The sequence below is a fragment of the Dipodomys spectabilis genome, unplaced genomic scaffold (genome assembly GCF_019054845.1).
Source record: "Dipodomys spectabilis isolate Male_0828 unplaced genomic scaffold, ASM1905484v1 ptg000534l, whole genome shotgun sequence".
NCBI lineage: Eukaryota > Metazoa > Chordata > Mammalia > Rodentia > Heteromyidae > Dipodomys > Dipodomys spectabilis.
The window spans coordinates 820,284-892,372 of record NW_024871211.1 but is presented as its reverse complement, the minus strand read 5'-3'; positions in this window follow the sequence as shown (position 1 = coordinate 892,372).

The window sequence follows — 72,089 nt, the reverse complement described above, 5'->3', positions numbered from 1 at the left end:
AGAAATATCTTTAGTTTCTGTACTACTCATTTCAACAGATAAGTTAAAATTATTTCTTATTAAAAAATCACAAACGCTACAGAAATCATTATAGATGTATACAAACAACTTGAATATATATTGACATCAAAGTCAGGCAATTCACTTGGAAGAATACCATGGAATTCATGAATTTTTAAAGTAAGATATTGCTGTTGCTTTGTATTGTGAAAATATTTTGTATGGACACATAGGATGGACTGGCAATTTTGAAATTTAAGACATTTACCCAAACCATTAGGACTTAGGAGAACAATTTGTACAGCTTTCCACAACTTCAAAGAGGTAGTGATACATACTTATTCTTTTGGCAATATCAAATGCAGTTTCTTCCAAGTTGTGCTTCAGACCTGGTTTGATATAATGTTTCAACAGAAGGAGATCTAGCATAACTTTGCTATTTCTATTCCCAGCAGCAAGATGCAAGGGGGTCAAGAGGCCTTTAGTTTGGCCATTGGTAGCTGCATCATGATGAAATAAAGAAGCCACTCTGTTATTATTCCATGTATAAGTACTGTGCAGGGGTGTCCAACCATTCACAATTATTACATGAATATCTACCTTGAGCCCCCAACTCATAGACAATGTCTAAGTGTCCACTGAATGCTTCTCAATGAAGAGGGGTGTACTCATCGTCATCACTAGTATTCACATGAGTGGCCTTTTTGGAAAGTAGTCTCTGCACTGTAGTAAGGCGATTATTTTCAGCAGACCAAAAAAGAAATTGGCTTGGATCCTATTCCATTTTTCTCTTGCAATTGATACCATTTCTCACTTTTTCATCTTGTTCCTCATCTTCATCAGAATTGCCTAGCCAGAGACTTTGAGTGCCAGTGAGTATGAGGTGTTCATGTATTTCCCCAATAGTTCACATTGGATGAACTGGTCAGAAATATCCAGTGAATTTTTGGCATCTGTTTTTTTCACTATTATTTATTTTCTCTTTTTTCATTTTTACTATTCTAAATTATTCTAACTGGAGAGTAGGGAATTGATAGAGAGCAGAGGAAAGGTTTTCCTCCGTATTCAAAGGTACAGACTGAAAATGAGGACCAGTGGTGTCTTCATGTGCAGCTTATTTTAGGAATGAGAAAATAGGAAATAATGTCTTCCATTTAAATTACTTGGGAAATGGCTGAGCAGAAAGTGAAATGATGCAACCAAAAATATAAAAGCAAAATAAATTAGGATAATTATGGAGCAATCATATTACCGATGATAACCATGAAAGGGGAGAGAGGAAGAGAGAGACAGATGTGCAATGATCTAGCTAGCCAAGAAATTCATCCCTCTGATCAATTTATAGTGCAAACAATTTCATTTTTTAAAAGAGATGGAAATAGAATTTAAGATCAGATGTCTCCAATGTTTTTAATTATATTCTTATAATCTTAAATACTTGGACAATGGAATTTCCATTCAACAAATCAGTTTTTTTAAGTATAATGGATTTTTATATAACTTTTCCACACCCTTTCAAACCTCACCCCACTTTAATTTTTTCTAGTTTCATACTATCTGCATTGAATAATATACTTTCACTCTCTTCCTCCATAAATCTCTTTATTCCTTCCTTTTGACTTCCCCTCACACCTTCCAAGTGATAGTTACCTGACATATATTTTGTTGGATTAAAAGTTCAATTTTATAAGAAAATACACTCTGCAAATAGCATGCTTTGGTTAATATTTTTGTGTAAACCTGTATAAAGTTCTAGCTTCCAAATATGAGACATAACATGGGTTCTTGGTTTGTCTGGTTCTGACTTAGCTCATTAATATATTTTTAGATCTATCCATTTCATTTCAAATAATGTAACAGTCTTCAAAATGGATAGGTGCAATCCAATTGTGTATATGTGCCACACTTTCTCCAACCATCACTCCTCCAAAGGGCATCTGAGCTGTTTTCGTAACTTTGCTATGATGAATAGTGGAGCAGTGAACATGGTTGTGAAAGTGATTTTACTGTAACCTTTTGGAAGAATTCATCACTACCATTATGGGAACAATCCTCTAGCCAGTTTTCCAGAATAAGCACATCCCTCCCTTCATCTTCATCCCAATGTATTGCAAGTCTTCAAAAACACACTTCCCCCTACAGGTCTCAATAACCTAAAACCACACTGTGCCCATATTCTTTCAATACATTATATCATAAATGTACATATAATTTAGTGAGAACCTTCTATGTATTTTCCTAATGTGAGAATAAAAGTAAGAAGTATGCAATTTAATTAGCTATTATCACATTTAAAATCATTTTCAGCCCTATTTCATAGCCTCACATAATATTATTATAATCTTTATTTGATTACTTCATCTAACCCATAATTTGTAACAGGCGAGTTAAAAACAAAGGCTAAAAGTGTGGTTTGATTTTGACACTCATGTGTGAGGTTGCACAATATGGGCAATTAGATGGATTGGAAATAATAGCTCTTATCCATTTTGTTAACATAGAGATGGTTTTCCCAAAGTGATTTTCGCAATTCGTATTCCATTCACCAATAAGACATGTGATAATTTCCTTTGTTTTGCTCCTTATTAACTTTAGTTTCCATTTTATTTTATAATGGATGATTTCATAAATCTACTGTAGATACAAAAATATGTTGAAGTATTTCTATTTGTATGCATTGATATATACAAACACACATATATTACACAGGTTATAATGATAATGAATAATTTCAAGAACTGTACAATTTACTAAATTATGAAAAATATCGGCGGCTATTGCCTGGCATCCTGGTTGCTCGGGAGGCGGAGATCTGATGATCATGGTTTGAAGCCATCCTGGGAAGGAATGTCCAGGAGCCTCTTATCACCAAACAACCAAAAGAAAATCAGAATTGGAACTGTGGCTCAAAGTAGTAGAGTGGTAGCTTTGAGAGAAAAATCTCAGGGACATCATCCAGGTTCTTAGTTCAAGAAGCACAATCTACCCAAATAAAATCTATTTAATTTACACCTGTGTAAGTAAAGTAATTCCATCACACAAATGCACAACCATGCTCATTTGCGAGGTAACTCTATTTTGTCTGAAGTACCACAAAACATTTTCACTTAAATTGAAAGCATTGTACCATGGGTATATTCTATCTCTCTCATGCATTTTTCCACTCAAATACTCAAATCTTACAATTATACCATTTATTTAAAATCAGAGCTTTTTACTTTAATACCCATAATATTAGATTTTGAATTGAGTGTCTTGTGCCCCCTAAATGGGTGTTCTTACCACTTTGTCACGTCTCCAGCCCTAAATTATCCTGATTATTTTTCAGATACTTGTGTATGATCTTGGGCTCAGTCCACGTTATGTTATTCTTCCTGGAATTTAGAATAACAGGTACATATCATTGTGTAAAGATCTTTCTGTCCAGTCTGCGCTTTAACCTCTATCCTCACAAGAGTAGACTCAAATGTAGTCAAGATTTTCATAAGTTTGTCATAGCTGATTTTTTTTTAAGTCAGGTCATTTTTTGCAGGTTTTAGAGTACTGAATTAATTTGTTTTCTTGGGTTTTTTTGTTTCATTTGAATGTATATGTTGAGTTGTTCCTCACTTTTCTGGTTTCTTTCAATCAAGTTCTTACCTAATGTGGTGAGAAACCAATCCTTATTTTTCACGATAGTCAATGTGAACATGATTTATTCCAAAGCAATTTGAGTAATATTTAAACACCTTCATATCTATGAATGGTATATAAATGATAAGTGCTGCGAAGGGTCTTTTCATTTTCACAACAGTCTTTGTCATACACGGACAGATCATGAAATATATGAAGATAATAAAACTACAGATGCTAGCAAGAAGAAGGAAAACCTATTATTAATTGTTTGAAAGAGGCTTCCCTTCTAGTGAAAGAATTACGTTGCTTGATGTAGGGTTTCTCAAATTATATTGCTAGGATGAAGCTAAACAATCATCTAATTCTACAGAATTGAAGGAGAAGAATCAAACTCCTGAATAGTTTACATTTGGGTCAAATAAATCATGTTTCCAAAAAGAGAGTTGACTTTAGAGAAACATGATGAGTTGTAGGTAAATAGGTGGTTAGCTGATTTTGTTAATTTGTAAACTAATACAGGGAAATAGAGTACTGCAAGGTAAGAAAAAGAACTTCGCATTGCAATACTTATGTTTGTGTGTGTGTGTTTGTGTACACATGTACATGTATACATGCACGCGCATGTGCAAGTGCTCATTCTTTCATCATCTCTATGCTTCTGTGACCTAGGATATTGATTTACCACTTAAGCCATTGTTCCACTTCTGATTTTTGGAGATAATCGCATTTATTTTCATGATTGGACTGGCTTTGAATAGTGGTCTTCATATCTCAGCCTCCAGAGTAGCTAACTAAGCTTATTCAGCCTCCAAGTAGCTAGTTAAAATTGGGCCTGTCCTCTATGCTTCACTGCTCTTTTATTCTTGTCCTGAGGTGTTCACATGCATAAGTCATATATATGTCTAGTTGCTTTAAGAAATACTCTTACTGCTTGGTACCAGGGGCTCCCATCTGAACTCTTAACTACTGAGGAGGCTTGAGAACAGGAAGTTTAGTGGACTTTCTTCTCAATCTATAGCTGGGTGCATTGGATCATTTCCACCATCCTGCACTATCTACAGGTTAAGATTGGAAGACTACAGAATCCAAGCCAGTCAAGGTAGGAAGCTAGACAACTTGGTGTGCAACTCGTATGCCATTGATAATGGGAAGGCTAAAAAGACAGATCAGGTGCATATTCTTGTGGAAAGTGAAACTCTATCCTAAAATTAACCACTGATATGACACCAGTCTGACAAAAAAAATACCCCAATTTGAACACAATTTCCCACAACCAAAATAAGTATATACATTAACATCCAAAACAGTACAATCTGCTCTTTGTTCTAATATCAGCTTCTTCTGATTATCATATGATGTAACAGAATAGTTTCTTCATTAAACTTATTATATATTTAAAAAGATCTAGAAAATTCTTTCTCACTTATTAAGTGCAAACGAATGGCAAATTGCCTCATTTCTTACAAATTTGACTACCACTATAAATTCATCTTATGATTATTATTAATAATAATATATTCTGATTTATTACTTTACTTTGTAACAGTTTTTAAACTTTTGGCTTCTCTGCTGAAGTTGAAGTATTTAGATAGTATCATCAAATTATATTACTTGGATACTTAGGGCAGTTTTATAAAAAGTTTTTAACCAATGGCTTCTAGTAATTATGTTTTTTTTGGGGGGGGGGGTTCCTGTCCTGGAACCTGAGCTCTGGGCATGGGCGCTGTTCCTCAAGGCTAGTTCAAGGCTAGGACGTGACCACTTGAGCCACAGCACTACTTCCAGCTTTTTTTCTGTTTATGTTTGCTGAGGAATCGAACCCAGGGCCTCAAGCATGCAAGGCAAGGGCTCCACCACTGAGCCACCTTCCATGCTCCCTGTGAATTCTTAATTGGTATGTTATTTAGTTTATTTTTAATTTCAATTTAATTTTATTGTAAAGGTAATGTACAGAAGGGATACAGTTACATAAGTAAGGTATTGAGTACATTTATTATGGAAGAAACATTGTTATCTCTTCCACTGATTTTTTTTGCACACACAAAAAAAAACTACTGATGTTTTTCCTGCGGCTATTGACCAATGGGTACTGTTCTTTCTTTTTTCATGCATTTTTTATTATAAAATTGATATACAGAGGGTTTACAGTTACTTAAGTCAACTAAAGAATACACGTCATTTTATTTTGTAAATTTCAAATTTTTAACTTAATTATTTTCTATTGTTTCTTTAGGGTAATTCTTTTTTCTGAGTTTTAGGATTAGTTAATTTAGTTTTGCATAATTTTAACACAAGTAAATTATTCAGACATTTAGTTTGCTTTCAAAATAGTTAACATGTGAATATTTAAAAATTATTTTCTTAAATTTTATATGGTTGGTGAATTTAAATAAATTTATTTTCTTTAGTTCTAAACATATTTGCCCATTTAACAAATAGTGTATTTTCAAGAAGCACATACTTTATTTAAAAAGGCTTTATTACCTGGTCATTATTTGGAAATATTTGTAATTGAATTTAAAAAAATGTTTGAGCTGGGCATAGTGATTTGTGCTTTCCATTTTTCTAACTACAACGGTTAGTATAAATAGGGTTTGTAATTCAGGAGAGACTGAGAAACTATGAGACCTTATCATAAAATTTCCAGAGTGAAATGATTAGAGATATAGTCATCCCTAGCAAGATATAGAGCACCTGGTTATCATATTCTAAATCTTGAGTTAAAACACCAGCAACATCAATCTTTTGTCAAAATAAAAGGACACATATTTCAAAATGATTATTATTTAAAACTTGTTTGCAAATTTCTCATGTCTTTTATTTCTGAATTTTCAATTTACTTAATCTATAAGAATCCAAGTATCTTGTGACTATTTTATTTCTACTAAACTTTTAAATAGTATGAGCAATATTGTGATTTCATATATTAAAATACTTTTACTATTTGTGATAATTTCCTCTGTTTAATATGATAATAACAAATGTGTGTGTGTGTGTTTATTTGGGTTTTTTGTGTGTGTACTTTCTAATATTTGGGAGATCACACAATTGCTTCACATATGTTAGGCCAATGTTTTTACCACTGAGCTATACTATCTAGTTATAATACAAATTGAATTCTAAATTATGACTTTTAAATTTACATTCCTAGTATGTTTTTTCAAAATTACATATGATAAAATGTGATCCATCTTCTATCCACGTTAGCACTTGTTATTGTCATTCTTTCTCTTATTTTTTTAGAAATTAATTATATTCCTATTACAACTTCTTTACATTGTAACAGATCTATACAATGCTTTATTTTCTATTTTTTCCCATGTTATCTGACTTTCAGTCCAAACTATCAGGTGGATTAAAAAGAAACTAGATTCAGGACACTTTATTTTTCTCCTTCTCTTTTATGAAGTCTTTCTGTTTTTTGAAACAATACCAGTGACATACAGCTCCTATGTGGTCCACCATTCTTCCCCCTCTCACTGTCTTCTGCAGTACAATTTAAGTCGTTATCATTCAGCTCTATTATGCTGTACTGTTATCTAAATCTTAACTCATTCCTAAACTAATTTTAGTTGCATTGAGCAGTCTCAAAAGACATTTTCTATATATAATATCATGGGTTTGTATTTTCACAAGTTGTAAAATATGAGTGACTATCATATATTTAGATAGCTCTGTAGAATATTGGTCCACCTGCTCAATAATCTCGTATGTAAATTCAAGGAATACAGGTCAGTCAGAGCAATCTTGTAAAATGGTGTAGCTTGAGCCTTCATACTAGCTTTGAATAGTATTACCATGTTTAGTAGTGAAGACAACATAGTTCTACTTTAAGAACAGACACAAAGAAGAAGGTAACAGATTTGTCAAAAATAATTTCTTAGTTTTATGGTCCACAGATTTTTGAAAAGGATGCTATGACTTTATGAAATAAAAACAGAATCTTAAATGGTTTTATTGGCACTATTGCCTCTCTAGATTTCAAGAATGATCTTAGACTACTACCTCAATACTTTGTTTGTTTGTTTGTATGTTGGTCATGGGGTTTGAACTCTGGGCATGGGCACTGTGCATGTGCTCTTCAGCTCACGGTGAGCACTCTACCGCTGGAGCAACAACAAAACTTCCTGTTTTCTAGTGGTTTATTGGAGATAAGAGTCTCATGGACTTTCGTGCCCGGGCTGGCTTTAAACCACGATCCTCAGATCTCAGCCTCCTCAGTAACTAGTATTACAGGCATGAGCCACTGGCACCTGGCCTACCTCAAATCTTATAAAGAATGATTATCAAACTAAATGTGAGATTTAAAAAACAATAAAACATAAATGTAAAATTTCATAATATTGATCAGTAAAGGTTTCTAAACATTTGATATGGAAAACATTAATGCCTAAAGAAAAGCAAGAACTGGATTATATCAAGTGATAACCTTTCATAATTCAAGGGACACTATAACAGAAATGAAAGCATATCCAACAGATAGAGTGCACATATTTGTTCATGCTACAATGATAATGCTACAATGATTCTTAAACTTAAGTATTTTTATGTCTTCTAATTGTATATAAATTTTTTCCTGAATAGAATATTTCTTTAAATAACATATGTAAATTAATAGTCAATAGGAGGAGCATATGAAATAAGATTCTCTTTAGTGTCTAAGAAATAATAAAAAGAAAACTCACTAGTATGACCATAATATAAAAAAGGACGCAAAATATAGTAATGTATTTGTGGATAAATTGATATACTTCTCATAGTGATCGATTTGTATAATACTGCAATCATTTTAGCAAACAAGTTTTCAAGTCTTCAAAAGATGAAAGAGAATTGTATAGGATCCAGGTATTACACTTCTATGAATGTATTAAACAGAAGTAAAAAACTTTTTTGGACAGAGAATGTAGTTAATTGACAGTGAACTTGAATAGTATGTGTGAGACCCTGGAAATGATCCCCAAAAACAAATTTTGAAAAGACACACTATAGAGGATGTATGCTGGGCAAATTTCTGTAACTGAATTTTATATTTATTTTCATGTCTGTTCTACAATTTACAGCATTTCTATTTGAAGAAATGCAAGTTTGTGAAAATTAGGCTTTGGAGACCTATGAAAGTACAATTCACGTCCAAAGGACTAATATGTATACAATAAAAGGAAATAATATATTGTAAGTGAATTGCATATCAGGAAAAAAACTATTGTTAAAACTTTGTCACACAAAATGCAGAATAGCTAAAAAGATGTTTTTGGTGTTGGCTAAAAACTCTTTGTAAACTACTGCATTTAAAACAAAGATGTGATTTCTGTTTATTTTGAGGGTATTTTTTCCGTTTGAGGTTATACAGAGATAACTCAATCCAAAAGTATATGTGATAACTGGGATACCTAGGAATTATGCATCATTTCTAAGAAATTTATCTTATTTTTTATTTTTTTATTGTGAAAATACTGTACAGAGGGGTTACAATTACATGGGCAAGATAATGAGTACATTTCTTATCAAGCATTGTAGCCTCCTCCTTTGTTTCCCCTTCCCATCCCTTCCCATCCTCCCCCGCCGCTCTACCCCATCCTCCCCGTTACCCCCACCCCACCAAAGTTGTAAAGTTCATATTTTGACATAACGACTTGTACATCTCATTGTTGCAATAGGTCCACCTGTATCCCTATTTTTTCCTATGGTTTCCCTCATTTGCAATATGTAGTATATATCTGAGTCAAGCAGAAAAGGTCAGATAAGGTGATGGTAGGGAAATGAACTCTAAGTTATGTATTCAAATGTTTTTTTCTTTCATGCGATTGTTTATAACACATTTATATGATTATTTCTTTGTTGCTTTGTATGTCCCTCCCTCACACTATAACCCCTGCTTTCACTGTATTTGATGTCTGTATAATTTGTGGAGGGGAAGGGGAAAAACTTCTAAGTAATTGAGTAACTTTTCTGGAAGAAATTTTAGCAAATGACAGTAGACACAAATCTATGCATCTGCATTTTATGAAAGTCATATGTTACTTGTTTAATCCAATTGCTTATCTCTACCTTGCTAGGAAAAACGTATTCTCAAGATAAGAGCCAAAAGCAGTGAAAAGAACAAAATAGACAATCATCTTGATATATTTTTGAAAGTAACAAATGAAATAAAACAATCCCACTTAAGGAACTCCAATATTAGTGTATGTGAAGATGTTCCTGAATGCCAATATCCATTAAATTTTTGGAATTTTAATTTCTACTAACATATGAAAAGTAGAATAAGAAAACAAATACAGACAGAGTGAAGAAGCCTTGAAATCATTTTCTTAATTGTTTTGAAATTACAAAAGAATTGATACTCCTTTGCTTTGGAAATCATTTAAAAATATTTATCACTTATGATAATTCAAATAACAAGCAAGAGTAATTTTATATAATCATTATAAATATAATTTTATTACTATTGTAAAATAGAATAAAAACCAGTCCCAATATATGACCTACCTATCATTATTCTTAAATTCTAATCATTACCAAAATATCTTAAACAATCGAAATAGTTATGTCTTTAACATAGACGTAAATATTCTATACTTTTTAACTTAACATTTTCCAGGGGTATGTATTCATGTTTCTAAGAAATGTTCACAGCAGTTAAAAGATGCTTTTGTGAAATTAATGTGATACAATTGATACAATTAGTTGTTGTGTGTGTTGTTTGCAAGGCCTGGGCATTGTCCCTAAGCCTTTTTATGCTCAAAGACAGCACTGTACAACTTGAGGAAAAGAGCTAATTCCTGTTTTTACTGGTTAATTGGAGATAAGAATCTAACAAGTACTTTTATGTCTGGGCTAGTTTCGAAAACAATTCTAAGATCTCAGCACCCAGAATACCTTGTATTATAAGGGTGGAATTACCGGCACTTGGTTTCATGAAGTTTTTTTTTTTTAATTTTAATTATGTTTTAAGATGTTTGTTTCACTATGATGTATATCATTCTGCAAATAACTTTAGATATATGTATATATTTCTGATGACAAATAATCTCTAAATATGTACTATTCTACACATAACATTTATATATATATATGACAGACTCCCTCTAAAACTTTTATGTTACTATTTTTGACATTTTCATTTCAAAGGTACAGTCAATTTTTCTAAATGTTTCCTAGAATGAAATAACTAATATTTCAATATAAAGTAGAGTTTATTATTTTCAAGGGAACTTTAGATATACACATGATATTGTAGTAACATTTACATTATATTACTTGAAAAGGTTCTGCCCAAACTCTTCAATATTTGTTTGTAGTTCAGGAGAGAGAGGAAGTTAATTCATACTGATTAGGAATTTGCAATGCTTCAAAAAATCTATTCCATAATTTGTTATAAGCACATAGTCAAGCTACCTGATATGGTTTATGGTTTTTTTGTTTATTTGTTCAAAATTTCAATATGGATGCATGCACAGTGGTAACATGAAAATTATTAATCTAAAGACAAATAATAGTAAAATCATAGACATATAAACGACTTTCAATAATTAGCACTTATGATGCTAATAATAATTTGGGTGGAGAGGATGATGACCACAGTGTAGCCTGATAATGACGATGTTGTGATTGACAAGGAAAAAAAAAACTTTAGATATCTTGGAAGCTAAATTTCCCACGTTGAATGCTAGTTATAAACAGCGTTGGATTACATACAATAACAATAACAAGAGGAAGGCTGGGAAGGTGGCTCAGTGTCAGAGTGCTGGCCTTGCCTACATGAGGCTCTGGGTTTGATTCCTCAGCACCACATAAGCAGAAAAAGCGGGAAGTGGCACTGTGGCTCAAGTGGTAGAGCTCTTGCCTTGAGCTGAAGAGCTTAGGGACAGGGCCAGGCCCAGAGACGAGGCCCCATGACGAACCAAAAACAAAACAAAACAAAACAAAACCAGAATAAAAAGAGGAGAGTTTCAATATCAAGAAATACAATCAAATAAACAGGCAGAGACAGTAAAAACCCTAATGTTATTCCAGCAGTCTTTCTAAGGTATACTCACTATTCTTGGTGGTATTATTTGCTTACAAATAAAATCATTTATTTCCATATTTTGATTGGCTACGATGTAGATTTCAACTTAATGTGATTAGTTCAAATAACATTCTCAGATAGATACTTTTCCAATGATATATTAAGAGTATGTTCTTCATTACAGCTGTAAATACATGACAAAATTTACATAATAATACTTACATATCTGCAGTTACCATAAAAGGACACAAGCTGCAGAAGTTAAAATTTATTTTTATTTCTGCATGAAACTATTTCTGACTTTGTACCAACAAACTGAATTTGACTCTTTCCTTATTTGCAAGCTAAGGCAGGAAATGTAAGGACTGTTTACTTTCTTTTGCCTTGCTCTAGAATTCAACAAATATATTCTTCAATATTTCTGGTAGATTATACCCATTTACAGATGAGAAATGTAAGACCAATAGTCAATGCTGTGAGTAAATAATGGTAGTAGAATTTTTGTCTGAGTTCTTCACAAGGAGAGTCATTTGGTGATGGAGAGGACCAATATAAAAAAGACTATGGGGGAAAATGCATAATTTGTAAAGAATTGTTTTAGGATTGAATGACTGGTGATGAGTATTTGCAATAGGCTGGTGTCAGGGGCATAAAAAGGAGTACATAGAAATTACATTAGTGACAGAAACTGAGAAAATCTTGATCATTCATCTTATCTAATGGATCGAGGTAGGGTAAGAGTAAATCTAAAGCTTTTACACATCTCTGTCTCCTAACTGTGTTAGTTACATTCTTGGTGATAAGGACTACAGGTGGAAAAGATGGATTTAGAGGAAAAAAACTCACTGATAGTTCTAAGGTTTATGTTAAAGAGATGCAAAGATAGGTCTGTTTGGACATCATCAAAATATTCACGACCATGAATATGAAAACTAATAATAAAATCAGGGACATTATTAAAGGGAAGAGGAAAAGGAAAGTTCTGACGAAAGTGTGAACAATGTGAGTACCAGTGTGGACAAGATAGGAGGAAAGCGATAAATAAGGAAACAAAAAAGTAATAAACACAGATTTACAGAAGAAGGGGAAGGAAAGAATTTTCAGGAAGATATTGAAGGAAATCTACTATTTGGATTTGAAAAGTAAAAGAACATAGACAAGTTCAATAAGAACAGTGTTTTGGTGAAAGTCATATTGATAAAATGTTGAGATATGAATGTGAATACATAAAATTCTGGATCCATTAATTTAACAGATCCTATTGATTCTAAATGTTGGGAACAAATGCTTAAATCCTGACCTCAGAAATGTTATACAGATATAAATATCATTAACTTTTCTTAGTGATATTCTGTGAATATTTTTGAAAACTTTATTTAGCCAGGAGATTATAGATTGAACTACAGCACAACCAAGCCTAATTTGTCCTACAGTTCCAATTAGTGATCCATCTGTCCATATCAGTTTGGGATTTTATTGAAAAATATTTAGATATGTTTGGATATCTTATCAGCCTACTCATTATAAATGTAGGACAAGTAAAACCAAGTATTAGGTTGAACATACAGCTTTACTGATGTGACTAAAGACTCCTGGAATTGATTCCTCTTTAGAACAGAAAATGCCTCAATAGCCATTGACACATCATAACTTCCATATAGACTATTGAAATCTAATTCTTGTTAGGTATATCTCCATGGTGTGTGAACAAATCTGGCACAAATTCTTATATGTAGGAAAATGTTCTTATAAAACGTTCAGACATTACTCTCACCACTAGGATTAAATGAGTAAAAAGATAAGATATTTTGATTTAATGTCTTTCTTTCACTTTCTCATGCACATTGTCAAGGAGTGAAGGATTCTGATTTAAAAATAATACAATCTTACCTTGTATTAACACAACATCTAGGATCTAATGTTAATTCGGATACTTACTAATTAGCTCCAAATTTTGTGGATATTTATATTTCTCCTGGGTAAACTAATGAACTCCAGGAAAATGTCCCTAAGGAGCCTTTCAATTCTAATATCACTGTTTGTCTCAAAATGTTTTAAATTTTACATCCTTTAATGTGGGCATAGGGTTATATTGTGGAACTTTTCTTCTCAGAGAGTTAGTATTACCCTATTGCTTAACATGGACAAAGTACCTTTATACATAGACTGGGCCTGTACAAATAAAAAGTGGTAGTTGAACAATGTTCTGAGCAGTTTGTATAGATGAAATGGAAATAGAGCAACTATGAACTCAAAAGGAATATGCAAAGAAGACAAAGGCACAAAGTAGAATGTGCCAAGGAAAGCTGAATTACAATTTCAAATAATGTGCTCAGGTGTGAGTGTGTGTTCAAAGTACAGGTTCAGACAATATTAGTTGGATATCTTGGGTGGAAAACTGCTTTAAACTATTCTGGGCTAATTGTACAAGTAGAAGCCCCTAACTCTGAATCTAATCAGCCACAACATCATCAACTTAGGGACAATTTTCCAAGTACAAAGTGAGAAAAAAAGGGCTGATCACAATTAGTGTTCAAGTTGAACCAATTGCAATCACATAACTTTTCTTATAAATGTTCATTTATTTTGGAGCATTAACTAGGGAAAAGCCAAGTAAATATTTTGCATGTACCTAAATTAAGTGGGACGTATTATATTGGTCTCTCTTTAACTTGGAAGTTATAGATTATGTCTTTTTATTCTCTAACTAGGGACAATGATTTGCTGTCAGTTATTTTCTTCTCTTACCCTTCTTTTGCCCTTCCACTTACATAATTATTATTTAAAGAGACATAATTGAGCTTGCATTTCTAAATTCTTCAAAATTATCTGAACTACTTCATACTTCTGGCAGCCTCCTATATCTTTCTCAAGGGAAATATTTTGTCACTACCACTTTAGTCCTACATGATATTGGATATCTTCCTGCCTAATTCAGTGCAAGATATACATTAGACTCATCCTATATCTCAACACTTGTACCACCATAAAATATTATCTTACTTAGAAATCATGATATTACTATATCTGGTGTAGTGGAATCTGTCATTTTTGAATGGCCTTAAGTGATATTTACATGCAATCATGTTTTTAACCAATATGCCACTAAGTAGAACGAATTGACAAAATGTGTTTTATATATATACGGAGTAATTCTCTGCTTCCTATTAATAAGGAATTGGAAAGACTTGGAAAAATCCTACAAAGAAAAATAAGCAAGACACAAAGAAACAGATTCCATGGTTTCCCTCATTTGTAATAACTAGGAAATAGTTATTAATAATAATATTTAATAATAAATAGGAAATAGTCCCAGAAGATGAGTAGAATGGCTCAATAGCTAGGTATAAATGACCATATAAAATGATGCTGAGCAAAATAATCTGCTAGATATGGAAAGAGAGGTTTTTCTTTGTGGATGTTGTTTTCAATATACTATGTGATTTCTTTTTTCTTTTGTGTTTTCCCCTATGGTTTGTCCACTGTTGTATTTGATTTAGTATCCTGTGTAGTCTATATACATTTGTCTTCATTTGGCAAGGGAAGCAGAACAATAAAATGGCGAGACAAAGGACAAAAAGTAAACCAATGCAATAGCCATACTCACAGGACAACATGTTGGAAATTTACATTACAACATGTGAGGGGTATTGGGGTAAAGAAAAGTGTGAGAAAAATGAGGGAGGGGGTAAAAATTTTGACATGTTATGTATTCAATACCTTACAATTACTGCAACCCTTTCTATATATGACCTTAATAAAATTAAGTTAAAAATGAGCTACATAAAATATAATTTCACTGTATTGGTATAGTAAATATTATTCTATGTGTATTACCTTTTGAAAAAATGAACATTTTGGCTGCTAACTTGAATTAGCTCTTTCTTTATCAGAGGGACATCAACTGGAATGTTATCAAACTATACAATATTTTCAGAATATACTTGCCATTGCTTTGAAAAAACATTATTTTAGTATTGTCTCATACTAAAACAGAAAACAGTTCAATTCTATGGAAACTCCTAAATGAAAACTGACTAATTGTTAAGAAGACAGAATATATCTGTTCCTCAACATTCCTAAGACTACTAACTACTCATTTTCAAATTCTGAACATGCCATACCAGAGACATTCAAAATAGTACCTGTTTGCATTTTATTTAATTCTGCAATAGATGCAGTTTTCAATGAGGCATTACATATTTAAAAGCCAACAGAAAAAATAGACACGTTCTTGTAGAGGATAAAACTATGAAGTATCTATAATAATTAATTCCTTTCTTTTTTTTTTTTTTGGTCAGTCATGGGGCTTGAACTCTGGGCTTGGGCGCTGTCCCTGTGCTCTGCAGCTCACGGTGAGCGCTCTACCGCTTGAGTCACAGTGCCACTTCCAATAAATAATTCCGTAAGACTAAACATTTGTTCATCAGAGTAAGCTATTATTTCTATAACAATCAATCCCAAGTTTTTATGCCGTAAAGTCATCCTAGCCCAACAATTTACAACTTGTAAGGTGTGCCTTAAAATTCCCTAAATTCACATCATGACTGCTTTGTCACTATTGTGAAAAAATACTACACTTCTGCTAATGTCATGTCCTTCCTATTGTGGAAAGAATAGTACACTAAACTTTCATATATCATTTTCCCCGCAGTGTTTTTCTTGAGTTCAGAACACTTGCAAATATTATTTATTTTTATTTTTATTTTTATTTATTTTAGTATATATATATATATATATATATAATCTATCATAGATATTCAAGAGATCTGTATATCTTAATATTAAGATTTCAAGATTATGGTTGAAAGCCCACCCAGGCAAGAAATTTCCTTGGATTCTTATCTCCAATAAACTCATAAGGAAAAGCCAGACCCAACTGGCACTGAGGTTCAAGTGGTAGAGCAATAGCTTTGAGCAAAAACAGGCTCAGGGACAGTGCCCGAGCCCAGAGGTTAAGCCCTAGGACAAACCAAACAACAAAAACAAAATAAAAACAAACCTCAAACGTAGCATTTGTCTCATTGTATACAGAGGTACATAATTAAGGAAATTTCTTCCTGTGATATGTATAGGTAGAAAAAAAAAGATGTCACCCAATTACTCTTCATACCATGTTACACCAAAGTCTCAAAAGATTGCTCTGTTTCTATATTTATAAATTAATACAATCAATTTGTTTTCTATTTGTCTAGATTATTCACATTATCATTTTACACATGAACTGTAGGAATTATCTATTAACTAATTTCTTATTATACCTCACTTGAAAGACTACTCTAGACAATTAGAATGCAGAATCATTTGTGAATTTGTAAGTTAAATCTTTTACTTGAAAATAATTTTGTAGTATCCTATAGAATATTAAATTACAAACAACAATATCTATTTTAAATCTAAATTCTAATTTAGCCAGGTCTAAAAAGTCCTACATAAAATGAACTTTCCTATTTCTCCAGGCTTAAACTTTTGTAATCCTTCATCATTTCTTTGGAATTTAACAGATTGATGCTTACTTTTTCAAATTTTTGGTTCAGAATCATGAGCTCTTTTGCATCTAGAAATGATCTGTAATTAAGACAACATTTAAAACACAACAGAGGATTATATATGAGTTGCATTTCTATAGGAAACTTGACTTCTCAAAACATAATGAAAAAATTAGCCCAAATTTCCAACTGTATATTCCTTTCTTGTTTATTTTTATTCCTTTCTTGGTTGGTTTTATTGAGAAAAAATTATTTTCTGCTAGTTCGCCAGAGTTTCTGATCATCTCAAGTAACTTGGGAGTGGAGTCCATGGAGTCCATTAAATACAAGATCATGTCATCTTCATGTTTTTTTTTTTCTTCTTGTTTTCTTTTTTTTAATTTATTAGTTTTTCTTGTGAAAATACTGTACAGAAGGATTAAAATTACCTGGGCAAGATAATGAGTACATTTCCTGTCAAGCATTGTAGCATTCTAATTTGTTTCCCTTATACATCCCTTTCCATCTACCTCCCTTGCTCCCACCCAATCCTCCTTCCCCCCACCAAAGTTGTAAAGTTCGATTTCTACATAATGACTTGTACATCTTATTGTTGCAATGGGTCCACCTGTATCCATAGTTAAACTATTGGTTTTTGCCATTCGGTTCCAGAAATTATACCGACATCAAATACAGTTAAACAGGGGTTATACCATGGGGGAGGGACATATAAAGCAACAAAGAAATAAACTTATAAATGTGTTAGAAACAACCCCATGAAAGAAAAAAAATTGAATACATATCTTAGCTTTCATTTCCCTAACATCAACTTATCTGACCTATTCTTATTGACTCAGACATATTCTAGTTACTGCAAATAAGGAAGACCATGGGACCTATGTTTCTTTGGGTCTGGCTTACTTCACTTAATATAATTTTTTCCATGTCTTTCTATTTCCTAACAAATGGGGCAATGTCATTCTTTCTGATGGAGGCATAGAATTCTGTTGTGTATATATACTACATTTTCTTGATCCATTCATCTACTGAAGGGCATCTGGATTGGTTCCATATCTTAGCTATGGTAAATAATGATGCAATAAACATAGTCTTGCTGGAAGCTTTAGTGTGGTCTTGTTTGTGAACATTTGGGTAAATGCCAGAAAGTAGGATTGATGGGTCATAGGGGAGCTCTATGTGGAGTCTTTTGAGGAACCTCCATATTGCTTTCCAAAGTGGTTGAACAAGTTTACACTGTCACCAATAGTGCAGTAAGGTTCCCTTCTGTCCACATTCCCTCCATCGTCTGTTGTTATTAGAGTTCTTGATTATAGCCATTCTAACTGGATGAGGTGGTATTTCAATGCTGTTTTGATTTGCATTTCTTTCATTACTAAACAGCATTTCTACATGTGTTTATTGGCCATCCTTCATTCCTCTTCAGTGAAATTTCTCGTTAATATTTAGACCACTTATTTATTGGGCAGTTGTTTCTTTGAAGATTTGTTGTTGGGGGATTTAATTTTTTGAGTTCCAGGTATATTTTAGATATGAGACCCTTGTCCATTGTATGGCTAGTGAAAATGTTCTCCCAATCCATGGGCTTTCTAGTGATCTTGCTAGCTATGTCCTTTGCCATGCAGAAGCTTTGCAATTGCATGCAATCCCATTTGTCCCATTTGTCTTTGATTATTTTGTGTTTCTGGATCTCTATTAAGAAAATTTCAGACTGTGCCAAGGAGACCTAGAGTTTCTGCTATTCCATCCTGTAATATTTTCAGAGTGTCTGCTTTGACTCTGAGGTCTTTGATCCATTTAGAGTTGATTCTGCTGCAGGGTGATAAATAAGGATCTAGTTTTAGTTTTCTACAAGTAGTTAACCAATTTTGCCAGCACCATTGGCTGAAGTGCCTGTCTTTCTTCCATTCTATTTATTTAGCTCCCTTATTGAAAATTAGATGCCTATGGGACTGTAAGTTCATTTCTGGGTTTTCAATTCTATTCCATTTGTCATCTTGTATGTTTTACTTCATCTTTACCTGTTTGGATTTCCTTTAAGTTTGCATCTTGTCTTATTATCCCACCTAGCATTCTTATACTAAGTTCAAGAGGAGTGGAGAGAGCAGACATCCTTATCTCTTTCCTGAATTTATGAGAAATGACTTTAACTTTTCACCATTAAGTATAATGCTGGCTGTAGGTTCGTCAAGCCTTAGCCAAAAGAACAGTACTGGAGCAATATCCAAATTTCAAACTAAAGCGAAAAGCCATAGTAATAAGAACATCTGGGTACTGGCACAAGAACAGTCCTAAGGACCAATGGAATAGGACAGAAGACTCAGAAAAGAACCAAGTGACCTATAGCCTCTTAGTCTTTTACAAAGGAGCTAAAAAATAGAATGGAAGAAAGACAGCCTTTTCAATAAATGGTGTTGGCAAAATTGGTTAAACACCTGTGGAAAACTAAAGCTAGATCCATATATATATATATATATATATATATATATATATATATATATATATATATATCAGTCTGCATGAGAATCAAGTCCAAATGGATCAAAGACCTCAAAATAAAAGCAGACACCGTGAAAACATTACATGAAAGATAAGAGAAACTCTAGGGCTCTTTAGCACAGGCCAAAATGTTCTTAATAGAGAACCAGAAACAAAACAAATCAAAGAAACGTTGGAGAAATGGGATTGCATGAAACAGCAGAGCTTCTGCAAGGTAAAGCTCATAGATAGAAAGATTGATAGAAAGCCCACTTACTGGGAGAAGTTCTTCATGGGTCATAAAACAGACAAAGTCTTATATCTAAAATATACTTAGAACACAAAATCATAAATCCTCCAACAACAAATCCTCAAAGGAACAACTGCCCAATAATTAAGTGGGCTGAAGACTTAAGGAGAGACTTCTCTGAAGATGAAATAAAAAATGTCCATTAGACCCTTGAAGATATACTCAACTTTTCTAGTCATAAAAGAAATGCAAATCAAAACATTGAAATTTTACTTCACTACAGTTAGAATGGCTATAATCAAGAAATGTAATAATGACAGATGCTGGTGGGGATGTGGCTAAAAGGAAACCCTACTGCATTATTGGTAGGAGTGTAAACTTGTTTAACCACTTTGGAAACCAGTAAGGAATTTCTTCAAAAGACTCCTTGTAGAGCTTCCCAATGACCCAGCAAACCCACTTTTGGGCACTTACCCAAATGATCACAAAGCTACCAACACAACCATGTTTATTGCAGTATTATTCACCATAGCTATGATATGGAACCAACCCCAATGCACCTCAGCAGATGAATGGATCAAGAAAATGTGGTGTACACACACACACACACACACACACACACACACACTGGAATTCTATGCTTCCATCAGAAAGAATGACATTGTTCCATATGTTAGGAAATGGAAAGTCTTGGCAAAAAAATTATATTAAGTGAAGTAAGCCAGACCCAAAGAAATATAGGACCCATGGTTTACCTTGTTTTACCTTTGTTTGCAAGGATTAGAACATGACTAGGACAAGCAGAGAAGATCAAAGGCTAAGAACATATGAACATACAAGCGAAATTTACCCCAAGTCAGAATCACAAGTGGTTTTCCTTTCTTTCTTTGGTTTTTAATATGCTTATAATGCACTATGTGATTCTTTTGTAGGTTCATCCCCCCACGGAATTCCCCTGTTTTCACTGTATTTGATTCAAGTGTTCTGGATCATAAATAGATAGATATATAGATATAGATATATATAGCTATATAGCATATATAGCAAATATATATATATATATATATATATATATATATATTTATAAAATTTGGAGAGTGGAAGGGAAATAGCAGCATACTTAAATGGGGATGCAGATTGACCCATTGTGACAATGAGATGTACAGGACACTGTGTCGAAAATGAATTTACAATGTCAGGCAGGGGTCGATGAGGGAGGAGTTGGAGATGTGGGGAGGGAAAACATGGCAGAGGAAAAACAAAGGAGGAGATAACAATGCTTTAAAAGATATGTACTCATTACCTGATCCTGTAACTCTGAGTCCTCTGTACAGTATTTTTACGTTAAAATATATATTAAAAAATCTCTGCCTGGTGTAGATTTCCAGTGCTGCCCTCGGAATTGCATTTTCTGCCTATTCTGGCTGTGGTTAGGTCCACCTGCCCAATGGATCAGTATTCTTCAAGCCATCTTGGTCCAGAAGTGCGACTTGGATTATCCAGTGGTGGTTAGAACCAGGCCAAGGACAGGACAAAACCACATCCAGGACATGGTTTCTTCATTCCCCATGCAACTAAGATTGCAAGCAGAATTTCTCTGAATTGGGCTCCAGAAAACAATCAGTGAATCAAAAGGCATGTCCACCAAAAACCTCCCTCCGCCCCCCCCATTTCCTCCTTTCTCCCTCCCTGGGAAAGTACAAAATAATTTTGAAGGCTTTGGCACACACAAAAAATGCACACCATCTCCCCTGGTAAACTAGGTTTTAATTCACTAAGTCATGTAAACGGATAATGCTGCATTCATAATTCTGGACAACACCTTCAGGCTGTTCAATGCTTTAATTTTTATTGTTGTTGTTGTTGTTGGTAGGGGGGCCTGACCTCTATGTCTGGGTGCTGTCCCTGAGCTGTTCATCTCAAGGCTAGTGCACTACTACTTCAGACACAGTGCCACTTCCATTTTTTTCTGCTTATGTGGTGCTGAGGAATTGAACCCAGGACCTCATGCATGCAAGACAAACATTCTATCACTGAGTCTCCTTCCAGCCCTAATGGTTTAATTCTTTAAAATTTCTTCTTGTCAGTCATGGGGCTTGAACTCAGGTCCTGGGTATTAACATATCCCTGAATTCTTGAGCTCAAGGGGAGCCCTCTCCCAACTGAGCCACAGGGCCACTTCCTATTTGGAGATAAGTGACTCATAGACTTTCCTGCCAGGGTTTTCTTTGAACAGGTGAATTTTTAAATTATATTTTTTCTAGGTGTTTATTGGTACATTACAGTTTTCTGTAAACCTTTGTCTTCAAGTAATCCAACAGCATTAAATATTACATTTCAGAGTTATCCTTTAGCATATCCATTTTGAAATTATCTTAAGGTGAAATTCTAATTCTTTGTAGTAACAACCCAGTAAAGTCCAAATGGGAAATATGCTAATTTCAGCAGCCTTGCCTCTCATTCCTCTGTTTTTCTCTACAGTATCTTTCCTTGTTTTGGAACAAGTGTCATGGACTGTACAACCATTCAAAAGGAAACTTATTCCATTAATTTAATAGAAAAGGAATCCATCCTGCCTGTATCTCAAGGCAACTTTGAGTATAATATCAATCTAATAATTCATGTCAGTGGATTTTCAGTCATTTCGATAATTTTTTCTTTAACCACTCATTAAAGAGGTTCCAAAAAGCAAGAATCAAAAATCATGTTCTGCTTTCTAAGAACGTTTAAAAAGCTAGTAATTCAACAAGACACATTCTATTCTTCCAAGAGTCTATGGTGAAGAATTTCTCTTTTATCATAGCCCTTACCACTGACCCCTTCCCTTCGAACTTGTAGCTTTGTTCAGTTTTCTTGTACCAGTTTTCGTTTTGGTATTAGCCTCAGTAATCTCCTTGTAGTATTTGACAATGAAATTCCATTTATTTTTAGAGAGCTCAATTCATATTGCCAAAGGCAGAGTAATGAGCATATAATAAAGCATAAACTATTGAATATCATTAACATGATCATATGCAACTGTTTCATAAATTAATATAAGTACCACATAAATGTGCATCTTCGTATACTTTTTAAAATGCAAACTAGTTACATATCTATATCATAAATTAGTTAAGATCACTGGCACAAGAGACTAAGCTAAACTTTTATATCATCCCCAATATTTTTGTCAAATTTTCTTTTCTCATTAACTTTCACTTTAGGGCCTTCTTTTCTTAGCAAAAAGTTATAAGTTGATATACTTGGATTTTAGTCTCCTTTGAGTAACCTCTTTTCTTTCCACCACTAGTTAGTCCCTCATGAAAATACCTGAGGAATAACATCCCATTTTGCGTGCAAGATGAGTACCCAAGTCGACTATCTGTGCCTACTCTTGCCTTGCTTTGTTTAGGAATGTGGTGGCAGAGACAGGGTTGTCAGGGATCAGGTGGCTGGAACCATAGTGTTAAGAATTATGGGTAGCAAAATGAGTAGCATAGAAAGGGAGTACCAGGGAAAGGGTAATTGTGACTGTAATTGCTGAGTTGTAGTGGCAGGAAATTGGGTAGCAGCAACAGCTTTGCAGGGGTTGGGGTAGCTAATACAGGCATCCAGAAAAATTTAGCAGGGACAAACAAGGATAGAGAAAGTGAAAGATAAAAGTTGTGAGACATTGTGGGAATTCTTTGTCTACCCATGCTAAAAACATGGAGGAGGGCTATTTTAAAATAAAACTACAAAAGAAAATTTAAAGTCTTGGTGCAAAAAAATCTGTCCAGGAGTTATTACATTAAACAGAGAATTCAAAATGGTTTTTCTTCATGAATACAGACATCAAAGATATTATCATAGTTATTTCAAAATGCAAATTAAAGGGGAAAATCAGTCAAGAGGAAAAATTTATATTGAATGTTAATATTTAAGAGGAAAAGAAGATCCTAGGTGGCAGACCAAAGGCAAAGCAATATCAGAGCACTATATGGTCAATAATAATTAAGAAACTTTAATTGAAAAATTGAGCTGGAATGTACACATCAGGCAAAGGCAAGCCTACCTCCAACAAAGAAACACCATAATGTATATCTCAGAAAAAGTAACCAAGTTCCTTATCCTTGATTTCAATGATAAATATTACTCGCCTTACACACACACACACACACACACACACACACACACACACACAATATATGCAACAGCTCAATCTACTCACATTAGTTCAACGTGAATCAAAGATCTTCCTGTAATATCTGAAACTCTCAAAGTTTCAAGTCTTACTCTGAAAACATTACAGGACGGAATAGGAGAAACCCAACTTCTCCTTGGCACAGGCCAAAATTTTCTTAATAGAGACCCAGAAATAAAAAAAAAAAATCAAAGACTAATGGGACAAATGGGATTGCATGAAATAGCAGAGCTTCTTCATGGCAAAGGACATAGCTAGCAAAATTACTAGAAAGCCGACGGATTGGGAGAAGATCTGCACTAGCCATACAATGGACAAATCTAAAATATACCTGCAACTCATATCTAAAATATCTAAAATATATCTAAAATATACCTAAAATATACCTAAACCTCAAAAAATTAAATCCCCCAACAACAAATCTTCCAAGAAACAAATGCCCAATTAATAAGTGGGCTAAAGACTTAAAGAGAAACTTCTCTGAAGAGGAAAGAAGGATGGCCAATAAACACATGAAGAAATGCTCAACCTCTCTAGCCATAAAAGATTTGCAAATAAAAACATTGAGGTACCACCTCACACCAGTTAGAATGGCTATAATCAAGAACTATAATAACAACAGATGCTGGAGGGGATGTAGACAGAAGGGAACCTTACTACATTTTTGGTGGGAGTGTAAACTTGTTCAACCACTGTGGAAACAGTATGGAGGTTCCTCAAAAGACTCCACATAGAGCTCCCCTATGACCTAGCAATTCCACTGTGGGGCATTACAAACAAGACCATAGTAAAGCTACCAGCACACCTGTTTATTGCAAAATTATTTACCTTAGCTATGATATGGAACCAACCCAGATGCCCCTCAGTAGATGAATGGATCAAGAAAATGTGGTATATATACACAATGGAATTCTAGGTCTCCATCAGAAAGAATGACATTGCCCATTTGTTAGGAAATGGAAAGACTTGGAAAAAATTATATTAAGTGAAGTATGCCAGACCCAACGAAACATAGGTCCCACGGCTTCCCTTATTTGCAATAACTAGTACATGTCTAAGTCAAGCAGGAAAGGTCAAATGAAGTTGATGTTAGTTGAATGAACCCCAAGATAAGTTTTTTTTCTTTCATGCAGTTGTTTCTAACATATTTATAAGATGATTTCTATTTTGCTTTGTATGTCCCTCCCCCATGGTATAACCCATGCTTTCACTGTATTTGATGTTTGTATAATTTGTGGAGAGGAAGGGCAAAAACAAATCGTTTAACTAGGAATACAGGCGGACCCATTGCATCATTGAGATGTACAAATCATTATGTCGAAAAATGAACTTTACAACTTTGGTGGGGGGAGGAGGGGTTTAGCCATCTACTTTCCAGCTTATCTATTGGTGTAGAAACAATACGTAATACAAAGCAATACAAACCAGTTCTTACTATAAATAATTTTTCTCTGAACATCTTAAAAATAAATTCTGAGAACATGAAATAAAAAATCTCTAAGTTTAAAACAGTCTTCTAGACAAGTTAAAGAATTACTGAGAATATGTATTTTAAGAATAATTTCAGAGAGCTTGAACTCAGGGCCTGGGTTCTGACTCTGAGATTTATTACTCAAGATTAGTGTTGCCACTTTGAGCCACAGTGCCACTTCCGATTTTCTCATGGTTAATTGAACAAAAAAGTCTCACCAATTTTCCTCTCCAGACTGCTTTAAACTAGGATCTAGAGGTCTCAGATCGCTGAGTAACTAAGATGATAGTCATGACCCCTGGCACCTGGCTAGAATAATTGCTTACCTGAGACAGAGACCAGTTAGTATTAAATGTCAATCATGTTTAACTTTGTAAAATTAAGTTAACTGAAATGCTTCTGCTAGAAATAAGGAATCAAATGTGTAGGTGTGTTAAAAAGTTCTTACCAAAAGCCACATATTTTCCTTGTTTTTTTTTTCTTCCAAAATTGTGTACTTTCCAAAATCATACCTTATCTTTCCTTGCTGGTTTCTTTAGTTTATCTCATACATGCCCACAGCTCCTTCAACTATGTTCTTTATGTGAAAGCTTGGAAATATCTATTTTCAGTCCAAACTCCTTGTATGCACCTCTCATCCATATATTCAACTACCATAAAAACTTGTGAAACAGTAATCATCTCTTATCATTACTGGATATTAATGTGTAAGTAAAATTTAAGAAAATAATGAATAGCAGAAATAAATATAACATGATTTCAAAAGTAATGCTAAACATAAATACAACGTTGATTATTTTCTGAGCAATTTAATAAAAACCTCAAGGAAAAGAAATCAACTTTTTTGAGTGCTGATATTATGGTTTAAACTCAGGACCTTACCTTGTTACTTAGGCATTTTCCCTCAAGGGTGGTGCTCTGTATTTGAACGACAGCTCCCTTTCCAACTTTACTTGTGGGATTATATAGAGATAAGAATCTCATGGAATAAAAATCATTTGTGTCTCTATCTTGGGGTTCATTTCACATAACATCTTCTTATATGGTCATATGGTACCATGTACTAGTTACTTCAAGTAAGATTAACCATAGGACCTATGGTTATATGAGCCTGGCTTATTTCACTTAATACAATTTTTTCTGTGTCTTTCCATTTCCTAGCAAATAGGGCGATGTCATTCTCCCTGATTGGAGGCATAGAATTCCATTGTGTGTGTGTGTGTGTGTGTGTGTCACATTTTCTTGATCCATTCATCTACTGAGGGGCATCTGGGTTGGTTCCATATCTTAGCTATGGTAAATAATGCTGCAATAAACATAGTTTGCCGGTAGCTTAGTATGGTCTTGTTTGTGAACATTTGGGCAAATGCCAAAAATTGGATTGCTGGATCATATGGGAGCTCTAAGTGGAGTCTTGGAAAAAATTATATCAAGTGGAGTAAGCCAAACCCAAAGAAACATAGTTCCTATGGTTTCCTTTATTTGCAATAACTATTATATGTCTCGGACAAGCATAAAAGTTCAAAAGCTATGTACATAAGACCAGATAAGATGTTGTTAAACGAAATGAACCCAAAGATAGGGTTTATAATCTACCATGTGTTTTTTTTCTTTTTATGTTCCTCCCGCATGGTATAACCCCTGTTTTCACTGTATTTAATATCTGTGCCCTGCATCTTGTATACACCATTCTCTAGCTTGGGGAGGGGAAGGGAAAAACAAAATAGTTAAATAGTGATACAGGCTGACACATTGTAACAATGAGATGCACAAGACTCTAAGTTGTAAAAGGATCTTTACAATATATGCAGGGAAGAGGGGAAGGGAGGAGAGGGGAGTGTAGTTGTAGAGGAGGGAGGGGAGGGTTAGGGCAAAAAGTTCAAGACCTCAAATAAATAAAATGGACTAGAAGTATGACAGAAGTAGTTGAGCTGCTTGGTGCTATACAGACAAAATCCTATCTAGCAAGCAGAGAATTCCTGAATAGAATCCTAGTAATATTCCTTTCTTCCACCAAAAAGCCTAAATAATTTTGTCCTATTTGAACATCTAATTTCAAGGCCACTGACAAATCAAGATGGTGATATTTTATTAAAAATTAGGTATTCAAAAGAAAGAAAATTCTTTATGTTTTGAAAAAATTGAAAAGGAAGGAAAATGCATGTGATTTTTGTTAGCTCCATAATTTTTGAAAACATAAAATGTACTCAAGTATTTAATATATATCCATATGTGTGCATATATCCATGTATGCATAAATGTGTGTATGTATATAATCATATATATACATACATATATATGTATGGTTCATCTCTTTTCTGTGTAGCAAATGGTACAAATGAATCTGTACAATCACTACTCAAAGGCATGAATAGACAAAGAGAATAAGCAGAGAACTCATACTCAGTAATCTATGGTTATCCCATAACCCTGAAGATCTTTTACACCAGTCTGCATGTGCCAGTTAGTGCAGAACAGGGACAATAAGATGCCAATGAGATACCAGGCAGATGACATGAGAAATGAGAGATAAAAATGGTACTATATTCTTTTTGATGCGTAAGTAGAATTTCCAGTGTGTGTGTGTGTGTGTGTGTGTGTGTGTGTGTGTGTGCCAGTCCTGGGGTATGAATTCATGGCCTGGATGCTATCCCTAAGTTTTTATGCTCAAGGCTAGCATTCTACTACTTGAACCACAGCTCTGTTTTTTTTGGTGCTTAATTGGAGAAAAGAGTCTCATATAGACTCCTGCCTGCACTTGCTTGCAGTTATAATCTTCAGATCTCAGCATCCTGAGTGCTAATATTACAAGGGTGAGCCACCACCACCTGCCCTCTACCTCTTAGCTATAACCTCGGCCTTCCTCTGAGTTCCCGAAGTGTATGTCTCACCAAACTCATATTTTTTTTGCCAGTGTTGTGGCTTGAACTCAGAGTCTGGGCATGTTCCTGAGCTGCTTTTGCTCAAGGCTACATTCTATCACTTAAGCCACAGTGCCACTTTTCCCTTTTTCTATTTATGTGGTACTGAGGAATCCAACCCAGAGCTTCATGCTTGCTTGGTAAGCACTCCACCACTTAGCCACATTCACAGACAAGGGATTACTTCTAACAGGAACTATGAGGGTGGGATTCATTGGCATACTCTTTTCAGCACAGAAATCGCTGGCCATTTCATATCTTTGCCAGAATTTGGGACCAGTGTGAGACTCGGCAATGAGGAATGATGAATGAGTGATAGCCACTAGGCCTCAGAGATCTAGGCTCACGTCCTACAGAGGGATAGGGAATATGGAGCAAGAACTTTTCACAACTGCTACAGCCTAGGAACAATGGTCTCCCTGGAGGCAGCGGGTGTCTGCTAGATGTCCCAATGAGACACCTCTGCCAGAACATAATGTACCCATTGCATACCCCAGCCAAGGCAAGCCTTCTGAGCTTCAGTTATTAAATGGCAGAGAAGGATGCTTTGTTCACGCTACTGGCTCATGCTTAGTACTCTCTGAGGGCTTGTCCCAGCTTGCCCAGGTTGGGGGTCTGGTCATGGGCAATCTGCTGAATGCCCATCATACATAATCCATAAATACAGAGAGACATGGAGTTACTGCCTTCTTTTTTTTTTTCCCTTTGGCAAGACTGAGGTTGAAATATGAGCCTAGGCCCTATCACTGATCTCCTCTTTCTCAAGGGTAGCTCTCAGCCCTTGAGCCACAGCCACAACCCATGAGGATATTTTCCTGTGATCTCTTAGAAATAAGAGTGTTGTGGACTTTCCTGCCCTAGCTGAATTTAAATTGGCATTCTCTACATCTCAGCCTCCTGAGGAGCTAGGATTACATACAGGAGCCACTGCCACCTGACTTTCTTTTCTTCTTGTTGTTCTTTTTTTAATCGTGACAATCTGAAATCTTCAGTGTCATTCCAATGGTTTGCATGCAAATAAACTTCCTAGGCCTGGAGTACGAATGTCAGGACTGCCACACACAAATGGAGGGAGACCCTGACAAACTCATTCCTATTTATGTGAATCCTAGTGGAATGTTATAAAAAGAATTAAATTTGCAATTAATTCATGATTCTATTTTAGAAAGCCACACAAAAAGTATTGGATGTATATCTTCCATGGCAGAGGTTGGTGTGCTAAGACTGTGACCACACTTATGGATGGAGCATTGTAGGCTGTGAGTTGAAATCCTAGCATTGCCAAAAATTTATTCATGTATTAAGAAGCCACTTTAGACACATTATTTTCTGAAAAAATATCCTGGGTCTCATAATGATGTATACTTCATATGCAAATATATCCTGTGTGATATGATATAATAAATGAAATGTTATATGTATAATAATACTAAATGAATAAGTGTAATAAACGTCATATTCATTAAACTAATGTATGAATTTTTCCAGTGCTGGGGCTTCAATTCGGGCCCTGGGAACTCGTCAGAATTTCTTATCTTCAAGGACGGTGAGCTTACCCTTCACCCACAGAGCCACAGAGATACCCAGATGCTGAGTTCAAATCCCAGGCCTGCCAGAAAAATGGTGCAAATTCCAAGCCAGGGCCTTATTTTATTTTATTTTTGCTAAGCACGGGGCTTAAACTCAGGTCTTGGCATCTCTGCCACAGCTACCCTGGGATCCTAGAACCCAAGTTCAAATGTCGGGGTTTTCAAGAACTAAAATAAAAAGGAGAAGGATAAAATGGAGAAATTCAACAAGGTGGTTTTACATTTTTTTTTCCTTTGCGTTGTGACCATTCTGCGTGTAAATAACAAGGCCCTGAAAGTGTACATGACATTGCATGTTGATATTTGGCTGGCTATTAGGGAAGCCATAGCCAAAACCTAACTTAGGCCTGGAGGTCGAATCCCTGGACTGCCTCTAAGTATTGGCATGAGATTCTAAGAAACCCATGCCCATGTACATACATATGAATGGAATTTTATAAAAGTAACAAATTAGTAATTAGTGTATGAGTATACTATAAAATTATACACAACAATTATATTACATTGACTAATTGTCAGTTAATACTTTACTATGTATTCAACCATGATACTTAAAAGTGGAAGGAATAATTTGAATGTCAATAATGGGTAGCAATATAATATATGTAATTTCATACTATACAGACACCTTTCTCTTGTTTTATACATATATATGTATATATATATGTGTGTGTGTGTGTGTGTATATATGAATATATATATATATATATGTGTGTGTGTGTGTATATATACACATAAACACACACACACACACATACACACACACACACACACACACATATATATGTATATATATACATATATGCCAATCTACACATTTATCTGTTCATACATTTGTCACTCCTGGGGCTCAGTGGTATAATGATGGCTAGTACACACAAAGCCCTGGATTCGATTCCTCATTACCACATGCACATAAAAATCCAGAAGTTGTGCTCTCGCTCAAGCAGTTGAGCATTAGCTTTGAGCATAAAAGCTTAGGGACTGTGTCTAGACTCTTACTCAAGGTCCAAGATGGGCATGAAAAAAAGATTGAATGTTGTGACTGCAACTCTATAAGGATAGGACTTCAAATACCTCATCACAGAGCAAGCCATGAGTGGTGCTGACAGCTGCCATCTAACCTGACTTAGTCAGAGGTATATGACTACAACTCAGCCCCACAGAACCAGATGCTGCTGGCTTGCTCACTCCTGTAATCCAAGATTCTAGGGGGCTGAGATCTGACACTGGTGGGTTTACAAAACAGCCCTGGCAGGATTTGTGTGAAACTCTGATTGTGTATCAAAGTGATAGATATCTAACCTTGAGGAAAAGATCTTTGGACAGTACCCCCAACATTTTAGTGTAATCCCTGTGGCTGACTCCCCTTCCCCCAAAAATACTCCTCTGAACCATTAGATGTGAACTTTGTGCAGTTTGTGATGTGTTTCTGAAAGAATGGTGATACTGATGAAAGCATCCTAATACTGATGACAGCTTGTGGGATACATCTATGTGATTAGTGTGTCCTGGGGTGTTGGGGCCCTCATGGGGTGCTGTGGGCTGAGTCCTGCACAGGATGCTATGTGCTGAGTCCTTTGCAGGGTGCAGGGTGCTTAGCTCTGTATTGGGTGCTGGGTGCTGTGTCTTTCACAGGGTGCTGCATGATGAGTCCTGTAAAGAGGGTTATTTGGAGCCGGGCACCAGTGTCTCACGCTTGTAATCCTAACTACTCTGAAGGCTGAGACTTGAGGATCGTGATTCAAAGCCAGCCCGGGCATGAAAGATGCTGAAATTCTGATCTCCAATAAACCACCAGACAAGTGGAAATATCGCTGTAGCTCAAGTGGTAGAGCACTAGCCTTGAGCTGAAGAGCTGAAGGACAGAATTCAGGCCCAGATTTCTGCCTACATTTAATGAATGTGATTGTTTAAATGCTACATAAAGTATTGATTAAAATCGATCAATATCCTTTACTAAAATTGTGTATAATTTTATCCTAGAATCATTCAAGAACTGTCCATTCAGTCATAACATACATCACATTCCATTGGTATTCATATAGATAGTAATGAGTTTCTAAGTATCTCCTGCTTGGAGGTGGCAGGACCAGGATTTGAACTGTGGGCGCCAGTTCCCACCATTTTAACCTGTGGATAGGGAACTCATTTGTCTGTCCAAAAACAGCAAGATTAATGATTAGGCAGGCACCAGTGGCTCTCAGCAGTCCTCCTTGATACTTACAAGTCTGTGATGGGAGGATCATGGTCAAATCCACCCTAGACAGGAAAGTCCTTGAGACCCCTGTCCAACTTCAGTGCCAACAAAGACAGAAGTAGAGCAGTGTAGCTCTTGTGGTAGAGGGCTAGCCTTGAGCAAAAGCAGCTCACAGACTGTGCCCAGATCCTGAGTTCAAGGTCCGGGACTGGCAACAAACAGACATACACAACAATCTGTGCAGCCATCCAGCTAAAGCAGGTCATCCTCCTGTCCCCAACAGAATTAGAAAGAGTTCCCTGGGAAAGGGGCTGGGGGAGCATCTGTCATCTTGACACTGACCATGCTGCCTACATCACAGGATTCCAGCCACACTTCATTCTTTCATTGCTCTTTCTGACCAATGGGCTACAAGAATGGTGGCCACCCCACATTCCATGTTGCCAAGCATCAAGATTCCCTCTGTTGGTTGAAACCACCACCAGCAGTTGAGGAAGGTAGAGGTGGCTGAGTGGTGAGCTAGAGACATGAGGCAACTTTGGAGTAGAGTAGGAAATTGACGTCCTTGTCAGTGAGTGGGAGAATAGAGGATTTCCCAGAGCCTAGAAATGTGGCCAGCCCACCTTTCCCATTCCAGTGCTCAGATGTCTGAAACAACAAGACTCCATGAGAGAGCTGCGGGCAAGAAACTACTGCCAGAACACTGGCAGAAGAATCCTCCCCTTAGACTTGCAACATTCAAAAAAACACCGAACATGAAAAAGGGAGGGATCCCCAAAACAAACGCAACTGGGGAGGGTGATTTATCGGAGGGTCCAGCCAAAGGTGATGCTGACTGGGGGTCTCCCCTGCCTTTGGACACAGTCACAGCCAACAGGGACAAGAATATCAAGGGTTACGATACCACCAAGGATCTGCAGAGGCGCTAGCGACACATGGTGCCCACTCTGGACTGCAGCAAAAGAGGAAAACCAGGCACTCTGTGCCAAGATCTAACCACTGAAGCAGGAAAAGACAGACCTGCAGGATCGACTGGAGAAAGAGAGGGACAAGATAGATGAGGTGCACGAAGAACCAAAAACAGAGCTAGAGATCCACAAGCCACCCATACAGAGGTTGGTTTCTGCAGAAAGTGATTTACAATCTGCAACGGCCTAAGTGAAGCAGGTGGGCCAATGACAGAGAAATGGAGCAAGAAGTTCTCACCTGCCACCTGCAGGCCGCAGAGTGGCACATGGTGGAGTTCGAGATGGCTGCTTCTGCCGTCACTGCTGCACAGAAGGAGATCGAAATGTTCTTTGAACAGCTGAATGTTGTGACACTTCAGCTCGAGGAAAAGACCAGAAGCTTCAATGACCTGGAGCAAATGAACACAGTGTTGCAGGAGAAACTGGAAGCACTCTGGACACAGAAGAGTAACAGGAAGAACAGAATCTGCAAGTTCCAACAAGTGCTGGTGGGGCAGGAGGTACTGAAGAGACTACTGGATAACCTGAGCTGTATGGTGACCTCAGAAAATCTGGAGAGAGACACCTTCGCAGAGAACCTGTGCATTGAGAGTTCCTCATGGAAGGAGGAGGCTCAGTGGCTGACTGACCAGGTGAACCAACTGACAGAGGAGAAGGAGAGAAGGGAGAGGCAGGTGCTGGACCTAGAGAATGAGCTGGGGGAACTGAGAAGGAAGCTGATAGAGCCATCTCAGGCTGAGCAACAGTTGCAGGCCCAGGCCTACCACACGCAGATGGAGTTGAAAAACCTGGAGGAGCTAGGTCATATCCAGGTCAAGGAAAACCAGAAGCTCTGTCTCTAGAATGCGGAGCATTGGAACAACTATGGAGACTGGAGGATAAGGCCCACAGTCGACAGGAGATCCCTGAGACCCCCATGATGCGCATGTGTGTGTGACCCATAGCCAGAGGAATAGCTGGCCCTGCTGTGGGATGCTCTCCACAGGGTGATCGGAGAGATGGAGGAGCTCACCAAAATCCTGAACTCAGAGCATCAGGTGAAGAAACATCTGTGGGAACAGCTAGATCACTTAGAGGAGAAGATAGAGGAATGGAAAGAGGTGTCCAAGAGAGAGAGCCATGTGGCTTGGGAGCTGCAGGAGCAGCAGGAGCAATCCCTGGCCCAGCTGCAGGAGCTCAGAGCCACCTGTCAGCAGCACATTGCCTCCAATAAGCGGCTGAACTCTGAGAAGGAGGCCCTGTAGCAGCACCTGCAGAAGCAGACCAAGCTGATGGATCAGCTGAAGCAAGTGCAAGGCCAAACCAACTAGGGGGGCCAGGTGGTGCGCCCAAAGTGGCAGGACATGCTCAAGTGCTGGGAAGCACCCAGAGCACAGGAGGAGTGCCTGCAGGCCCAGCTGGGCTTCCTGGCTTTCCCTAGGGAAGGGAAAGCCATGAGCCCTGGAGAAGCAAAAGGTGAGGAGGTAACTCCCCCAGACGTGACCAAGCAGAGGCTGGAGACATCCCCCAGACGGAGAGGGATTTGGCTCTGCAAGCGCTCTCGGAGGCTGAGATCCACAGGGGGAAACTCCTGCTACACGAGCGGTGGCCCTGCTGCAGGTGACCAGCCCACCCAGCAGCACAGTGCCAGACAGAGCTGGAGCCACAGGACCCCCGCTCCATGAGCTGCCACCACAGCAGGCGTAGGGATAGGAAGTGGGACACGTGGGCATCCAAGAAGAAAATCTGCTATGTCCATGACCTGCATGATGAGGTGGACTTCCATAGTCCAGCAGATAAGCTCCACCATCGATGCAGTGAGCTGTTGGCACACAACCGCACTGTGGAGGAGTCCCTCATGGGGTATAAAGAGCAGACATTCGTCCGGGATGAGCTGTGTTGGGAGAAAGCTGAGCACATGTGCTGGCTCTCCCAGGAGAAGATGGAGAACAGAGAGCTGCAGAAGCTGCTGTCGCTCCTTGCAGGGGAAAGCACGGACAGCAGGCTCCAGCCCCCTGCCATCACCACTGCTTCAAATACCTCAGGCTCTGTGGTGAGCGAAAGGAGGGAGGAGCAGAAAGGTTTTGAAGATTTGCAACTTCAAGACACCTTGGAAACTGCCAGAGAAGAGGTCGGAGTTCCCGACCCCGTAGATAACTCCCCCATGGAGCACGTCCTGCAGCAGATGCCCCACATCAAGAGTGGTCTGCAACTCGTGGGCTCGGGCAAGGAGTGCTCTCTCCCTTTCTTCCGTAGACTGATCTGGATGATGACTCTCTATATGACATACTGACTTTCAAAAGCCTAGGCAGCCACCAGAAGTAGATGGCCAGATGGCCTTCTCTCAGGCCTTCATCTGCCACGAGATGGGATGGATAAACTGTGGGTAAGGTAGGGCAAAGGCTGCTGGGTTGCAACCCAAATTCAAGGGACATCTAATGTCACATTGGTGGCCAGGGAAGAGACCCATGTTATGCTTATCACAAACAATAAATTGTTTTCAAAGGGAAGAAAAGCCTCCAACAAAGATTCGTTCTTCCAGTCCTGGGTGTTGAACTCAGGGCCTGGCCACTGTCCTTGAGCTCTTATGGTCAAGGCTGGCACTCTACCAGTTGAGCCCCACCTCCCCTTCAAGCTTTTTCTGTATGGAATTGAACCCAGGGTATCAGTCATTCTAGGCAACCATCTACCACTGAGCCACATTCACAGCTAGGATGATTCCTCCCCCCCCCCCCAAACCCATATGGCCATTCCTCAGATAAATAGGAAGTAGGGGCTAGGACGAATATGAAGCACAAGTATTGTTCACACAGAAATACTCCTCTGCCCCCTCTTTGATCCACTTAGTTGAACTTTCTATTCTAACATTTAGGGATGAGAGAGGGAGAAGTGAGTCCCAAGAGAGGAGTACCATGAGCAGTGGCCCTGTGAGCCCCACAGCCTACCTCACACAAGTGGTCCTCTAGATTCTGATCTTACCTGATTCAATTTGGAGTCTACACTATCTCTCCACCACTTCAAGGCTCAGGATGAAATAAAGGCCAGCCCTGACTTCAGCCCACACACAGGGTAGAAGCTCCTAATCCCAGACTGACTTCCCAGAGTTAGGCTGGACCCACCGCTCATCACAATGTTGGCAGTGATGACCTCATGGATGGATTCCAGGAAGAAGGTCTATGGCAAAGAGCAGAAGCAGCAGGGTGAGAAGGGTGGAAGGAGGCAGGGTGATTGCTCTGGGATCTTCCTGTTGGAGCCCTCCCATCAAGCCAGAGCCATGCTGACCCAAAGCATGGCCAAGGCCAGGGTGTGATATCAAACAGGATTCATTTCAGGGACGCAAAGCTGGTTCAATATACGCAAATCAATTAATATTATTCATCACATCAACAGGAGCAAGAATAAGAACCACATGGTTATCTCAATAGATCCAGAAAAAGCATTCGACAAGATCCAACACCCCTTTATGATGAAGGTTTTGGAAAAATTAGGAATCCATGGAACATTCCTCAATACAATAAAGGCTGTATATAACAAACCTACAGCCAGCATTATACTTAAATGTAAAAAACTAAAGCCATTTCCTCTTAGCACAGGAACAAGACAAGGATATCCACTCTCTCCACTTCTCTTCAATCTAGTATTAGAATGCCTAGCTACAGCAATAAGATAAGATGCAAAAATAAAGGGGATCCAAATAGGGAAAGAAGAAATAAAACTCTCCCTCTTTGCAGATGACATGATCTTGTATTTAAAGAATCACATAGACTCCACTCCCAAATTACTCAAGCTGATTCAAAACTTTGACAAAGTATCAGGGTATAAAATTAACCCCCCAAAATCAATGGCTTTTCTGTATGCCAACAATGAGAAAAGTGTGGCTGAAATTAGGAAAGCAACTCCATTTGTAATAGCCCCCCAAAAAAATAAAATACCTAGGAATTAACTTAACTAAAGAAGTGAAGGACCTCTATGATGAAAACTTTAAAATATTGAAAAATGAAATCAAAACAGAACTTAAAAAATGGGAAAACCTCCCATGCTCCTGGATTGGAAAGATTAACATCGTGAAAATGGCAATACTTCCCAAGGCTATCTACAAATTCAACGCGATACCTAGGCTCTATCCCTGAGTTTTCTATTTTTTTTCAATGTATGTCATTTTACTTTTATTTATTTTTTTTTATTGTAAAGATGCTATACAGAGGGTTACAGTTACATGAGTGAGGTAATGAGTACATTTCCTCTTGAACATTGTTACCCCCTCCATTGTTTTCCTCCTACCATCCCTTCTCTCCCTACCTTCCCCGAGGTTCTTTTTTCTAGGTCTTTTGTTGTTCCATATGAATTTTTGGACTGTTTTCTGTATTTCCGTGATGTACGTCATTGGTATTTTAATAAGAATTGCATTGAATTTGTATATTAGTTTTGGAAGTATTACCATCTTTACTATATTAAGTCGGCCTATCCAAGAGCATGGGAGGCCTTTCCATTTCCTAGTGTCTTCTGCAATTTCTTTCTTTAACTTTTTATAGTTTTCATTAAATAGTTCTTTTACATCTTTGATTAGGTTAATTCCTAAATATTTTATTTTTGGGGAAGTTATTGTGTCCCTGAGTTTTCTTGCTCAAGGCTAATGTTCTGCGACCTGAGCCACAGCCCCACTTGCCTTTTGATGGTTAATTGTAAGTAAGAGTCTCAGGGACTTTGGTGGGGGACCCAGGGAAGGAAGAGAAAACACAACTCTGGTGGGCAACCCCTGCCCCCTGGTGGCCAGATGCAGGATATGCATCCACATGCCATTGTTCTCTAGACTTCAATTTTGGGAAGAGACCAGGGCCAACCTGAATTTAATTCACTCTGAGTGCTGATGCCAGAGCAGGTCTGTTCCCCCTAGGCCATGAGAGCTCCAGGAGGCCCAGCACCCAGGGGTACAAGGAAAGGAGAGGTCAGTTCCAGGCCGAGCTAAGAGCCTTTGCCCACAGACACCCCAACTTGGCCTTCCCTTCCTGATCACCATAAGACCTGTCAAAGAACAACCCAAAAAAACAAAATTGAAGCTATGGCTCCAAGTGGTAGAGCTCTAGCATTGAACCAAAGAGCTCAGGGAAAGGGACCCCAAGCTTTGCATTCAAGACCCCCAGTTGACTCTCCCCCATAAAACACAGGTTGGCTAACGTAAACTAGTAGGATTTTTGAAGTGTTTCTGAAGAATGGTGATGCTGAAGAAAGCACCCTAATTCTAATGACAGCTGAACTTGTGACATACAGCTATGTGCTGAGTCGTTCACAGGGTGCTGTTTGCTGGGGCTTTTCCACATTGGGGTTTTGTGCTGAGTCCTCAAAAAGGTTCTGTTTGCTGCGTCAGCCCAAAGGGTGCTATGTGCTGAGTCCATTACATAACGTACTATATGCTTAGTCCTTCAAAAGGTGTGGTGTGCTAATTCATCCCAAAGGCTGTTGCTATGTGCTGTGCCCTTGAGAAGAGAGGGATGAGGTGAAATTTTCAAGTACTGTGTGCCAAGTCCTTTACACAGGGTGCTCTGTACTGTCCTTCAAATGGTGCTGTGTGGTGAATCCTTTGTCAGTGTGGTATGTGCCGAGTCCTTCCACAGGGTGGTATGTGCTGAGTACTTCAAAATTGTGGTATGTGCTGAGTCTTTTGAAGGGTGCTGTGAACTGTTTTACACAGGGTGCTACATACTCAGCCCTTCAAAGGGGGCTGTGGGTGCTCTTAACATAGGTTGCTATGTACTGAGTGCCTGGGAAAGAGTGCTACACGCTGAGTTTTTCAAAGCATGCCATGTGCTGAGTCCTTTACACAGCGGGCTATGGACTCTCTCCTTCAAAGTGTGCTGTGCTGTGTGCTGAGTACTCTACACAAGATACTATATGCTGAGTCCTTCAAAGGGAGCTGTATGCTGAATCCTTTTTTTAAAATTTTATTTTATTTTATTTGTGAACATACTGTACAGAGGGGTTACAATTACATGGGCAGGATAATGCATACATTTCTTGCCAAGCATTGCAGCCTCCTCCTTTGTTTACCTTTCACATCCCTTCCCAGCCTCCTCCCTCCGGCCCCAATCCCTATACTTCCCCTCCCCCGCCCCCAACCCACCCCCCCCCCCCCTGCGCACCGACGTTGTAAAGCTCGTTTTGGACGTGACAACTTGTACATCTCATTGTTGCAACAGGTCCACCTGTATGTGCTGAATCCTTTACACAGGGTGCTTTATGCTGTTTTTTGAAGTGTGCTGTGTGCTGAGTCATCTCAAAGGGTGCTATGTTCTGAGTCCTTGAGAGGTTGTTATCCCCAACAGTCTCACACACACACACACACACACACACACACAATCACACACACATACACGAGGGTCAATGTGTACCTGGTTGCTGTGTGGAGTGGAGGGAGATGGAGGAGAGTCTCCTCCACCAGTGGGGCTAGGGGAGAATCAATTCCCTGGGAAGGGACTGGGGTTGGGGGGGAGTGCTGAGCTGTGGTGAGGCTGCAATTGCCATAGCCTGGAAGCCTTAGGGCCCAATCAGGGCTGGGCTTGTAGCCAAGGGTGGGGGGGAGGGTCCTAGCAGAAGAGTGGACATGGCCAAGGGAAGGAGGGGGCAGGGGCCAGGGCTCACTGAGATGGCAGCAGTGCACAGGGGCATGGGGGAAAGCACTGGGGGAGGGAGCAGGCACAAGGTGGCCCAGGAGAGGAGTGGGGGCAGAGAGAGAGTGGAGAGAAAGAGCAAGCACATGCATAAGGGCAAGCAGTTTCATCATCTGGCGGCCTCCCCAAACATTGCACAGGTCCTGCTGGGGAGCACAGAGCATATGGAGCTGGCACAGCAGGCACACTGCCACGGGCAGCCACGAGGAGGCGCGGTGGCCATGGCAGCCCTGAGACTGAGGTCCCGGTGTACTGAGCACGGAGGTGATGGTGGCAGGGTCGGCCTTGGAAGAGGAGGACGAGCAGAGGCCTTGTGCAGCCCCTCTATGTTTCCACAGATACACCTGCCTCCTCCCAGCAGCATGGCGTGTCAAACATAGCACTTTCATCTTGGACCTGCATTGTCTCTCACAGTCGCCCAACAGACATGGCACACCCCTGGCCGGTTTTCAGCCCCAACCCGGTCCCAGCCCTCAGTCCTTGGACTCCAGGCCCACATGCACACAAAGCCACTGCCTACAGCTTCTCCCAGCAGCAAAGGTGAGTGGCTGCCAAGGGCCCACAACCTGTGAACCCTCCAGCCCCACTTCTTCCCCCGCTGACATGGACCCATGCCTCTTGCCTCCCTTCTCCCATCCTTCTCTCACCTGCGACGCACCCCACAGTCCGCCATGGCCCTGCCACATATGTGCCCAAGGGGTGGAGGGTGGGGGCGGGTGTCGACCCAGGGATCCCACCCCCATCCCTAGTGGCCAGTGTCCCAGGAAATGGGAAGATGCAGGAAAGAGTGAGAAGGGGGCGCCACAGAGCCCCTGGCCTGGAGCAGTGGGAGAAACACAGCTGTGCATCTGCACCCTTCTTCTCCCTTGTGGGAACCTGGTGGCTTTAGTCAGAGGTGGGGAGCAGCACCTCACCTGCCTTCCTGGTTCTTTTCCTTTTTGCTGAGGGTGGTGGGTGTTGGATGGAGAATATAGGCCCTCCTTGCTGTGTGAGCCCTTGTCTTTTGTGCTCGGTCACCCTTTCACTTGAGGAGGGTCCCAGAAGAGCCCACTAGGGAGGTGAGGGCATTGGGGGTCAGATAGAAGGTGAATATCTGGGAGGAACACACCCCTTCTGACACACATACACTTGGCCTGTTCCCCCCATCCCAGCTGTCAACAGTCCTCAAAGGGTGATCACATTCCCTAGCTCTGCCAGAATCTGCTGGTTCTCCAGGTCCATCTGGTCTCCTAGTCCTCCCCAAGAATCCACCAAGTCACCCAGACTCATCTAGGCTGGAAATAGGGAGTCCATCCATGTATGTAGCCTTTAGGATCCCATCCATTTCCCCAACACTGCCCCCCCAGGTCAGACACACCTCTGGGGCACTATGACCCCCTGCTTGTTTTCAGTCCTGGCTCTGAGGAGCCACCAATCTCAGGACAACACCCAGCATCCTGACCTAAGGTTTTGGTGAATGGGGAGTCAAAGCTGGTTGTTCCCAAGGGAAAGGGTCTGGCCCTGGAGAAAGGGAGAGGCAGGGTGGTTCAACATCATTAGAGCGGTGCTTCCTTGGGTCAAGCCCCTGGTTCTGACAATGGAACCCCCGTGCTCCAGCTTGCACCTTGTCCCAGAGGAGGAACAAGCAATCTCAGGAGAGGCACTGCTCTGAGTCTGTTTGTGTGTGTGTTTGTGTGTGTGAGTGTGCAAGAGAGAGAGAGAGAGGAGAGAGAGAGAGAGATCATCTTTCCCTTATACAAGTAGACTGTGCTCAGGTGAGTGATCCGTTGGCAAATTGCAGGTACTGCATGGATTAGTCTTCTGTCACAGTCTGTATGTGTGTGTGTTGGGAGAGCAGGGAGATGAGAAAAAATGAAAATATATTTAAGTCATCATGTCTAAAAAGAGCAAAAGCCTTTTATTTGTGTGTGTGTGTTTGTTGTTCTTTTTTCATCAATGCCAAGTATGAGTCTGGCCATAATTTTTTTTCTCCTTCAATGTTTCATGGCTCCTTTGGGGGAAGATTTCAGTAGATGTTCCTTTCCACCTATCTCTTCCCTCTGTCCTGTATCCCACAGTAGCTGCTGGATCTCCCCTAAGAGGTCTATGTGAACCTCAGACCAGAGTGGACACCTGTGCTTCTGTCTTCAGCCTGAATGCTTGTGAGACCAGTGTGACCACAGCTGCACTCTTCCAGCCAGACCGTTTGCTCTCGTGTGTATAGTTGGAGCTAATTCAAGGATTGAGAATGTGTCTACAAAACATAATTAGGGACTGAGATGTGGGGGAGTAGGGCAGGGGCTGTGAAGCTAGGAGGGACTGGGGAGTGGTGAACGTTGTTACATATTAGACGGTTCACCATGACCGAGGATGAGGGGGCAACCTTACCCAGGGCATTGACGGTGTTCATGGGCATCTGGGCAGGGTGCTTCAGGCCCCCAGTGGTGGCGTGTTCCCTCCTGGGGAGGTGCACCGGTGGGCAGTCCTCCCTGGAGTCCTTCACACTCCAATCTGCATCCCTTTAAGGCCGTTTCCAGCTGGGCAGTGGTAGGCAAGTGTGTTTCCCCTCCTGGAGCTTGCTCAGTATCAGGCCGTGGCAGTTAGCTAAGGCTCTCTGAGTGCCAGTTTCTATAACTTGCTGTAGGCTGTCTGGAAGGAAAAGGGGACCACTGACTTTGGAACTCTTTATGTTTGATTGGGACAACTGAAATGCCACCTTTTCCAGGGTTTTTTTCTTGAAGCTGGCAATTTCCACTAACACCTGGGATTATGGGTCAAATTAGATAGACCACTTCAGCCACCAAACAAGGATGTTCAAAGCAGCACAGGCAGAGTTCCCCAGCCAGATGGTCACCTGCTATGAATTTCGTGCTTTGACGGCCTTTATGCAGCAGCTGTTGATTCTCCTCTGGCTCTCTCTAGGGTGACCACCACAGTCGAGGATGCCGTGGGGAGCAGAGATTGTGACCTCGCCCTCCCTAGCCTGCTAGTTGTGAACAGAGATGATTCCCAGCATCTGCACTGGACTCTGGGAGATTCAGAAACCCGGGGCACCTCGAGGATCCTTTCTCTTCAACATGAAACTTGTGGGCTGGATGTGGTAGAACATCCTGGCTGGCCCCGGGGGGAGAAGAGGAGGCCCCTTGAGCCAGGCCTTCACCTCACGGCAACCTTGTTCACACTTGAGTAGGGAATTGAGTGCCACAGAGCTCGTCAGCCATTGGCCAGAGATCTTTGAGAAGATAGGCATCCCAGAGGCCCCAGAATCCAGCGAGTACATCGTGGCTCACATCCTTGGAGCCAAAACAGTTAAGTGCGGTGGCACCAGGAGGGTGGAAAGAGGGAAGAAGGAGAACTGGGAGAAGTACATCAGGTTCCCCCCCACCCAGGATGCTTACCTGTATGGGATGGGACATTTCTGTAGTATTGTCATAGGCAGATGCTCATTTATTTATCCAACCACGAGTTACAGTGTGCCAAGTTCCAGTGTGTGGGGAGGTTATAGACGATGAAAGGTTCCAGTGCTGGTTCCACAGCACATGAAGAAACCTTGGCTTGAGCTGGATGCTGGAGCATCACTCTTGTCATCCTAGCTATTAAGGAGGCTGAGTTAAAAAGATAGAGGCTTAAGGCCAAGGCAGGAAAGACTTTAAGGCTCATATCTCCAACTAAATACCAAAAAGAAAAAGCCAAATAGTCTGGTTCAGTAGTGGGGCAACTGTGTGGTCCAAGGACCAGCTTTGAGTCACTGAGCAGGATTCACTCCCTTTTCTACCAGGTGAAACACACCTGTAAAATTTGGAGGCACTCATCCCAGATGTGCTTGTGTGTGAAAATTGCTGTCTCTAATGAGGTAATGAGCCCCTGGTTTTATTTTTTCTGAAAAGGATGGGTTTTGATGTTTCCAGTTATACAGGTTACTAGTTGTAAAGGGAAAATATATTAGAAAGGCGGCCTGCCCACCATCTCCTCCATGTTCCTGTCTCAAAGGTAATAAGGGTAACATACCACATTGTACCACCTCAGGCTGGTACAAGTAACCACTTTTGGTATGGGAGGACTTTAGATTAGAGGTACTGATGGCAAAGAATAGGAGAGAGTACATCAGTGCATCTTCCTCTGAAAGGATTCTGTAACCCTGGGGGAGAATAGTGTTTGGATATGACAACTTTAGGCTTGTTCTGCCATCCTGAGAAAAGGAGTAAACAGAGGTACATACAGGACACAGATGGAACTATCAGCATACACACACAGACCAAGAACCACAGACACTTAACACACATGTCCCACACCACTCAATTTTGACCTCTACAGAGATCCCAGTTGACAGAGAGAACATCCCAGATTGCCTCTTGAGGATGCTGCAGATGACCTCTGGAGGATGTCTCATATATCCTCTCTAGAAGGCCCTAGATGACCTCTTATGGAGGTTCCAAATGGCTTCCCAAGGAAGTGTCAGTTGACCTCCAAAGGAGTTTCCAGATGTCTTTTCAATGAGGATGAGATTACCTCTTGAGTAGCTCCCAGATGGCCACTCAAGGAGGCAACATATGGACTCCAGAGGAGGTACCAGATAACCCTCTTGAGAGGGCGACAGATGACCTCCAGAGAAGGTCCCATATAGCTTCTCTGGGAAGTCCCAGATGACATCCGAAGACAGTCATATTTTTCATCAAGGTAACCCGAGATGACCTCCCACAGAAGCTCCACATGACCTCAGGAGGTCGTCCTAAATTGCCGCTTAAGGAATCCCCAATGAATACTTTTGAATAGGTCTCAGGTGGCCTCCTGAGGAAGCCCCAGATGACCTCTAAAGAAAGTCCAAGATGGCCACTGGAGAAGGCCCAAGATGACCTCCAGGATAGGTCTCAGATAGCTTCTCAAGGAAGTTGCAGATGCACTCTTGATGAAGTTCCAGATGGCTTCCCAAGGAAGCCCCATATGACCTCTCAAGGAGTTCCCAAATGGCTTTCCAAGAAAGCCACAAATGACCTCTAGAGGGGGTCCCAAAAACAGGCTGGCAAGCTTGCCCAGACGCACCCCTAGAGGTACCTATATGACTTTTGTCCATGTTGGTCCTCTGGAGACAATCACTCAAGGCCCTGAAAGCTGACACTCTCAACTATGGGAATTTTCCCCTGGGGCCAAGGCCTGATGCCACCCAAACGGATTAATCTCCATGGGGTCTCCAAAAATTCGGACCTCTATTGTTCAAGAGAATCCATCGGGATACATTTAATATAATAAATGTTCTCCAAACCACCAACCCCCAAAATTATGATATCCAAAGCTCCAAACATCAAAGGGCAAGCCTTTTTTCCCTTTGCCTTTGTCTCTTCTTCGCTACAGACCTATACTTCCTTTGAAGTCTTTCCCATTTTCTCTTCTACCAATTCCTTCTTCTGTTCAGGCCTCTCTACTCTCCACAGGCCTGAACTGCTTTGCCTGGGTAGTCAGTTGCCATCCTTCACCTCCTGCTCTCCCTCAACTTCCTCTCCTCCCAGGTCTTTCCCCTTCTGCTATCACACCACTTCCTTCCTTCCAGGACTTTTCAATTTTTATCTCCCCTTCCATTGCTCTGAACAAGCAGCATATATAAAGTCTGTACCCTTTCTCCACTCCAACTGCTAACAGTTTTCAACTGTCACATCCCAAACTCCCCACAGCCCAATCACTTCTTAACTGCTCAACACTTGGTGATTAATGTATCAGCCCTTCCCACAGAATACCCTGTCTTTTCAAGCTGGCCAGGAGATGAGACCACGCTGATTATCAGACCCTATAGATTACTGGGGCCCTGCTGATTATTACAGTATCCTTCTTGTGAACTAGTAGCAATTGAAATTGGAAATTTGATTGTGATATTACAAACTCATTGTGACATCACAAACCCATTTTGACATCATCATTAGCATGACATCAAAAACCCATTGTGACAATATTGTCATTGTGACATCATGATTTCATTGTGATATCTCAAATCTATTATGACCTCTTAGATCCTTTGAAAACTCACATGGCCTTTTCAACATTACAGTCCCTTTGTGTCCCCATATCCTTGTTGTTAAGTAATGACAATTGAGATCAGACATGCCATTATAACATCAAAAATTGTTTGTGACATCCTCAACAGTATGACATCACATTTTCATTATGAGAGCATCAGCTCATTGTGACATCACCAAACTCAATGACATAATCGCATTATAACAACAATTGTCATTGTGACCTCATAAACACATTGTGAATGCCTATTCTGTGATTTCATTGTATTTCAAATGTGGCATGAGAGTTGATATCAGAAACACATTTTTGTGCCTACATAACCATTTTGACATCATAATCACGTTGTGACATCACAGTGCCATTGTGATATAAATAATACCATGTAACATCACAAACCTCTCCTATCCTCATAACTTCTGTGAAATGCTGACATTGTGATACCTTAGAACTTTTTGCCCTCATAATTTGTTTCCACCCTCATATTTCATGTGTGACATGAGATACCAGAAATCCACTGTGACATCATCACCATTGTGACATCAAACTGACAGATGTCATGAACATCGTGTCACATTGTGACTTCACAAAAAGTTTTAATGTTACAATTAGTTGGTGATGCCATACAGGTAAGGGGTCACAGTAGGTCTATGATGTCACAATTGGTTGGTGATATCCAAATGGCATAAAGTTTCTCAGTTGTCATGAAATCACAGAGAGTATGAGTTCACAAATGGACTGTGGTATCTCCAAAGGCATGGTTGTCACAAATGTGATGAAGTCCTAGGAGGATTGTGATGTCATAGTGTGACACAATGGTCATGATATCTGTCATTATGATGTCACAATGGTCATGATGTCACAGTGGATTTCTGATATTACATATCATAACTGAAATATTATGTTTGAAAACAGATTATGAGCTCATAAAGAGCCTAAGACATCACAGTTGTAGCACGTCACAAGACTAATGAGGACAGGGCATGTTTATGATGTCACAGTGTGTTAGTGATATCACCATGGCACTGTGATGTCACAAAGTGATTGTGATGCCATATATCTATGAGATCACAATGATTTTCTGATATCAACCCACATGCCACATTTAAAATAGAATGAAATAAGAGAATAGGCATTTACAATGTGTCTATAACATCACAATGACAGTATAATGTCATAATGCTATGAGGTCATTGTAAATGGGTGATGTTGCAAGGAGGTGTGCTTTCATAATGAATATGTGTTGTTACACTGCTGATGGGGTCACAGTTACAGTGGCATATATGAATTCAATTGTCATGAAATTGAGGATATGGGTACACAAAGGGACTGTGATGTCACAAATGCCTTATGTGTTTTCAAATGTACTTAGGGGTCATGATAGCTTTATGATTCACAGTTGTGATGAGGTCACAATGGGTTTTTGATGCTATAATGATTTTGTAATATCTCAAACACATGTCCAATTTGAATTGCTACTATTTCACAATGTGCATACAAGTTCACAGAAGGAGCGTGAAGTCCTAAGTGACATGAATCTTTTTAAATGTTGTGAGGTCATATTAGGTTTTTGAAAACACAGTGGGACAGTGATATCACCATGGCAATGTCAACTCATACATCATGTCAGAATATTGTTTTGGTGTCACAAATAGTTGATGATGCCACATGGGTGATGAAGTCACAAAAGATTGGTGATGTCACAATGCGCTGGCCATGTCACAATGACATGATGGTTCTCAATTGTCTTTAACTTACAATGAGTATATGAGTTCACAAAAGGACTGTGGTTTCTCCAAAAGTTTGTGTTGTCACATATTGAAATCCTAAATGGTTTGTGATGTCAGAATTTGATACAATGGTTATGACATCTGGCAGTGTGGTGTCACCATGATCATAATGTCACTGGGAATTTGTGATATCAAATGTCATATGTGAAATCTAATGAGGTCACAAACAGATTATGAGGGAAAAAAAGGCACGTCACAAAAGTTATGATGACAGGATAGGTTTGTGATGTCACGGTCTGTTTGTGATATCACAATGGCAATGTGATGTGCAAAGGGGTTTTGATGTCATAATGATTATGAGTTCATGATTTGTTTATGATATCCACCTATATGCCACATTTGAAGTCGAATGAAATCACAGAAAAGGCATTCATAATGTGTCGATGATATCACAATGACAATGTGAAATTATAATTTTATCATATTTTAGTTTTGTGATTTCACAATGAGCAGATGGTATCACAACGACAATGTGATGTCACAGTTGTGATGACCTCACAAACTTTTTGATGTTAAAATGTCATGTCTGATTCTCAATTATCAATATTTCACAGTGGGGTTTGGGTACACAAAGGCACTGTTATGTCACAAAGATATGTATTTTTTCAAAGGTTATAAGAGGTCATAATAGATTTGAGATGTCACAATGTGATCCTGGTGTCTAAACAGCAATGTGATGTCACAATGGGTTCATGATGTCACAGTGGTTTTGAGGTCACAATGGGTTAGGTAGGTCATGTGTTTGTAATATCACAATTATTTGTCCAATTTTAGTCGCTATTAGTTCCCCATGAGGACACTGTAATAACCAGCAGTACCCCTATAATCCACGTGAACAGATAATCATTAACTCCTGGTCTGGACCACCAGAGAGGGGAGTGCATGCTGCTGGAGTGGGCAGGACATGCTGCTGAAGAGATAGGATGTTAAGCCCCACATGGTTAGCTGCCAAGAAGTTATTGGGCATGGACATTTGGGAAGTGATGATTGAAAACTGTAATGCAGGAAACATATTTTAGTGGGGGCAGGGTACAGCCTATATGTAGGTTGCATGTTCAGAGCAGCAGAAGGGGGAAGAAAAAGGGGAAAGGCCTGGAAGGAAAGAAGTGATGAGACTGCAGGAGGATAAAGACCTGGGAGGAGAGGAAATTGAGGAAGAGCAGGAGGTGAAGGATGGCAACTGGCCACATGGACAGGGCAGGGAAGGCCTGTCAAGAGTACAGCAACCTGAAGAGAAGAAGGGAATGGTGGAAGGAAAAAATGAAAAAACCTGAAAGGTAGGACAGGTCTGTAGAGAAGGAGGATGAAAAGAAAGGAAAAAGCCTTGTCCTTTGAAGTGTGGAGCTTTGGAGATTATTATTTTGGGGGTTGGTTGTTTGAAGACCAGTTAACAAATGGCTGGGCTGCTCTTTGGAGGTATGAGGGTTCATAGTTGAGGCTGCAATTAGCTCTGGGGCTCCAGCCCATGTCAAGGTAGTCGCTTGTTGCGAAATTTATGAAGACAAGACAGGTTTGTGATGTTACATTGCATTAATGATATCACAATATCAATATGAGGTCACAAAGGGATTGCAATGTCGCAATGGTGATGTCATCACAATGGGTTTCTGAAATCAACCTATATGCCACATTTGAGATAGAATGAAATCACAGAATAGGCAATCACATTGTCTCTATGACCTCACAATGTAAATGTGATGTCATAATGCTATGATGTCATTGTCATTTTGGGATGTCACAATGGGCTGATGGTATCCTAACAACAATGTGATCTCACTCTGTAGATGATGTCACAAAGCGTTTGTAATGGTACAATTGCATGTCTGATGTCAGTTGTCTTTTGTTCACAATGAGAATATGGTTACCCAAAGGGACTGTGTTGTTACAAACACCATGTGCTTTTTCAAAGGTGCTAAGAGATCACAACAGGTTTGGGATATCACAAGGTGATTGTGATATCAGTGTGGCAATATGATGTCACAATGGGTTTGTGATGTCACAGTGGTGATAAGGTCACACTTGGATAGTGATGTCACAATGAAATTGTAATATCACCACTATAAGTCCAATTTTATTCTACTAGATCACAATGAAGATACAAATTAACATAAGGAGCTAGAAGTCAGAAAGGCCATAAATTTTGAAAAATATTATAAGGACATAATAGGTTGGTGAAAATGCAATGGGACAGAGATATCCCATTGCCAATGTGATGTTACCATTAAATGAGATAGTATTGTTTTGAAGTCAGAAATGGTGATCCATACAGGTGATGCGGTCACATAGGTTTGTGATTTCACAATGGGATGGTGATCTCACAATCTCATGCCAGATCTCTAATTGACAATGAATATGTAAGCTCATAAGGGATAATGATGTATCCGAAGGCATATGTTGGCACAAGTGTAATGGGTCTTAACAGGTTTGTGATTCACAATGTGACTCAGTGGTCATGACATCTGGCAGTGTGATGTCACAGTGGATTTCTAATATCACATGTCGTACCTGAAGTATGAGTTAAACAATTTATGAACTCAGTGATGCCAAAGAGATCACATTGGCAGCATGTCAAAAAATTTATGAGAATAGGACAGTTTTGTGATGTAACAGTGGGTTAGTGATATCATAATGGCAATGTGGTGTCATCAAGGTATTGTGATGTCATAATAATTATGTGGTCACAATATATTTCTGATATCAACCTACCTGCCACATTTGAAATAGAATGGAATCACAGAATAGGCATTCCAATGTGTCTGTAACATCACAATGACCATGTGATGTCATAATGCTATGATGTCATTGTTTTATGATGTCACAATTGGCTGATGTTGTCATAATGACAATGTGATGTTACACTGGTAATGATGTCACAAAGTTTTTGCGTTGTTAAAATGTCATGTATGACCTCAATTGTCATTAGCTCAAAATGAGGGTATGGTTACACAAATGGCCTGTGATGTCACAAAGGCCATGCTTTCTATCAAAGCTTCTGAGGTTATAATAGGTTTGGGTTGTCACAATGTGATCATATTGGCACAATGGCAATGTGATATCACAATGAGTTTGTGATGTCACCGCACTGATGAGGTCACAATGGGTTAGTGATGTCTCATCAAGTTTGTAATATAACAACGACATATACAATTTCAATTTCTTCTAATTCACTATGAGGATACTGTAATAACCAGTGGAGCCAGAATTATGTGTGGGAGCCATTAATCTTTGTAAATTCTTGGTCTGGCCCACCAGAGAGTGTGGGGAATCCACCAAAGGTGGAGATGTCAAGCCTCACATGGTGAGCTGTCAAGAAGTGATTGAAGGGCTGGGAAGGTGGCTCAGTGGTAGAGTGCTTGCCTTGCAAGCCAGAGGCCCTGGGTTCGATACCTCAGCACCACATAAGCAAAAAGCAAAAAGCCGAAAGTGGCTCTGTGGCTCAAGTGGTAGAGCGCTAGCCTTGAGCTGAAGAGCTGAGGGACAGCGCCCAGGCCCAGAGTTCAGGCCTCATGACCGGATCCAAAAAAAAAAAGAAGTGATTGAACATTGGGCAGTTTGGAAAGTGACAGTTGAAAACTGTTAGGCAGAAGACCTGTTGGAGTGAGGAGGGGTACAACCTATATATAAGTTGCATTTTCAGAGCACTGGAAGAGGAGATAAAAATGAGAGCTAACCGGATGGAAGAAAGTGGTAATACAGCACGAAGGGAAAAACCTGAGAAGAGAGGAAGCAGAAAATTGGTCATTAGGGCAGAGTAGTGCAGGCCTATGGAGACTGGAGAGGCCTGAAGAGAAGAAGAAAGTGGTGGAAGGGAAAAAGAAAAAGACCAGAAAGGAATGACAGGTCTGTAGTGAAGGAAGGAGTAATGGAAAAGTTAAAAGCCTTGCCCATTGAGGTTTGGAGCTTTGAAGATCATAAATTTTTGGCTGGTGGTTTGCAGACCAATTAAGATAGGGCGGGGCTTCCCATTGGAGGTCTGAGGTTTGATGGTCAAGGCTGCTCTTGGACCTAGTTATCCAGTCCAGGATAAGGAAATCACAGTCTCCTTTCTAGTGTAAATTGGTTTATTACATTAAATGTGACTCAATGGTTTGTCTCCTTGCCTTAGAGGTAATAAGTACATGAGTTCACAGAAAGAGCTTGAAGTCTCAAAGGCCGTGAATCTTTTAAGATATGATGAGGCCATAATATGTTTGTAAAAACACAATGGGACAGTGAAATAACAATGCCCATACCACAATATCATGTCAAAATAATGCTTTGATACCACAATTAGTTGTTAATACCATTCTCGTGATGAGGTCACAATAAGTTTGTGATGTCACAATAGGTTCATGATGTCAGAGTGGCATGGGATATCTCAATTGTATTAATTGACAATGAATATATGAGTTCAAAAAGGGACTGTAATGTCTCCAAAGGCATGTGTTGTCACAAATGTGATGCCGTTCTAACAGCTTTGTGATGTCACAATATGACACAATGGTCATGACATCTGGCAGTATGATGTCATAAAGGATTTCTGATATCACATGTCATACCAGAAATATGAAAACAGATTATGAGCTCACAAAGCCCTACGTTATGATGATGGCAGCATGTCACAAAACTTACAAGGACAGGACTGGTTGTGACGGCACAGCAGGTTAATGATATCACAATGGCAATGTGATGTCACAAAGGATTGTGATATCACAATGGTCATATGGTCAAAAGGGGTTTCTGAAACAGAGTGAATTCACAGAATAGGCCTTCACACTGTTAAGTCATAACAATGTCACTGTGATTTATAATTCTATGATGCCATTGTTGTTTGATGATGTCACAATGACCTGATGGTGTCATAATGACAATTTGATGTCACTTTTGATTTATGATGTTACAATGGTTATGAGGTCACATTATTTTTCTGATATCAACACAAATGTCAAATTTGAAATAGAATGAAAAAGCCAGGTGCCGGTGGCTCATGCCTGTAAACCTAGCTACTCAGGAGTCTAAGATCTGAGGATCGCAGTTCAAAGCCAGCTCAGGCAGGAAAGTCTATGAGACTCTTATCTCCAATGAAAACCAGTAGAAAACCAGAAGTGGCTCTGTGGCTCAAGTTATAGAGTGCTTGCCTTGAGCTGAAGAACAGGGACAGCACCCAAGCCCAGAGTTCAAGCCCCACGACCGAAAAAATAAAAGATTAAAAACAGGCATTCATAATATTTTTATAACATCACAATGGCAATGTGATCTCATAATGCTATTTTGTTATTGTAGATTTGTGATGTCAAAAGTAGTTGATGCTGCCATAATGACAATACTATGTCACACTGATGATGTCACAAAGGGTTCGTGATGTTACAATGGCATGTTTGATATCAATTGTCAGTTCATAAAGAGGGGATAGTTACACAAAGGGACTGTGATGTCACAAAGGCCATGTGTTTCTTCAAAGGTGCTAAGAGGTCCTAATAGGTTTGGGATGTCACAATGTTATAGTAATGTCAAATGGCAATGAAAGCTCACAATGGGTTTGTGATGTCACATTGGTGATGAAGTTAAATAATTTTGTGAAGTCACATCTCATAATCACATGTCCAATTTCAGTTGCTACTATTTCACAATGAGGATATGAGTTCACAGAAGAAGACTGAAGTATAAAAGGCCATGAATTTTCTAAAAAGCTATGAAGACACAGTAGGTTTTTGAAAACACAGTGGAACAGTGACATCACAATGGCAATATGATGTTGCAATATGATGACTTAATAATGTCTTGATATCACAATTGGTGATGCCACACGTGATGAGTTTACGTGATGAGTTTACAATATGTGTGTGATGACACCATGGGTTGGTGATATCAAAATGACACATGTGATTTCAATTGTCATTAACCACAATAAGTATATAAGCTCACAAAGGGACTCTGATGTCTCCAAAGGCATGCATTGTCACAAAAGTGATGAAGTCCTAACAGGTGTGTGTTGTCAGAATGTGACCAAATGCTAATAACACCTATCAGTGTGATGTCACCATGATCAAGATGTCACACTGGATTCGGTTATCACATTTCATACCTGGATTGGGTATGAGAGGATTGCAATTTCACATTGGGTTAGTGATATCACTATGGAAATGTGCGGTCATGAAGGGATTGTGCTACCACAATGGCTATGATATCACAATGTGTTTCTACTATAATAGGTTTGTGCTGTCACAATTGGTTGGAAATGTCACAGTGCCATGCAGGATCTCAAATGTCATTAATTCGCAATGAAGATATGAGTTCTCAAAGGGACTGTGTTGTCTCCAAAGTCATGTGTTGGCACAAATGTGATGAAGCCCTAACAAATTTGTGAGTTCACAATGTAACACCACGGTCTTGATGTCTATCAATGTGACGTCACAATGTTCATGTCAGAGTTAATTTCTGATATCATATTTCATGCCTGGATTATTATGAGTTTGAAAACAGATTATAAGCTTACTAAAGACCTAAAATATCCTAATGGCAGCATATCGCACAAGTTATGACTAAAAACTCATGGTCTTTGGAGCTTAAGATTCTTTCTTTGAAATTGTATCCTCAATGTGAACTAGTAGAAATTCAAATTGGACATGTCATTGTGGTATTACAAAGTCATAGTGACATCACAAACTCATTGTGACCTTATCACCACTGTGACATCACAAAACCATTGTGATATCACATTGCTGTTGTGCCTTCACAATCACATTGTAATATCACAAAGCTATTGTGAACTCTTGAGATGTACAAGTCGTTATGTCGAAAACGAACTTTTCAACTTTCGTGTGAGGGGGGAGGGGGGAGGGGGGAGGACTGGGTGGGGGGGCAGGGGGAGGATGGGAAAGTGAAACAAAGGAGGAAGCTACAATGCTTGATAAGAAATGTATTCATTATCTTGCCCATGTAATTTTAACCCCTCTGTACAGTATTTTTCACAATAAAAAAAAAACATGAAAAAAAGAAATCATGACCTCTGTGGCATCATAGACCCTTTGTGTACTCATATCTTCATAGTGAAGTAATGAAAATTCTTATCACTCGTAGCATTGTATCATCACAAATACTTTGTGCAATAATTATCACTGTGAAATCACATTGTCATCATGACACCACCATTCATTGTGACATCACCAAACCCCAATGACACATACCATATTTTTATTTTTTTCTTCTGTGAGTTTTTTTTATTGTAAATACAGTGTACAGAAGGATTACAGTTACATGAGCAAGGTAATGAGTACATATACTGTCAAACATTGCTTCCTTGACATCACATTGTCATTTTCATGTCATAGACCCATTTTGAATGCCTATTCTTTGATTTCATTCTATCTCAAATGTGCCATCTGCGTTATCAGGAAACCATTGTGAACTCATAACCTTTGTGACATCTAAATCTCTTTGTCACAGCACATTGCCTTTGTTATATCACTAACCCACTGTGACATCAAAGACCTCTCTTGTTCTCATAATTTTGTGACATGCCATTGTGATATATTAGTGAGTTCGACCTCGTATTTCAGATATGACATGAGATATCTAAAATCCAGTGTAACATCATGATATCACACCGCTGGACATCATAACCATTGTGTCACTTTGTGACATCTCAGACCTGTTAGTTCTTCACCTTTTTGACTACATATGCTTTGCTGACATCATAATCCTTTCCCAAACTCATATACACATGGTGTGTTAAGGACAATTGAGATCCCACATGCCATTGTGCCATCACCAACCCCTTGGGACATCTCAAATCTATTGCGATCTCCTCATCAATATTGCGTCACCAATTGTGACATCAAAACATTCTTATAACATGATGGTGAGATATCACATTGTCATTGTGAAATCACTGTCCCATTGGGTTTTCACATAGTATGACCTCATACTATGGAGCTTCTTCTATCACCTGGTATCCTCATATTGAATTATGTCATTGAAATTTGATATATCATTCTGATATTACAAACAAACTGTGACATCGCAAAACCATTGTGACCTCATCACCACTGTGACATCAAAAACCCAATGGCATATCTCATTTCCATTGTGACATTATGGATCACATTGTGCCATCCCAAACCTATTATGATCTCTTACCACCTTTGAAAACACACATGGCCTCTGAGACATCACAGAACCTTTTTGTATCCATATCCTCATGGGGAACTAATGAAAATTGACATCAGATATACCATTGAAACATAACAAATCCTTTCTGACATAATCATAATTGTGGCATCATGTTGCCATTATGACACCATCAGCTCATTTTGGCATGTAAAACTACAATGACATCATAGCATTGTAACATCACATCGTCATTCTGATGTCATAGACACGTTGTGTTTGCCTATTATGTTATTTGATTGTATTTCTAATGTGGCATGTCGGTTGATACCAGAAATGCATTGTGAGTTCATGACCATTGTGATATCACGATGCCTTACTAGCATCACATTGCCAGTGTGATGTCACATTGCCAAATTTATGTCAAAAAGGGATTTTGATGTGACAATGGTTATGACATCACCATGAGTTTCTCATATCAACCCACATACCACATTTCAAATACAATGAAATCACAGATTTGCCATTCATAATCTGACAATGATTTCACAATGACAATGCCAAATGCTATACTGTCATTATTTTGTGATGCCACCATAAGCTAAAAGTGTCATAACAACAATATAATGTCAAACTGGTTATTATGTCACACAGGGTTTATTATCTTACAATGGTTATGAGGTCACAATGTGTTTCTGATATCAACTGATATGCCACATTTGAAATAGAATGAAATCACCAGATATACGTTCACAATGTGTCTATGTAAGCAAAATGGCAATGCCATGTCAAAATGCTATGATGTCACTATAGCTTGGTGATGTCACAATGAGCTGTTGGTGTCATAATGACAGTCTGATGTCACACTGGTTATGATGTCACAATGTCACAATGGCATGTCAGATCTTAATTGCCATTAGTTTATAGTGAGGATATGAGGATGAAGTCACCATGATATAAACAAATGAACTGTGATGAAACAAAGGTCATGTTTTTTTGTCAAAAGTGCTAAGTTTCCTAACAGGTACTGGTTGTCAAAGTGTTCATGATATAAAAATGGGTTAGTGATGTCAAAACTAGTTTGCAATATCACATCTTATTTCAATTTTCAATTGCTACATGTTCACAATGATACAAGTTCACGGAAGGAGCTTGATGTCTCAAAGGCCATAATTTTCTAAGATGTGATGAGATCATAATAGGTTCGTGAAAGCATGAGGGTTGGGCTGGGAAGGTGGCTCAGTGGTAGAGTGCTTGCCTTGCACGCTCAAGGCCCTGGGTTCGATTCCTCAGCACCACATAAGCAAAAAGAAAAAAACCGGAAGTGGCGCTGTAGCTCAAGTGGTAGAGTGTTAGCCTTGAACTGAAGAGCTGAGGGACAGCGCCCAGGCCCAGAGTTCAGGCCCCACGACCGGACCCCCAAAAAAAAAAAAAGAAAAAAAAAGAAAGCATGAGGGTTCAGTAATATCACAATTGCAATATGTGTCAAATTATAATGTCATAAGAGTGTTTTTATATCACAATTAGTTGGTGATGTCATAATAGTGATGAGTTCAAAATAGTTTTGTGATGTCGCAGTAGTTTGGTGATGTGAAAATGGCATTCCAGGCCTCAATTGTCATTAACTCATAATGAGTACATGAGTTTAGAATGGGATTTTGAGGATTCCAAAGTCATTTGTTGGCACAAATGTGATGAAGTCAGAACAGATTAGTGATGTGACAATGTGACACAATGGTCATTACATCTAGCAGTTTGATGTCACAATATTCATAATTTCACAGTATATAATATTTAATGTCATACCTGAAATAATATGAGGTCGAAAATAGATTGAGCTCTCAATGGGTCTAACACAGTGGCAACATGTCACAAAACTTAGTATAGGACATGTTTGAGTTGTCACAGTTGTTTAGAGATATCACAATGGCAATATTATATCACAAAAGAATTGTCAAGTCACAAAGATTATGAAGTCAAAATGTGTTTTTGATATGAACCCACATTTGAAATACATCGAAATCACATAATAGGCCTTCATAATGTATAAATGTTGTCACAATGACAATGTGGTGTCATCGTGGTATGATGTCATTACAGATTTTTGATGTCACAATGACCTGATGTCATAATGACAATGTGATATCACATCAATGATTATATTGTAAATGCTTTGTGATGTCACAATGGCTTATCTGATCTCAATTGATATTTCACAATGAGGATATGGATACACAAAGGGACTGTGATGTCACAAAGGCCATGTGTTTTTCCAAAGGTGCTAAAGATGTCATAATGGGTTTGGGAGGCAATAAGGTGATTGTAATGTCACAATAGCAATGTGATATCACAATGGCTTTGTGATGGCACATTGGTGATGAGGTCACAATGGACAGGTCAGATTTGTGATATCAGAACAGGTTAATGATATCACAATGGCACTGTGATGTCACAAAGGGATTTTCATGTCACAATGACTTTGAGGTCACAATGGATTTCTGATATCCACCAATATTGCTAGCTTGTAATAGAATGAAATCACAGAATAGGAATTCGCAATATGTCTATAATGTCACTATGACATATGTCATAATATTATGATATTTAAGTTTAGTGATGTCAAAATGGCCTGTCATCTTATTGGTAATTAAATTACCATGAGGATACCAAAAGTTGCTATGTGCTGACTCTTTCAAAAGGCACATTGTGCTGAATCCATTACACAGGGTCCCTTGTGCATTTTTAAAATGTGTGCTGTGTGCTGTCATCCCAAAAGATTAAATGCTCTGAGTCCTTGAGAGGGCAATCACACACACACACACACACACACACACACACACGCACACACACACACACACACACAAAAGGAACGTTACCTTGCACCTGCTTGGTGTGTGGGGTGGATGGAGAAGAGTCTCCCCCAGTGGTTTGGCTGAGGGGAATCTTCAGTTCCCCCAGGCAGCTGCTGGGGGTGGGGGGAAACCCTGAGCTGAGGTGAGGCTGCTTCTGCCATAGCCTGGTAGCCTTAGGGCAGAGTCAGAGCAGCACAAAGCCAGGGCGGGGGCATGGTGGAGGTGGGGAGGGGTGTGACTGAGGGTAGGACAGGGCGTGGCTGAAGGGGCACATAGTTGCTGCAGCCAGTGGCACACGGGAGCTGGCATACTTGCGCAGCAGGGGCTGGGCAGCCTGGGTGAGAAGTGGGGGCAGAGAGAGAACAGAGAAGAGCAGGCACATGCACCAGGGGTGGCAGCATCATGACTGGCCTCCACTGCTGTAGGAGCACAGGTCTGGGCCTGGAGCACAGAGGACACAAAGCCAGCACACCAGGCACATACCTCTCACAGCCCCAGGGAGGCTCAGAGGGCAGGTAGGCCCTGAGTCCAAGGCCCCTGCACCAGGAGCTCAGCTGTGGAGGGGGCAAGCTCAGCCCTGCCACCTGCCCACCCCTGCCCCGGCCCCTTCTCCTGACCTCCCTATGACACCGCGTTTGAAACAGGTTGTTGCCAGCTTGGACCCATAGCGCCTCTTGTTGCCATCCAGCAATGGTGCACCCCTGGCCTCCTTGCTGCCCTGACCGGGTCTCAGTCCCCAGTTGAAGCCCCGCGGGTCTGCAACTTTCGACCTCCCCCTAGCCCCCACCCCGCACGGACTCAGACCCCTGACTCCTGCCTCCCTTCTTGTGTCCCAAACGCCCCTCCCCAGCACCAGGCAGGCCAGCCCTGACTTTGCCACAAATGCGCCCCAGGAGTGTGGGGGGGTAGGGGAGTGGATGTTGATCCTGAGATCCTACCCCAATCCCTAGTGGCCAGTGTCCCAGGAAAAGGGCAGATGCAGGGATGAGGGAAGAGGAGGCGCCACTTAGCCCCTTGCCTAGAGCAGTGGGAGCCACAGAGCTATGCATCTGCACCTTTCCTCTCCTTTGGGGGAACCTGGTGGCTTTAGTCAGAGGTGGGGAGCAGCACCTCCACACCTGCCTTCTTGAGATTTTTCCTTTTTTCTGGGGGTGGGGAGTGTTGGATGCAGAAGATAGCCCCCCCTTCTGTGTGACCCCTTGTCTTTTGTGCTTGGTCACACTTTCCCCTGAGGAGAGTCCCAGAAGAGCCCACTAGGGAGGTGAGGGCACTAGGGGTCAGATAGAAGGTGAATGTCTGGGAAGAACACGCCCCTCAAACACACATACACCCTGCCTGTCCCCCTCCACTCCATCTGTCAACATCTTTCACAGGGTGATCACATTTCCCAGCTCTGCCATCATCTTCTGGTGCTCCAGGTCCATCTGTTTTCCTCATCCTCCCCAAGAATCCACCAAGTCACCCAGAAGCATCTAGCTGGAAGTAGAAAGTTTATCCATGTATGTAGCCTTTAGGACCCCATCCATTTCCCCAACACTGCCCCTACCCCGGTTCAGACACTTCTCTGGGGGCACCATGACCTCCTGCTTATTTTCAGTCCAGGCTCTGAAGAGCCTCCTGTCTTAGGACTCCTTTACCTAGAGTCCTGGCCTAGGGTTCTGGTGAATGGGGAGTCAAGGCTGGCTATTCCCAAGGGAAAGTGTCTGGCCCTGGATATAGGGAGAGGGAGGATGGTTCAGCATTATTAGAGCGGTGCTTCCTTGGGTTGAGTCCCTGGTTCTGACAAGGAAACTCCCGTGCTCCAGCTTGTACATTGTCCCAGATGAGGAACCAACAAACTCAGGAGGGGCACTACTCTGAGTCTATGTATGTGTGTGTGTGTGCATGAAAGAGAGAGAGAGAGAGAGAGAGGGGGGGGGGGAGAGAGAGAGAGAGAGAGAGAGAGAGAAAGAGAGAGAAAGAGAGAGAGAGAGCCTGACTGTGCTTAGGTGAGTGATCAGTTGGCAAATTGCAGGTGCTTCATGGATGAGTCTACAATCACTGTTCTGGATTTGTGTGTGTATTTGTTGTTCTTTTTTCAATGCCAAGTGTGAGACCAGCCATAATTTTTGTTTTCACCTTCACTGTTTCATGGCTCCTTTGCGGAAGATTTCAGTAGATGTTCCTTTCCACCTCTCTCTTCCCCCTTTCCTATAGCCCACAGTAGCTGCTGGGCCTGCGTGGGTCTCCCCTAGGAGGCCTGTGTGACCCTCAGACCAAAGTGGACACCTTCTGCCTTAAGCCTGAAGGCTTGTGAGATGAGTGTGACCACAGCCGCACTCTTCCAGCCAGACAGTCTGCTCTCGTTTGTATAGTTGGAGCTAATTCAAGGGTTGGGAATGTGTCTGCCAAATGTAATTAGGGAATGAGATGGAGGGGGGGAGTAGGGCAGGGGCTGTGAAGCTAGGAGGGTCTGGGAAATGGTGAACGGTGTGACATTGCAGATGGTTCACCACTACCAAGGATGAGAGGACAACCTTACCCAGGGCATTGACGGTGACCATGGGCATCTGGGCAGGGGGCTCTGGGACACCACTGGTGGTGTGGATTCCCTCCCGGGGGAGTGCACTGGTAGGAAGTCCTCCCTGGAGTCCTGCAGACTCTAATCTGTGTCCTGCCTGTGCTGTTTCCAGCTGGGCAGTGGTAGGCAAGTTCATTTCCCCCTGCTGGAGCCTGCTTGGTATCAGGACATGGCAGTTAGCTAGGGCTTGCTGAATGCGTTTCTGTAAACTGCTGTGGGCTGTCTGGAAAGAAAAGGGACCACTAACCTTGGAACCCTTTAAGTTTGATTGGGGCAACTGAAATGTCACCTTTTCCAGGGTTTTTTCTTGAAGCTGGCAATTTCCACTAACGCCTGGGATTATGGGTCAAATTAGACAGACCGTTTCAGCCAACAATCAATGACATTCAAAGCATCACAAGCAGAGTTCCCAAGCCAGATGGTCTCCTGCTATGAACGTCGTGCCTTGAATGCTTTTATTCAGCTCCTGTTGATTCTCCTCTAACTCTCTCTAGTGTGACCCCCAGAGTTGAGTGAAGGTTAAAATACTTGAGGCAGTGACCATTTGTTCCTTGTTTCAGAGCAGAGCAACACGTGGTGCTAAAGCACCTAGTTGTGTGCCTTCATAAGACCTGTAAATACTTAGCTTGGGGCTGTCCTCCTGGGCTCTGCTGTGTCAGAGTGTAGGACAAGGCCTGAGCTGCAGCCCGTTTAAATAAAACAGCTGTAGAGTCTGACTCTCGGTGGTCTTCTTGGTGGGGGTCCTGTGACCTAGACATAACACTGAGGATGTCATGGGGAGCAGAGATTGTGACCTCACCATCCCTAGCCTGCCAGCTGAGAGTAGACAGGATTCTCAGCACCTGCACTGGACTCTGGGAGATTTAGAAACCCAAGATGCCTCGAGGATCCTTCCTCTGTAACATGAAACTTGGGGGTTCAGATATGGTTGGCCATCCTGGCTGGCCCCAGCGGTTGAAGAGTAGGCCCCTTGAAGCTGGCCTTCAGCTCATGGCAACCTCATTCACACCTGAGTGGGGAATTGAGTGCCACAGAGCTGGTCAGCCGCTGGCCAGAGATCTTTGAGAAGATAGGCATCCCAGAGGCTCCGGAATCCAGCGAGTACACCCTGGATCATGTCTTCAGAGCCAAAACAGTTAAGTTTGGTGGCACCAGGATAGTGGGAAGAGGGAGGAGGGAGAACTGTGGGAGAGCTACATCAAGCTTTGCCTCGTTCACCAGGATGCTTTCACGAATGGGATGGGACTTTTCTGTAGTATTTTTGTAGACAGATGGTCATTAATTTATCCAACAAAGAATTACAGTGTGCGCCAGGCTCTGGAGGGGTCATAGACAATGAGAGTTTCCAGTGCTGGTTCCACAGCACATGAAGAAACCTTGGTTTGAGCTGGATGCCGGTGCTTCATGCCTGTCATCCTAGCTACATAGGAGGCTGTGATGGGAGGATTGATGCTTGAGGCCCAGGCAGGAAAGCCTGTAAGACTCTTATCTCTAACTAACTAGCAAAAAGTAAAACCAGAAGTGGATGTGTGGCTCAAGCCGTAGTCTGTTGGCCGTGAGTAAAAAGGCTCCGGGACAGCACTTAAGCTCTGAGTTCAAGGCCCAGGAATAAGAGAAAGGAAGGAAAGAGAGAAAGAGGAGGGAAGGCTGGATGGAGAAAACGAGGAAAGGAAGGAAGAAGGGAGAACATGTGAGCCTTGGTTTGGAGTCCCTGGATCAAGGGAGCAAACCATTCACAACCTATGTGGGGACAATTTAAGAGCCTAAAGCCAGTATGTAGGACCAAGCTACTGACACCTCAGCAACTTTCTGACATCCAGGAGCTGTGTGGTCGCCGACTGCAGAAGGAAGCAGCCTCGGGAGGACACTAGGACTCAGGATGGGTCACCAGGTTTCAATCATCCCTGGCGCCAATGAGTTTATTTTCTGGTCACATAAGAACAAGCTGTCCAAGGGCTAGGGAGGTATTGGTGTGAGGGAGTGTCGGGGGGGGGGCCAGGATAAGCAGGAAGATGAAGAGGGAGGACGATCACAGGTCAGGAATGTCAGGACATTGGAGCCATGACTTTGCCTGACAACCTAGACCAAAAGTGATAGGGCCTTTGACCCAGCCACACTGCTATTAAGAGTCCTGGCACATTGGGTTCTCCATTGACCACCTGGCTATCATCCACTGCAGGATGCCTGTGCAGTACATCCTTGGGGACTGGGACTTTCCAGGGCTCAATCTGAAGTTGACAACCCACCTTGTTCTTTCCTCCTCCAGAGACAGAAGTAAGCTGGCCACTAGCACAAGACAGCCAGGGAATGAGGGTGGGAGTAAGGACCCTTGTTGCCCCAGACTTGCTCTATGGGGCGCTAGGACCCCGTGGTTGCCTTTCTCAGAGGCAGAGATGGGTCTCTTTGGTGGCTCAGCCTTTAGCCTAGGTGGCAGATCTGAGATTCAGAGAGGGCAGACTGAAGGTGGGGCAGGTTTGGATAGAGGCTGGTGGGAAAACCAGAGGCACTGGTCTCTGAGCAGGGTTGTTTCTTTGAGGATACTCACAACCCAGGAACATTCCGGGGATAGATCAGCCCTTTTCTCCTTCCTGAGAGAGAGGGACTTGGAGCCCTTGAATCTGCATGCCTTGGCCAAGAAATCCTTTCATTCCCACATCCTGTGGTTGGATAACTAGACCTCACCTCCCTACCCAGTGAAGAGGCAGGACAGTGAGAGATCTTGGGTCTTTGATAAGGTCAGGGGATTCTGAATATGCGGTTGTATTTGAATATCCTAACTTGGTGCATGGTAAGTTCCATCTAAGATTACCATGATGTAGGACATATAATCTAGAGAATCAGAGCAGGATGGGGTCTGTTCTGGGAGTCTTGAGTATTATGTGTGAGCTTTCAGCTCCCATATGCCCACATGCTTCCCTTTCTTGGGTGGGTCTTTGCTAGCAAAGCTTGAAACTTGGGACTGGGTCCTATCCCTTGTCATTTATACTCTAATCTAGCACTCTACCATTTGAGCCACAGCTCCACTTCCAACTGGTTTGGGTGTTTATAATTCGAGATAAAGAGTTCTCATGGACTTTGTTGCCAAGGGTGGCATCCAACTGTGGTCATCAGATCTCAGTCTCCTGAGGGGATAGGATGAGAGGCATGGAAAAGTATCTTTGGCCGGGTGGCACTAGCTCATGACTGTCATCCTAGGTACTCAGGAGGTGAGATCTGAGGATCAGGGTCAAAGCCAGCCTGGGCAGGAAAAACCCTGAAGCTCTTATCTCCAATGAACCACCAGAAAAACAGAAGTGGTGTTGTGTTATGGCTTAAGTAGTAGAGTGCTTGCCTTGAGCTGAAATGCTCAGGGACAGCACCCAGGCCTCGGGTTCAAGCCCCACAACTGAAAAAAGAAACAAAGTAAAACATGTTGGCCTGCAAAGGATGGTTCAGGTGTGGGAGGGAAGAAGAGGGGGGTGCTGTGGTTGGGAGACCAGGTGCTCACCCCACTGTACAGACATTTCTAAGAACTCCCCAAGTTTACCCCAGCTTGAAGCCACAGCTTCAAGAGGACATGGCTTGTGGCAGGCAGGGTGTGGGCGAATGGGTGCAGAGGTGGGATTGCTGTGTCTGTATTCTCTCCAATAAAGATGGATTTGGATGCTTGGTGACAAAATCTGAAGTGAAGGGTTGCAAGAAGTTTGTGGCCTTATAAGATGGTTTTCCTCTGGAAATGTGAAGGTGGCTGAAACCGGAAGTCGCCAGTGGCTCACAGCTGTCATCCTAGCTACTCAGAAGGCTGAGATGTGAAGACCATGGTTCAGAGCCAGGTTGGGCAGAAAAGTCTGTGAGACTTGATGTCCAATGGATCACCAGATAAGAGGAAGTGGTGCTGTGGCTTAAGTGGGAGAGTGCTCATCTTCAGCTGAAAAGCTGAGGGACAGTGACCTGTCCCAGAGTTCAAACCCCATGACCAACAACAGAAAAAGAGGTGGCTAAGTTTTCTGCATAGCAGTGTGTACGGTATGAAATGCCATGCTTGTCTATGAGACATTCCAGATATATGAGAGGCTCAATGTTTTGTCTTCAGTGGGTCTGAGGTCGGTAGTGCCACCTTCTTCGGGGTGGGATATGATCCTAATGGAATGAGTTCATGGTTCTGTTTTTTGGGACTGCTGAACCCTTGGGCTATCTGTGTGTGTGTGTGTGTGTGTCTGTCTGTCTGTCTGTATCTGTGTCTGTGTGTGTTTAAAGGTACAAGAACTGGGCCTTGAACTCAAGGCCTAGGTGGTTTTCCTGACCTTTTGTGGTCAAAGCTAGTGCTCTGACACTGTAGCCACAGCTCCCTCTGTGGCTATTTGGTAGTTCACTGTAGATAAGAGCCTCTCAGACTTTCCTGCAAGGGCTGACTTTTAAAAGTGATCCTCAGACCTCACCTTCCTGAGTAACTAGGATGACAGACAGGAGCCACCTGTGCCGGCCTTGTGTGTGTGTGTGTGTGTGTTTGTTTGTATGTTTGTGTGTGAGTGAGTGTGTGTGGAAGTGGGTTGTAACAAGGAGCACTGGGCCCTTTTGTAACTTCTAACCACAATCTTTGGGGGGTGCATGGGCTTTGTGGCTGAAGTCTGGGGGCCTGGAAGGATGAGATGCTTGAAGGGGACTCAACACCATTAAATTATAAGACCAAGGGATCTTTGTGCCCTGGAACTGTCTACTCACTTGGGCCTGGTGGTGGCAGAGGGAGCTTGGGAGGACCTGGGGGTGGGGTCCACAGGGGGTGGGTCCCCAGGGGGACAGAGAGTGTGACCAGCATTTAGTAAGGATGTGAGTCCTGTTAGTATGGAGTGTATTGACGTCGGTCAGACTCTGGGTCGTCTGAACATGATGTCTGAGGGGAGAGCCAACCCTATTTTAAATCTTGACCTGTGATTTCCAGATCTCAGTCTCCTGAGTAGAAAGGATTATAGGCATGAGGCTCTGGCACCAGGCCTCTGATTCTTTTTGGTATATTAGAGTTTGAACTCAAGGCCTAGGTTTTCCAGTCAGGTCTTCTACCATGGGAGCTAAATTTTTCTTTCTTTATCATTTCCAAGATAGCGACTCAATATATGCTCAGGCTGGGCTGGATCACAGTTCTCCTGTGACAGGCATGGGCCACCATGCGTGGTAATCTGCAGTTGGGATGGTAGACATGTTGCGCCATGCTCAGTTCTTGGCAATTCTGTGAGCATATGACAAGAAGATAGCTGGAAAGGGCTCAGAAGGGGCCTGTTATTTATCTTGCAACAGGTATGGGATTATGAAACTAAACATGGCTGCCTTTCATCCTTACTCTATCCCCATGAGGAAAGGGATCCTTCACTGTGTTCAGTTTTGCAGCTGGGGAAAACGAGGCACGGAGAAGCTGGATGGCCTACTCATTTCCCCCAGCTTACAGGAAGCTCGGCCTGACTTCTCTGCCATGCTCCCTAAGACTATGGGTGCTAATCAGTCCAATTCTTGTGGTAGGAAGTACACTTCTTGTCAGTCAGGGGCTTGAAATCTGGGCCTGGGTGCTGTCCCTGAACCCCTAAGATCAAGTCTAGCATTCCACCACTTGTACCACAGCACTACTCCAGGTTTTCTGGTGGTTCTTTGGAGATAAGAGTCTCAAAGATGTTCCTGCCTGTGCTGGCTATGAACCATGATCCTCATATCTCAGCCTCCTCTGTAGTTACCATTATAGGCTTGTGCCACCGGCACATGGCTTAAGTGTACTTTTAACTTCCTCTCACTGTCTCTGTCTCTGTCTCTCTCTCTCTCTTTGTCTCCCTTTCTCTGTCTGTCTCTCTCTCTCACACAGGAGGTGGGCTGTGGGTCAGGAGCTGCCTTGCTTAGCCTGTTGAACTAGCTCCCTGAAGTATGCCCCTCTGTGCCCAGGCTAGACCATGATGGCTATTCATTGTGAGTCCGTCTGCTGAGTCCTTCTCCACTATTCTCTGCTAACCAAAGTGGATGAAGAGGGATCGTGTTTTCCAACCGCAAAGCACGATCCCGGGCCTCTGATCCTCACCACCACATATTGGGCCAGACCCTGATGATAAGAAAATGAATTCACTCTATGTCTACTTTCACTTTGTGTCATTTTGGGGAGAGGGGGCAGTGTGCAGAGGAAAGACCCCAGGCCTGACACCTCCTGGGGGACATTTGTTCTTGTGACAGAGCCAAGTCATTGCTGTGGATAAGAAAGAAGCCGCTATCAGACTGACCCAGAAAAATGCTCAAAGGTAGGTAGGCTGTTGAAGTATCAAACCCGCCTATGTCTGCTTTCTCAAAACATGCAGGGTGCAGTGTGGTGCCCTGGGACTGGCCCCAGGGGATTATAAATGGATGGTGGTGAACAGGTGCTGGTGGCTGAGGTCTGATGGTCATGACTCAGAGCCAGCCCAGGCAGGAGAGTCTGTGATATTCTTATCTCCCATAAATCACCTCCCCCCACCAGAAAAAAAAGCCAGATGTGGTGCTGTGGCTCAAGTGGTAGAGCCTCAGCCTTGAGTAAAAGAAGCTCAGGGATGACACTGAGGCCCTGAACCCAAGCCCTAGGACTCACAAAAAATAAAATAAATGAATGGTGGGCACCTGTTATGTTACTACCAAAAAGGATGGATTCAATCTTCTCTCTGGTACTTGAATCCAAAGGTAAGGGGCTTCCCTTGATGTTCCTCTAAACCTCTCCTTCTGTCTATTATCTCTTCCGGCTTGAGCTGCAGGATAGTATTTACATCATCCCTCTTGATATGATCTTAAGTACCATCACCTACTTTTCCTCCTTGGGATGGGGATCCTGGATTTACTCACCACTGGGAGGATGAGGCACTGCAGACATGGGGGTAAGTATCCCCGAAACTCATACTCTCACACACACACTCACCTAGGCCAAGTCAGAGTAGCCTTTTCCAAAAACACTTTATCTCCTTGGATTAACTGACCTAGGAGAGGAACTTGATCCCCTGTAAATGACTATTTTAACTAGGGCTTGCTAGTTGACATGAGATAAACAGAAGCTCAAAAGAAAAGCTCTGGTGCCTGTCACCTCTGGCTCAGGCTTGTGCCTGACATCCTGGCTACTTGGGAGGCAGAGATCTGAGGATCAAAGTTCTAAGCCAGCCATAAGCTGGAAAGCCAGTGAGGCTCTCCTGTCCATGGAACCACCAAAAAGTTAGAAGTGGAGCTGTGGTTCAAGTGATAAAGCACCAGCATTGAGCACAAAAATTCAGAGACAAGTCCCAGATCCTCAGTTCAAGCCCACATAAAGAAATGGTCCCATGTGTTGCCCCCAGACTGCTTGAGCCTTGAGTGCTCTCTTCCAGAGTGTGATACAGCACCGGTCTCTGGGTAGTGTATCAGAGCCTTCAGAAATTGGGTGGTAAAAGCCAGACCTTTCCCCTTTGTGCTTTCTGAACACACACCAGCTGGTAGGAAGAGCTTGACAAGGGCAGCAGCCTGCAGAACAGAGAAGATCCCTCTCACACAAATAATATGAATAACTACACTAATCACATTATGCAGTAAACTTGTATGTAAATATAAATCATGTATTTAAAATGTATACACATATTATTCTTTAGAGTGTTAGGACTTGAATTCAGGCCCTAGGAACAGGCCTGCCTTTTTTCTTCCAGCACGGTGAACTTCCCCATCCCCCACAGTGCTGCATATTTACCCAGAGCCTGAGTTCAAATCCTAGGTCTGGCAGATAAATGGGCATGAATTCCAAGACAAGGAGCCTCATAATATTTTAAATATTTTTAATGTATCAATGTATGTACTTATTTATTTCTATTTATTTTGTCAAGCACAGGGCTTGAACTCAGGTCATGGTAATTCTGCCTCAGCTTTGATCACTCTAGGCTGGGGTGAAGCCCCTGGACCCACAGCTGAACCTGGGTTCCTGGGCCCCAAATGCTGACAGGAAAAAATAAATTAATGCGACACAGAAAAAAAAAAACCAACTGGCAACTTGCAGATGGCTGCCAGTTTTACATTTGTTTGGTTTGCAGGATTACCATCCTGTGTCTGAATGACACGGCAGAAAAATGTTGATAACCTGGCATTGCTGAAGGCTGGCAGGCTACCCGGAAAGCCATAGGCCAACAGGTCAACATAGGTCCTGTGTTAGAAGCCCCTTCCTGTCCCCTACAAATGGAGGGAAATCCTAAGAGTCTCGTTCTTATTCATAGGAATATTGATGGAAGACTATGAATGGCAAGGTGGATTTGGTTGATTCTGAATACTACCGTACAGTTAGACAGAGTGATTTTATGAGGCCAATGGATTTTAATGAGTATTTTTTGACACATTCAAAGAATACTATTAATTACATGGACGCAATAGTTTCCAAACCGTGGTTGAATTAATTAATATTTCATTAAGGATGAAAACAATAATATTAATTACATGGAAGCATAATAAATACCCAAGAATTGGTAGAAATGTGGTCTATGTAACTGAAGAATGTATAGACATCTCTGGCACTCTATAAATATCGGTATTTATTTGTGTACTACCATTTTCATGTCAATCTGTTCTTATTTTGTCAATGCCTAGGGCTCGATCTCAGGTGCTGGAAATGCTTGTCAGCTCCATATGCCCCAGGCTGGTGTGTTGACACTCACCCATTCATGAATTGGGTCTTGTAGGCTGTGAATTCAGTTGCCAGCACTCACAAAAATTGAATCGTGGATTAAGAAGCCCATGGTGACTTATTTTTTTCCTTTTCTGTGAAACTCCTGAGTGTCACGTGTGAAGTTTCATATATAGGCAAATCTATATCCTATGTAATAAATGTAATAAATATTTCATGTGTAATAACAGTCAATAAAATAAATGGTAAATAAATGAATAAAACAAAAATAAAATGAATAACTATACTAAGCTCCACATGGGGTCAACATCTGGAGCTCGATCTCAGGGTCTAGGAAAGGCCTGGCAGCTGAATTGGCTAGAGGCTGCTGTGCTGACAGTCACTCATCCATGAATTGAACCTTCTAGGCCCTGAGTTTAGATCCCAGCACTGCCAAAAATGTTATTGTGGAGTGAGAAGCCAAGCGTGACACATGTTTTCTTTTTCTTTGAAAGTACTTGGTTATATGTAGGATGTATAATTCAGATGCAAATTTATAACCTATGTAATAGGATGTCATTAATGAAAAAAATGTCATAAGTGGAAGAATTGTCACTACAATAAATGAAAAAAAGATTGAATTAGTAGTGAATCATTCTAGGATAAAATAGACACAATAATTAGAGGATATGCATTAAGTTTAATATTTTATTAAGCATTAACAGAATAAAAATTGCATGGAAACATAAATACCTAATTATTAGTAATAACAGCTAATGCACAATTTAATAATATATAGACATCTGTCTCATTCTATAAAATATGTGATTATATGTATGGATGTATGTACATATGTGATAAACAATAATAGGATATTGAGTAATTTTAATTAATGTTTTATTAATTGTTTACTGGGAAACATCATTAAGTGGAGACATAATTTAATACCTAATAATTGGTAGTAATTAATATATAAATTAATATATAAATTAATAATAGACAGACATCTTTTTATGTATATAATATTTATATACACCAATCTCTATCTATGCCTCATTCACTCTTGGGGCCTGGTGGTTGAGTGCTCGCCTAGTAAGCACGAAGCCCTGGGTTCGATACCTCAGTGTGATATAAACAGAAAACTCAGAAGTTCTGCTGCCACGCCTACTCCAGTGGAGTCTGCTTAGCATGGAACACCTGCTATCAGATCTGAGAATGGGGCCTCACAGAAGCTTACCTCTGAGAATGGGACTTCATAGACGTCTACCTCAGAGAATGGGGCTTCAAAGAGGCCTACCTCCTGGAAAGGCTTGCAAGCCCCTGGGAAAGATATGTTCCTGGTCCTGTTTTTCTTTTCTTCGCTGTATAGGAGTGCCTATTAATCTTTTACTGTTCCTGCTGCTTGTTCTACTTTCTCATGTTCAATGTTCCCTTATTCAGGGCTCTTTCTTGGAAGTGATGACGACCCCACCATCCGATGAGTGTCCTGAGAATATGACTAACTCACCAGAGTTAAGTGCTACCCTGAAAGCCACTCTTATGGAGGCTATTAGACAAGTCATAAGTAAATATAAAAGTATTGGGGGTTTCATGACGTCACTTCAGCAGAAGGAATTGTTTGTAAGAGATTTACAAGAAGCTGTAGGCACGGCTAGAGCAGAAAGTGTATATGGATATTGGAGACTTCCCTTTAATCCTGAAGCATATACAATAGACCCATATAGATATCCTGTAGATAAGAACGATGTAGAGGGATATTTAGACCAAAAGCTAAATAAGATTCCTAAAAGGTTGGTAGATGGAAGGTGGAAATGGCTTTTCAGAGGAAAATGGTAGGATCCTCCATTATCTAGAGGACCCTAAAGACTTCCCCCAGATCCATAGCCTTTTACAGGTGTGTATGATAAGGATGGCAACCGTTGGGTAAACTACTTAAGAAAAAAAAACTTCCTATTACTCTCTTCCATTTACTGAGAGACTTGGTAGATCTAGGCCTCCTTGGTGCTTACTATCAAAGAAGAAATAAAAAAGATCTTATGAGACAGTGAAGGCCTCTATGGAGAAGAGTAAACGATTATGTGAAAGGGTTACAGAGAAGACACTATGAGCTTGAATTTGATATATGGCCAGATTTAACTAAGTATACTGAATATCATGAGTTTTGGCCACAAATTGGGGACCCTCTAAAAGAATGGCAAAGAAGCACAATTGCTTAGAAAAGATTTGAAATGCATAAAGTACAAAACTCAACAAAAGTAACAATAAAGTACTAGAGTTCATGCCTTTCTGTCCAGCACCGTGCCCATATGCTCTGGTTAATGGTTAATAGGTGATAAACATCTCGAAACCAATTGTATTTCTTAAAAATAGAGGAAACGCCTGAAACAAGTGCCTATCATCATAGCTCGTCATACAAAATACAAGATCAGGCGACCAGCTGG